The sequence below is a fragment of the Chiloscyllium punctatum genome, chromosome 25 (genome assembly GCF_047496795.1).
Source record: "Chiloscyllium punctatum isolate Juve2018m chromosome 25, sChiPun1.3, whole genome shotgun sequence".
NCBI classification, from domain to species: domain Eukaryota; kingdom Metazoa; phylum Chordata; class Chondrichthyes; order Orectolobiformes; family Hemiscylliidae; genus Chiloscyllium; species Chiloscyllium punctatum.
The window spans coordinates 59,518,029-59,582,160 of NC_092763.1; the positions used below are offsets into that span (position 1 = coordinate 59,518,029).

General features: G+C 41.0%; 2 protein-coding genes across 4 annotated transcripts in view; both read left to right on the forward strand.

Moving 5' to 3' along the window:
- LOC140495978 (gap junction beta-1 protein-like) overlaps nt 1–1,750 on the forward strand; it is a 13,150-nt gene extending 11,400 nt beyond the window's left edge. For both annotated transcript variants that reach the window (XM_072595351.1, XM_072595352.1), the window contains exon 2: nt 1–1,750. This exon is cut by the window's left edge and continues 2,266 nt beyond it. The gene's annotated coding sequence lies outside the window, so the exon portion shown is untranslated.
- A 21,088-nt stretch (nt 1,751–22,838) lies between these two features.
- Nucleotides 22,839–49,793, forward strand: LOC140495979 (gap junction alpha-3 protein-like). 2 transcript variants are annotated; one of them, XM_072595353.1, is made up of 2 exons: nt 22,839–22,939; nt 46,286–49,793. In XM_072595353.1, exon 2 carries the CDS (start codon nt 46,292–46,294, stop codon nt 47,363–47,365), a length of 1,074 nt encoding a protein of 357 aa, XP_072451454.1. In that variant the 5' UTR covers nt 22,839–22,939; nt 46,286–46,291; the 3' UTR covers nt 47,366–49,793. The 2 variants fall into 2 exon arrangements, with proteins under 2 accessions (XP_072451454.1, XP_072451455.1); XM_072595354.1 differs by having other exon boundaries at nt 22,856–23,226.
- The last annotated feature ends 14,339 nt before the right edge of the window (nt 49,794–64,132 follow it).

A 64,132-nucleotide genomic window follows, 5' to 3' on the forward strand; every position in this document is an offset into this window, starting at 1 on the left:
GACAACGCAAAGAGAGGGTTTCGTGCGATTAGGTTGCCTCGTTTCCCGCTCTTTAATGTTTGAGAATAAGCTTTCAGTACGTGCTTATTATTTCGGACACCAATCTTACACGGATTGTTGTGCAAACATAGACCTAGAGATGGACGTAGGCTCTCACACACGGACACTTCTGTCCGAGCTTTCTCGCTCCTTCAATCAGTCATGTGGAGGATACCAGCTCCCAGACAGGCACGTCTGAATACTGAACCACAAACAGTATGTGCCGCTCGAAGGCACACGCCTGTGCTAAAACACATCTTCATGTTCTCCAGTCACTGTACAAACAGTCCAATCAGTATTACAATGGAACTAAAGGTCCAAACATTTGTTTTTGGCTGATCAGATTATTCCAGATTTACAATGTTGTCTAAGCACTTCAAGAATTCAGTTCTTATTAAGTCTACTTTTCCATGCTCTGCTCATCTCCCTTGTCAGAAGTGGCCCCGAAGGGTGAATTGTCCTCATTGGTAAATATGTCGTCCCCACCGGACAGAAGGATCTTTATTGTTGCATGCTGCTAGATTGTCATAATCTGCTTCTTTTACATCACTAACTAAAACCTCGAATAGGGCTCAGTTTTAACAGCAACAAACTATTTTAGGGTTTACAGGTGGTTAGCGACACTCCCAGCTTAACGCCATGCTTTAACTTTAACTTCTTGAGTCTGTTTCCACTCCCCACCCCCACCCCCAAACCTCCACGTCTAGTGGAGGGTTGGGGCTGGATATTTGACTGTAACCTTTAGAGATCGTTTTAAGAAATAACCTGCGGGCCTCAAACATAACCCGGGTCGTTACATATTAAGCGAAAAACCAGAGGAAAGGAAGCTGTGATTTATTTTCATGTCGTCCATACTATGCTCACTGTGCTGCATGCGCCGGTTTTGCTTCTGAAGAATTATGTTAAGACAGTAACATTGGCAGAAGGTACAATTACATTTGTCTTCCACTGGCACTACTGAGCGCTATTCCTATAACCTTCCTTTTCAATCCCGTTGTTTGCAAAATATTGAATCCTGAAGTAATGCTAGCAATGTCTTTATTTCAGAATGTGCACGACTGCATTAAAATAATCTAATTACCTATAAATGTTGACATATTTGATTAAAATGCATAATTTATTTGAACTAAGAACTTATCTTGCTGGAAAACTGTGAGCAATTTTATCTGATTGGATGATTGAAATTTACGTTTCCCAGAAAATGCTCAAAAGCGAATTTTAATTGGTCCAGGAGCCGGAATATGAAAGAAGCCGAGATTTGATCTAAGCTGTTCAGGGATAGCGTTTAAACAAAACATGCTGCAGCATCTTTGTAGTTCATTCTATTGAACAGCTCAAAAGTCCAGATATTCATTAACATACAATTAGTCCATGGATATTTTGTGTATTAAATCAATTGTATTCAACATTTCAGAAATATGACAACTAAAATCCTTTCCTTCTCACTGCACTTTTGTGAAGAAAAATGCAAAATCTCGATATAAATGTCAGATATTATGCTGAATGCCGTGTATAGTGTTCATACGTGTCAACCGATTTCTTTTTATGTGACGATTGTACTAGTTATTAACTAAATAAACTAACCACACTCATACATGTATGTGTGAAATGTGGTATATTTATTCAATGCAATTAAAATGGTTTCAATTAGATGCTACTTGAATATTGTTTGACCAGGAAATTCGTTTGTTGTATAATATAAAATTTTCAAGCTCAGTCAATAAATTTGATCTGAAATTCTGAGACTGTTTAATGACAGTGTGAATTAATGCCACATTTTTAATTTAATCAGGATTCTGAATTTATAAACAAAAGCACAGTTTGTAATGTGATGGACTTACAGGAGATGAACTTTCTTCTCTGGGATATGAGTTAAAATCTAGTTTGAGGAAATGAATCTCTCCATTGCTGACTGTAAGTACATTAATTAGTTTTGGATAGTTTAACCCAGTTCTTTTTGAGGATTGACCCATGACATAATGGTGCCTCTAATTTGCTAGTACTAAGCACATGTCTCATACAAATAGACCATAGATTGACTAGCATAGAAAATTGAAAAATGCCAGATCAGAGATGACTATCTCACAATGAACATTTTAGGGGCAGAGTAGAAGGAGCTGTACATTACCTTTAATGGGATTGTGGATAATCTGCTGGCAATAATACATGAAGTAAGAACATGGGGGCTCACCAGGGACCCAGGTCCGATTCCCGCCTCGGGCAACTGTCTGTGTGGAGTTTGCATATTCTCCCTGTGTGGGTTTCCTCTGGGTACTCTGGTTTCCTCCCACAAATCCAAAGCTGTGCAGGTTAGGTGAATTGGTCAAGCTAAATTGCCCATAGTGCCAGGTGCCTTAGTCATGGGTAAATATAGGGCAGGGAAATGGGTCTGGTTGGGTTACTCTTCGGAGGGGTGTTGTGGACTTGCTGGGCCGAAGGGTCTATTTCCATACTTTAGGGGATCTAATGATGAAATCCTCTGTTATTGAACATTAAAAGCATGCACCATGATTGATGAGGGCAGAGCAGTAGATGTGATCTATATGGACTTCAGTAAGGCATTCGACAAGGTTGCCCATGGGAGACTGATTAGCAAGGTTAGATCTCATGGAACACAGGGAGAACTAGCCATTTGGATACAGAACTGGCTCAAAGGTGAAAGACAGAGGGTGGTGGTGGAGGGTTGTGTTTCAGACTGGAGGCCTGTGACCAGTGGAGTGCCACAAGGATCGGTGCTGGGTCCTCTACGTTTTGTCATTTATATAAATGATTTGGATGCAAACATAAGAGGCACAGTTAGTAAGTTTGCAGATGATTGGTAGGGTTCTTGGTCAGGTGGAGGAACAGAGGGATCTTGGGGTCTATGTACATAGATCTTTGAAGGTTGCCACTCAGGTGGATAGAGTTTGTAAGAAGGCCTATGGAGTATTATCGTTCATTAGCAGAGGGATTGAATTCAAGAGTTGTGAGGTGATGTTGCAGCTGTACAGGACTTTGGTTAGGCCACATTTGGAGTACTGTGTGCAGTTCTGGTCGCCTCACTTTAGGAAAGATGTGGAAGCTTTGGAGAGGGTGCAGAGAAGATTTACCAGGATGTTGCCTGGAATGGAGAGTAGGTCGTACGAGGATAGGTTGAGAGTTCTCGGCCTTTTCTCGTTGGAACGGCGAAGGATGAGGGGTGACTTGATCGAGGTTTATAAGATGATCAGAGGAATAGATAGAGTAGACAGTCAGAAACTTTTTCCCCGGGTACAACAGAGTGTTACAAGGGGACATAAATTTAAGGTGAAGGGTGGAAGGTATAGGGGAGATGTCAGGGGTGGGTTCTTTACCCAGAGAGTGGTGGGGGCATGGAATGCGCTGCCCGAGGGAGTGGTAGAGTCAGATTCATTGGCGACCTTTAAGCGGCATTTGGATAGGTACATGGATGGGTGCTTAATCTAGGATAGAAGTTCGGCACAACATCGTGGGCCGAAGGGCCTGTTCTGTGCTGTATTGTTCTATGTTCTATGTTCTATGACACCAAAATTGGAGGTGTAGTAGACAGCAAAGAGGGTTACCTCAAATTACAACAGGATTTGGACCAAATGGGCCAATAGGCTGAGAAGTGGCAGATGGAGTTTAGTTCAGATAAATGCGAGGTGCTGCATTTTGGGAAAGCAAATCTTAGCAGGACTTATACACTTAATGGTAAGCTCCTAGGGAGTGTTGCTGAACAAAGAGACCTTGGAGTTGAGGTTCATAGCTCCTTGAAAGTGGAGTCGCAGATAGATAGGATAGTGAAGAAGGTGTTTGGTATGCTTTCCTTTATTGGTCAGAGTATTGAGTACAGGAGTTGCGAGGTCATGTTGCAGCTGTACAGGACATTGGTTAGGCCACTGTTGGAATATTGCATGCAATTCTGGTCTCCTTCCTATTGGAAAGATGTTGTGAAACTTGAAAAGGTTCAGAAAAGGATGTTGCCAGGGTTGGAGTATTTGAACTATAGGGAGAGGCTGAACAGGCTGTTTTCCCTGGAGCATCGGAGGCTGAGGGGTGACCTTATCGAGGTTTACAAAATTATGAGGGGCATGGATAGGATAAATAGATAAAGTCTTTTCCCTGGGATCGGGGAGTCCAGAACTAGAGGGCATAGGTTTAGGGTGAGAGGGGAAAGATATAAAAGAGACCTAAGGGGCAACTTTTTCATGCAGAGGGTGGTACATGTATGGAATGAGCTGCCAGAGGATGTGATGGAGGCTGGTGCAATTGCAGCATTTAAGAGGCATTTGGATGTGTATATGAATAGGAGGGGTTTGGAGGGATATGGGCTGGGTGCTGGCAGGTGGGACTAAATTGGGTTGGGATATCTGGTCGGCATGGACGAGTTGGACCGAAGGGTTTGCTTTCATGCTGTACATCTCTGTGACTCTATGAAACATAAAATCTGCAAATAATTTACAAAATAATGAACTCCCCATTAACGTCCAGTGCCAAATCATATTGGAGACTCTATTGGATTAAATTTGTGTCAATGATTTCCCATGCAACTGATCCCTGTTAACCTTGATGACAAGTGTGACAATGCCCTTCTTTCCGGGAAGGAAAGAAAATATCAGTGGACAAGTCACTCTATGTTTCCCCATATGCATTTGTGTCTAATTCAGAACAGCATTAGTGCAATCATCAACACAATTTACTCACCTTTTTGACCAGAAATAGTCTATGGCTTTATGGAGAGTAGGGAAGGAGAAGAAAATTATTGATGACAATGGAAATTTCATCTTCCCAAAAGTAGTAAGTAAATCCCACAAAAAACAAATACAAAGGCAGCCATTAAGGAAGACTTCTACCATTTCTGCATCTGGACCTCAAAGTAGGATCTGAGGTAAGTCTATTATTTACTATGTTTCAGTCGTTCCTACTTTAACATGCTTCTTCGGCTATAAGGAACTTTGAGATGTCCAGTGGCCGTGAAGTACTTTATAAATGCAAGAGATTCTTTTATCTTTCTTTCTCCTATTCAAAAGTTATCACCAGTTCTTGTGTACGTCTGACCCCATCATGACATTAGAAAGTTAACACTGTAGAATGTGAGAGGAAAGTCCCTTGCAGCTGCCAGTCCTATTCCTGCCATTTCGTGCATGGCACAACACAACAGTACATTGTATCATTGGATCAGACTTCCTGAAGTTGTCCAGTTGTAACAAAGCAATTCATTTACGTGATGAGAGTTCCATAGTGTTTAAGAATTAAACAATGTCATGTGAAACGTTGAAAATTTACAACTTCAAAATACTTCAGAATAATACTTCTGTTAATAAATAAATAATGAAGACGAATTTTTTTTATGGAACTGAACTCACACATATTCTCAAAATGGCCACTTGGTGGGGATGCTGCATAGATGTGGTTAGCATGCCAGCAGACCCGTGAGGAGGACATGTGGAACAAATTGTGTGCATTGAACAATTTTCATGGGACATTTTTGTGCAATATTAATTTTCGTTGTTCTATTAATATTCTTGAGATACCTTCCATTCCAATAGCAGGTTCACAAATACATTGCAGCTAATGGTAAAATTTAAACATTTACACATTTATCATTTGTATGTTTTAAACCTCTTGTTTATTTTCTTATTAAATTTAACAGTATCTACATCTTTCTTTACCATCAAATGAAAAGCAACTGTAACAAAAGAATCCATTAAATTTATCCTTTGTTCAACAGCTACTCTGCAGATCGTCATAAAATCAAACTGACTAACAGGTTATACATGTTCATATTGGTGGACTTAGCAGAGGTATATGTGGCAGGACTTCTAACATAAACAATGTTTGCAGGAATTATTAAGCATGTTTTTAAACCTAATACTAAACATTTTTTCTGATCAGTTTATCCACCTCCCAAATATCAACTGTTGCGGTGAGATTCAATATCTGTTAAAGCCCACTAACATGGCCATAATGGTACACAAATCAACGGCAGAACCGATTGAAGGCTTGTCTGCAATGACAGCAACAACTGTGTTCAACTACTAGCATTAACATAATAAGATTCTTTGGAATTTGTAGTTACCTGTTGGACCAGGATCATGTGTAATAAACCCATGTGATCCAGTGGAACCACATATCGGACTTCCGATGTGTTGTCTCAAGAGGCAATACCACTAAAAATTTTAAATTTACATCTGTCAAACAAAAAGAGGCACCGAGTAGAGGTTTCCATATCTGAAAGGAGAGAAAATCAATACATAAGCTACAGTGGAAATCCAAAGAGCTGGTTACAGAACAACCCTGGTAAAACCTAGAGGAAAGGTGGATGTAGGTTTTCTCACTGAGCAGGAAGGTTTGTTTTCAGATGTTTCATCACCATACTAGGTAATATCTTCAGTGAGCCTCTGGATGAAGAACTGGTGGTGTAGCCCGTTTCTATTTATATGTTTAGGTTTCCTTGGGTTGGTGATGTCATTTCCTGTCGAGATATCATTTTCTGTGGTGATGTTATTTCCTGTTCTTTTTCTCAGGGGGTGGTAAATGGGATCTAAGTCAATGAGTTTGTTGATAGAGTTCCAGTTGGAATGCCATGCTTCTAGGAATTCTCGTGCATGTCACTGTTTGGTTTGTCCTAGGATGGACGTGTTGTCCCAATGAAAGCGGTGTCCTTCCTCATCCATATGTAAGGATACTAGTGAGAGTGGGTAATGTCTTTTTGTGGCTGGTTGATGGTCATGTATCCTGGTGGTTAGTTTTCTGCTTTTTTTGTCTAATGTAGTTACAGTTCTTGCAAGGTATTTTGTAAATGACATTAGTTTTGCTTGTTGTCCGTATAGGGCCTTTCAAATTCATTAACATCTATTTTAGTGTGTTGGTGGGTTTGTGGGCTACCATGATGCCAAGGGGTCTGAGTTGTCTGGGGGTAGTCATTTCTGGTAGTCTGAGTTGTCTGGTAGTACATGTCTTTGATGTAGGGGAGAATGGCTAAGGTTTCTGGACTTGTTTTGTCTGCTTGCTTGAGCTTGTTGCTGAGAAATCGACAGACTCATTTCACTGGGTACCCATTCTTTTTGAATACACTGCATAGGTGATATTCCTCTGCTGTGCGTAGTTCCTCTGTGCTGCAGCATGTGGTGGCTCATTGAAATAAAGTTCTAATGCAGCTTCATTTGTGGATGTTCATCCAGAGGGTCACCAGTATGGTGACAAAACGCCTTAAAATGAACCTTGCAGATCAGCGAGCAAACCTACATTCAGAACCTCAACCTGAGCTACAAATGTTTTCAAAACATTCAATTGGAAATGTATCTAGCATAACAGCAACAACTTATTTCATATATTACCATTTACAGAGAGAAAGTAGAATTTCTACGTTTCAGATTATGAGATAATTCTTGATTCGGGGATATAAAATAGGGGAAGAAAATTCTAATTAAATAAATAGTGAGTATAAAATGCATTATTTTATAGGTTCCATTGCCTTGCATGTTGAATCCAATGTTTCAGACCTATATGTAATGGTTGCAGTACACGTTATATAGGTTAAGTACACACCACTTCATTTGAAGGCTGCAGTTACTAAGGAGTCTATACTTGGCTCAACTTCATCAAAATTCAATGCTATTTTCTGCAGGCATCTGGACAAAAAGTTACCAGGTGAAATATTGATCGCAGAAGAACATTTTCCAGTTCAGCTGTTTACTATGTTCCATATCTGCCCAATCCATCATTATTACTAAAATATCTATGTAGCTTTTCCTCTTTTTCTTTCAGATCCTAGCAACTAATTTATTTCTCGTTCAATGTTTACATATATGATTGTTCATGACAAGTAGGTATCCATCCTCATTTTGAAAAAATCATAACTTTTACTTAAATGTTTAAGAATTTACAGATCTCCAAACAGGTTCTTAGATGAAAGAAGTTGAGAGTGTGGTGCTCGAAAAGCACAGCAGGTCAGGCAGCATCCAAGGAAGGAGGAGAATCAATGTTTTGAGTATAAGCCCTTCATCAGGAATGAAGCTTGTGAGCCAAGGGGGCTGAGAGATAAATGGGAGGGGCATGGGGCTGGGGGAAGGTATCTGAGAACGTGATAGATAGATCAAAGGGGTAATGGTGATAGGTTGGAGAGGAGGGTGGAGCAGATAAGTGGGAAGGAAGATGGACTGGTAGGACAATTCCAGTGCCAAAATGCTATCCCTTATTCCCAATTCCTCCACCTCCTCTACTTCTGCTCACAGGAGGACCAGTTCCACCACAGAACACATCAGATGGCCTCCTTCTTCAAAGACCACAACTTCCCTTCCCACATCGTCGATGATGCCCTCCAGCACATCTCATCCACTTCCCCATCTCTGCCCTCAAACGCCACTTCTCCAACCGCAACAAGGACAGAACGTCTTGGTCCTCACCTTCCACCCCACCATCCTTCATATATATCGCATCATCCTCTGCCATTTCCACCAGCTACAAACGGACCCCACCACCATAGATATATTTCCCTCCCCACCTTCAGTAAAGATCATTCCCTCCGCAACTCTCTTGTCAGGTTTCCGCCCTCACCAGCCCCCTCCCCTCCCCTCCTGACACCTTCCCCTGTCACCTCAAGAATTGTAAAACCTGCGCCCACACCTCCCCCCTCACCTCCATCCAAGGCTCCATAGAAGCCATCCACACCATCAATGTTTCACCTGTTCTTCCACACATGTAATTTACTGTAACCGTTGCTCCCGATACAGTCTCCCCTACGTTGGGAAGAGAGGATGCCTACTTGCAGAACGCTTCAGAGAACACCTCTGGGACACATGCACGAAGCAACCCCACATCCCGTTGCTGAACACTTTAACTCCCCCTCCCACTCGGCCAAAGACATGTAGTTGCTGGGCCTCCTCCACTGCCAAACCCTAACCACCCAATGCCTGGAGGAAGAAGGCCTCATCTTCTGTCTTGGGATTCTGCAACCACATGGGATTAAAGTGGATTTCACCAGTTTCCTCATTTCCCCTCCCCTCACCTTATCCCAGATCCAAGCTTCTAACTTGACACCACCCTCATGACTTGTCCTATCTGTCCAGCTTCCTTCCACCTATCTGCTCCACCCTCTCTCTGACCTATCACCTTTACCCCCACCTCTATCTACCTACCGCGATCTCAGCAACTTCACCCCAGCCCCACCCCGCCTCCCATTTACCTCTCAGTCCCCTCGGCTCACAAGCCTCATTCCTGATGAAGGGCTCTTGCCCGAAACATCAATTCCCCTGCTCCTCGGATGCTGCCTGACCAGCTGTACTTTGCCAGCATCACACTCTCGACTCTGACCTCCAATATCTGCAGTCCTCATGTTCTCTTAGAAGAAAGAATCCAATCTTCAACATATTTCTTGCTTTAAATATCTTGGGATCGGCTGATTAAAGACTCTCACTCAGAACCAGTTTGAAAATTAGCATCTGTAAGACTATAACAATGCTAAATTGTTCCGTGATTCTTATCTGATTTCTGAATTAATGGATACCATTGTGTTTGGACTCGTGCTCCAATATTAACATTTCTCAGTTACGTTTCTATGCCTGCAGGCTGTTTTTGAAATAAAGAGGCACTTTTACTCAGGCAATTTATTAGTGCAGTACTAGAAATGCCTTGAAGAAATTAAGGCCAGAGTTGATAAGATGTAGATTTTGAGATTAGCTCCAAAATATTTTCCTGTGAAAATACTTAAAGATGAAATAAATTCCAGGAGAGGATCCTTTAACTGTGATATTATAGTTACTCAATATTATCTTTCTTTCATGAATATTTGGGCTTATGAAGTTGAAAGATATCACAACTGAAGATAGCAATTTTTTTTCTCTTATTTTCTGCCAAAGATAAATGCATACTAAATGTCCACCACTGCCCCAGAAATGCACCCAAAATTTGGCAAAGTAGTTCCAATTTACCAGTGTTTCATTTTGATTCTCATAAAGTTAGCTTTATGAGCAGTCTGAATTAGTAAATTGAACTGTTTAGTTCAAATTAGAGATCTGGAACACTTGTGGTTTGCTTTACGATAACCAATCACACTATGTTAATTACTTTTATAAATTTTTATCATATTCACTACCCAAGTTGAAATGAGCACAATGCAGTGATTCTGAGATACCAGGGTAAAGATTGTTCCAGTGCCAAAACCACATCAGACGTATGACAGGACAGAAACTTCTTTCCCAAGACCTCATTCAAAATTTCAAGTATAAGCTCTTAAAGTAATAGAGTTAAGTGCCTTCTTAATTGAGAAGTTGGACTTTCCCACTGGCCTGTTAAAATCTGGGAAAAGAATTGGAGCCCCCCCCAGCCAATTTGTGCTCTAGATTTCAAGCAATTATGTCAAGGAATAGAAGGGAGGAGTTAGAGATGGACCAGGTGAAGGTGAGAATGAGGTGGAAATTGGAAGCAAAATTGAAAACCTTTTCCAATTCCGGATGAGAGAGGGAAGTAGCGCTAATTGATATACTAAAGAAAGACTTGTGGGTTGGGCCTGGAACAGGACTAGAATCAAGAATGTTCCATGTACCCCACAAAGAGGCAGGCATAACTGGGGCCCATTTGTCCCAGATATCAATCTATTAAACAACTCCTTTTCTGCTTCAAAAGCATTTACATCCTTTCTTCAATAAGAACTCTAAAGCTGCACACTGTATTAGAATATGGTCTTCCCAATGCCCTGGGGAACTGAAGCATAACATCCTTGCTTTTATGATCAATTCCTCACATAATAATGAAAGCATCGCATTAGCCTTCTTGAATGTGTGTTGGAAGCACATACGAATATTTTGTGACTCATGCACCAGAACACTTCAATCATTCTGCACTTTGGAATGGATGATTGGCCCTCCATTTAGAATTTTTCTTTATTTTAGATTAGATTAGATTATTTACAGTGTGGAAACAGGCCCTTTGGCCCAACAAGTCCACACCGACCCTCTGAAGAGCAACCCACCCAGACCCATTCCCCTACATTTACCCCTTCACTTAACACTATGGGCAATTTAGCATGGCCACTTCACCTAAACTGCACATTTTTGGACTGTGGGAGGAAACCGGAGCACCCGGAGGAAACCCACGCAGACACAGGGAGAATGTGCAAACTCCGCACAGACAGTTGCCTGAGGCGGAGAATTGAACCCAGGTCTCTGGTGCTGTGAGGCAGCAGTACTTTAGAAATTTACTTATTCTGAAGTATACCCTTAAATGGCTGCCATTTCATTGTCTCTGTTGATCTTTCCTTTCACCTAATATGCTGGTTCACTTCAGTTAACTCAGCTATTACGCCCACACAACTGCCTTTATTTAAGTTGAAAACTTAGTCTTCTCCCTTTCAAACTAAATGTAAAATTCGATCATATTGTAGCCATTGCTACTTCAGGATATTTGTTATGTGGAAGAAAGAAACATCATCCTGGATGTCCAAAGGAGAGCAGAACTGATTATCAAGGACAGAAGAATATCCAAGGCAAATAATGAGGTGATTTCAATGTATTATACTCTATTTTCTTTATACAACCTATGATATAATATTGATTTAATTGTCCTCAGAAGAGTGAGACTTGCCCAGATTTAACCTTCATGATCATCAGGACCAGATTCTAGCTCTCAACTGACTGATGCACACAGTCAAGGTAAGAGTGGTGCTGGAAATGTACAGCAGGTCAGCCTGTATCCGAGGAGCAGGAAAATCGACATTTTGGGCAGGAGCCCTTCATCAGATCTGACTGATGCACACATTATAATGAGGAAGAGCAGTCTTAAAGTCTTCAGTGAATTAACATTGCAATTATCCCATTCTTCCACCTTTGCACTTGACAGTTGGTGACACAAGCATTAACTTGATGTCTTATGAAACAGAATCTTTTTGACCATAAGAGCCTGTATCTATATCTGTCCTGTTGACCCCAGATGATTCTCTGGAAATAATTCAAATTATTTTCTGCTAGTTCTCCCTTTTAATAACACATATGCCTCAACCAATATTGGCACATTAATTGTCCTGCTGTTGCTACTTGCTTATGGATTTTTCTAAATTCACAAGAATTGCATGACGGCTCAATGTCAGAACCAATAAGTATTGGCCTGTACTGAGTAAATGATTTCAACCTGGTGCAGGAGAAGGCATTCATTAGACATCAGCATCCCTGGGTTATGAATGACACCTAGCCACTTTCACTTTCCAGTAGTCTGCACTAAAAGGTGTGCCTATTGGGTGAGAAGGAAATTGGATTTGTCAACGACCTCAGCTGTTGCAAGGCTCACACACAAAAAAAATCAGACTTGGATTCTGGACAGGAGCATAGCTGATGCCTAGGATCAATCAGTTAGTTTCTTCGGAGAGGCAGGAAGACATTAAGAGAAAAAAAACTTGCAGTGATTTTCATCAGACAAATAGACACAGATAAGATCACCACTGTGTTTTATCTCAGATTATGTGATGTACAATAGCATGAGAATAACATCTTTTTTAAAGGGACACCGTGCCAATTCCTTTTAGCAACATTCTGTGAGAAATAATCACAGAAAACATTGCTGATGCAATTTTAAATTGGAAGGGGCAAAACTGAATTTTACCACATGGTCTACAACAGGAGATACATCTGGTGGAACAGAAACAATAGAATAGGAGATCAGGATCCACAAAGCAACTAGATCTTGTTTGCATCGCGAGACAAAGAAGCTGATAGGAGATATACCATATCCCTTATTCCCTGAGACTTCACTTGTTCTGTTCTATAAATAGCTGACAGTACCACATTGACAGTACATTGACAGTACCACAATATGTTAACTTACCCAGAGGCTTTTTGAAAAGTTGGGATTTTTCATTATTTATGCAGCTATTTTGAAATTTTTAATGAATAATAACATATCTAATCTTATAACATTGAAACTACAGTTTTCCTATGTTCATGTTTCTAAACTGAGCAAGCCAATATGCTAAAACCCAGAGAGTTGGTCCCCGGGCTTGGTAGACCAGAAGGCTTAATCAGTGTAGAAAATAATGTTCACATTGAAAGCAGACATACCACACATGTTGCGAATATTAGTGGTTTTACAATTTACTGTGATGACACAATGAAAGTATTTTTAATTTTTGCTAAAGAATTATTATATGGCAGTTACACATATTCCAGACATGTGTACATCAAAATCAATCTTCCATGCCACTACCTACATCTACAACCTATCGGCTCCCTTCCCCAATGTTTTAATTTCCTCACTTTTCCTTCCTCACTTAGGCCGGTGTGACAATTTGTCTTACCGTTGCTTTTTTAGCCACCAAAGCTGTATTTTTTCTTCTGCTGGCTTTCATTTTTTTCAGTTCTATGGATACCGATTTTCCCTATTACCTTACCTAAGTAGCAAGTCCTGACATGTCAACCTCAATAGCAAGTGTTATAAGGCTATTCAACAATGGGGGAGGTACCATTCCTGATGGGAGTCCCCCTGCAAACTGTCCAGCTGAGGCACGGGATGGCAAAGATGAGCAGGAATTGCAGTGATTGTGAAATATTAGCATTCCAGGCCTAACTTGGGGACAGTGGTCATACAGCTCAATGGAATAGGAGCTCTAGCCTCTGAACCAATTCAGGTCTCACTTAAGGGTTCAGGATGGAACTCAGGTACAGTGAAGGCTATTATAATGTTCACATAGCCCCAATTCCAATAGACCCTTTAGTCCAACTCATCCATGCCAACCAGATATCCTGATCTGATCTAGTCCCATTTGCCAGCACTTGGTCCATATCCTTCTAAACCCTTTCTATTCATATATCTATCTCGATGCCTTTTAAATGTTGCAACTGTACCAGCCTCGACCACTTCCTCTGGCAGCTCATTCCATACACGCACTACCCTCTGCGTGAAAAAGTTGCCTCTTAGCTCCCTTTTAAATTTTTCCCCTCTCACCCTAAATCTATGCCCTCTAGTTCTGGACTCCCTCACCCCAGTGAAAAGACCTTGACTATTTACCCTGTCCATACCCCTCATGATTTTATAAATCTCTATAAGGTCACCCCTTAGCCTCTGACACGCCAGGGAAAACCGTCCCAGCCTATTCAGCCTCTTCCTGTAGCTCAGATCCTCCAAACATGGCAACATCCTTGTAAATCTTTTCTGAACCCTTTCAAGTTTCATGACATTGTTCCGATAGGAGGGACACTATAATTGCACACAATATTCCAAAAGTGGCCTAACCAATATCCTGTACAGCTGCAACATGACCTCCTAACTCCCATACTGAATGCTCTGTCCAATAAAGGAAAGCATACCATTAAAAAGATAAGACTTAGTAACTTTATTCTTTTATAGGATGCATCACTGACAAGAACAATATAAATCGGCCATCCCTAACAACCCATGAATACCCACTGAGAGACTTGTTAAATCACTTCAGAAGGGCAGTTAAAATACAACCACTTTGCTATTGATCTGGAATCATATGTAGGCCAGTTGAAATGAAGATTATTTTTATTTCAAAAATATACTTTATTCATAAAATATTTTCATAATCTGTACAATTGGTCATGCCATACATCCATAAACATTCCATTTCTTGGTATACAGACAGAGTAATCATTCATATATACAGGTCTGTACAATTATATATTTAGCTGAGGCGTCAGCAGAGTCCAACTGACTGCATGGGCCCCCTGTTCTTCTTAGGCAGGCAGATGTTACACTGTGGTCTTTCCCCACCGCGCCTTGGGGGCAGCTGCCTCAAGCTTCAGCGCGTCCCTCAACACGTAGTCCTGGACCTTGGAATGTGCCAGTCTGCAACACTCAGTCAGGGTCAACTCCTTCAGCTGGAAGATCAACAGGTTTCAGACCGCCCAGAGAGCGTCCTTCACTGATTTGATGATCCTCCAGGTACAGTTGATGTTCGTCTCAGTGTGTGTCCCGGGGAACAGACCGTAGAGCACGGAGCCCCGTGTCACGGCGCTGCTCGGATGAACCTAGACAAACACCACTGCATTCCTCTCCAGACTTCTTCTGCGTAGGCACATTCCAGAAGGAGGTGTGTGACAGTCTCGTTCCCCTCCCCTCCCCCCACCGCAGCCACTTCGAGGGCAGCATGCGGTGCGAGAGAGAGTCCAGGCGTGCATAAAGGATCTCACAGGCAGAGCTCTTCTCACCACCAGCCAAGCCATGTCTTGGTGCTTGTTGGAAAGTTCTGGTGATGAGGCATTCTGCCAAATGGCTTTGACAGTCTGCTCAGGGAACCGCTCGATAGGATCCGCCCTCTCCTTTTCCCGAAGGGTCTCAAGGGCACTACATGCTGACCACTTCCTGATGGACTTGTGGTCAAAGGTGTTTTTCTTCATAAACTTCTCCATGAAGGACAGGTGATACGGAACGGTCCAACTACTCGGAGCGTTCCGCACCAGCTCCAGGGACAGGTAGAACCTCAGTACGTAGTGAAACTTGGTGTTTGCGTACCGGGGATCCACACACACTTGATGCAGCCACACTCAATGGTGGCCATCAGAGTGAGGGTGGCATTGGGTGTATTTTATCCCCCGTTGCCCAGATCTTTATACATCGAGTCCCTTCGGACCCTGTCCATCTTTGACCTCCATATAAATTGGAAGATGGCCCGGGTGACTGCAGTGGCACGGGTTCTGGGAATAGGCCAGACCTGTGCCACATATAACAGCAATGACAGTGCCTCACACCTGATGACCAGGTTTTTTCCCGTGAGGCCAGTTGAAATGAAGATGGCACATAGCTTCCCTAATTGACATTAGTGAACCAAATGGGTTTTATCATGGTTACCACTGCTGATACAAGCTTTTAGTACAGGTTGAATTTTATTAGTTGAATTTTTAACTTCCTTGGTGGTATTTGGATCCATGTTCCCAAAGCATTAACCTGAACGGCTGGTCCAATGACCTTACCACTATACCATCTCCACCTCCATTACTCTTGTACAACACCTTTCACAACCTCAGAGTATCCAAAATTGCATTCCAGCCAATGAAATGTAATCAATAGCATAGTGTAGAAAACACATTGTGGGATGTAGGTAAATTAATGTTACTTCTGCAATTCTGCAATTCCATCTTACAAAGTAAAATGAACTCACACCAGTGTGTAATTGTTTTAGCCAAGAGCTGAGTCAACAAGAATGGAAACGATGTGGAGGAAATATATAATTGTTTTTGTATTAGCTAAAACTGTATGTCAGAAGGTAGACATTATGGGCAAGTAGATAAGATGTTGTGAGGGGATGAAGTTAAGCTAGATACGCCTGTACAAACAGTAGATATAAACATGTGCTTCCCACTTTTACAAAAACACAGGAACAAACCCCAATTAAAAGGGTCATAGGGATCAGAACGGCCTCGGGAAAGGCACAGATGAAGGGGGTAGATAATGATGAAGAAAGAATATGCCTAACAATGACCTACAGCAGGATGAGGTCAAACAGCCTTGTGAGACCAGAAATAAGCATTTTGTCACAGACAAGGCCGGATAAGGCAAGAGATAAACAGGGGTAATGGGGGGCCGGTCTTAGGGAAGTGGACGATGTAAACAGGGGAGGGAGCAGTGTAAAACAATAGACATCAAATCATATAAATGTTGTGTATGAATTGAATTTAGTGTGTGTATGTCCTCGGCCTTGTAGACAGTGGACATCACACCCACTTGCAAGTGTAAAATAAATGGCACTACTGATTCAGATCTTGTCTCAGACTGAAATTATTGAAGTGAGTGAGCTTTGTTTCTCATAACATCAACTAATTTACACATGGCAAGCTCCAAACATTACAATGACATAATGATCAGATAACATTTTTCAGCTGTTGACAGGGTAACAATCCACCCAGGCCATCAGTGTTAAATCCCCATTTCTTTGTTGAAATAGACTTGCTTCCACATAACAGGACAGAATTCTCTTGGTCAAACATTTTGTGTGAAAGTCAGTACAACTGACAGTCTAGCACACACTCAGTACCATTCTGGAACATGAGTCTGGAATTTAGTGCTGAAAGATCTGGAGAGGATATCAACCCACAATTGTCTGACTTGATGGTAAAAGCACTTTCCATTGAGTCACTCAGGTGTCACCAAGAAGTATGCTCAGTGGAGGCTGACTATTTGCACACCAGAAAAAGAGAAAATATAATCGCTGTAATAATTCCATGCATACCATGGTTCCTAAGTCTTGTATATCTAGCACACTGTCACAAGTGGTGGCATAGCCCAGGACAATCAAAAATAGAGGAAGATTAATTACCTTGTTTTTGGGAATCAAGTTAAATGAGAGCTATTCGTCAATTTTTTTCAAAAACATCAGCAGTTCGCTTATTTTAGATAACCTTATGCATCTACTGTATTGTTTACAAATGCATAAAACATATATTGATATCTGAGGCTCTGAGAGGAATGCAGACAAGAGTTGGACATATTGGAAACCAAAATGGACACTTTTTAAAAAAATAAACATTGTATTTATTTGAACATTTTTGAGAGATAATAAAAGAAATATTGATGTTTGTCTTGTTTCAACCAAAATTAAGTTTGAGCATATTTTTGCAATCTAAGAATATCGAGGTATCCCAGACAAAATATTTTCATTATATTGATATACAGGCTATTATTTATAATGTATATATTGAATACATTATTTTCACTAATTTATTATCATTCTCTGAATCTGCAATAGACATATCCAAGTTGTTGATCTAATCAGACGTCGATGTCATAGGCAATACATACAATTGATGCATATTATGGCATCTATACTGGCAAAAGAAGAGCCTAAAGTGAATTACAACTGCCACAGAAAGCAATTCATCTCTGTAGAAGAAGAAAAGACTTAGATATATTACATTTGCATAACTCAGGCTGTTCAAAACACTTTACAATAACAACAATATTTATGTAATGCCTTTCATGCTGTAATGTAACAGCATTTTACAACAGTGTAATCAAACAAATTTTAACACCCAGTCACATAAAAAGGCAGATAAGCAAAAACTTGATCAAACGAGGTAGGTTTTAAAAAGAGGCCAAAGGAGGAAAGATAGAGATGCAGAGAGATTTAGGGAGAACATTTCCAGAGATGTGGACATGATGCTTGAGAAGCCAGAGGAAGATGGATACAGAGTTGAAGGAGATAACATGGGAAAGGAGGGGTGAGAGTGTGAAAAAAAAGCATGATAATTTTAAAACCAAAGGATTACTTAACTGAGGGACAGTATAAGTCAGTGAACACTGGGTGGTGAGTGAACAGAACTCAGTGCAATTTAGGGTAAAGGCAGGAGGGTTTCCTTACATTTATAGAGTATTTTTGTAGTGTAGTCACTGCTGTAATAGAGGAAATGCAGAACTAATTTGTACAGGTGGTTCTCATATAAATTGTGTTTCAGCAGCATGATTTGGCTATAGCTATATTGGTTACTGAAGAATTAGGGAATGGTATTTTCAAGAACGCTTACCTCTGTTTGCAACAGTGCAATTCCAGCAGTGATTGCTTTTCATGCTTTAGTCTACACATGCGCCAATGTCAGCACTGAAGTTTCCACATACGCCGTTCTATGCATACGCCAATATTAGCTGCCATCAGAGCATGTGACAGGTACAGTACTATACATTGAGCAGCTTCCTCTCAAAAATTAAACTCATGAATGTTCATCGCTCTCCCTCTGAGACAAGAATCTTCTTGTATAATTCCTGTACAAGCTCTGCATAATTCCTGCAGGACTGCATTACTCTTAGACATACCATTTGCCTTTCTAATTTGTTCTTGTACTTGCATACCACACAATCTCAACCAACCCCCACAAGAAACAGTCAGAAGACAATCAACCACAGCCATCTACTTCTGCAACCACAACTGCACCTGATGATGATTTGGAGATGCCGGTGTTGGACTGGGGTGTACAAAGTTAAAAATCACACAACACCAGGTTATAATCCAACCGGTTTAATTGGAAGCACACTAGCTTTCAGAGTGACACTCCTTCATCACCTGACGAAGGAGCGTCACTCCGAAAGCTAGTGTGCTTCAATTAAACCTGTTGGATGATAACCTGGTGTTGTGAGATTTTTAACTTTGTGTACCCGATGATGGTGGTGATGACGATGACCCTCTGTCCTTGCATTAACAATATTTTTTCAATGTAATGTGTTAAATTTACTTTTGCTAATAAATATGATGTAAACCTTTATTCAGACTGTGCTATAATTTGTGTTCAGCTTATGGGGGATTTTTGAGTGATCGCAAGTGATGTTTTTGCTGGTCTGCCCTCCTAACCCCACTTTTCCCATAGGCCCCATTATTTCTATTAAGCAATTTTTCTATTAAGTGAGGTTTGACTGGAATGTAACTATGGTCACAGGAGAACTACTTGTACAACACATTGATCCATCAAGAGCAAGAGATAATAACTGCACACACTTCTGACAACTCATATGCATATAACATCATTAACATAGTTGAACATTCCAAAATGTTTCTCCAGGATGTTTTCAAACAAACATTGATTTTGGCTTAGGGACAAAAGAAACAAGTACTCGAGATAATTCTGCTGCTCTTTGTTAAATATTGTTGTTGGACTGCTTAATATGCCAAGGGGACAAAAACCAAACCAGTGTAACATCTCATCCGAAAGATAACTGTGTAGTAGCCCAGCGTTGCATTGAGTTGATAATATGCTTGTGTCTTTGGTCTGATCCTTGAACCAACAACCAATTGGCTTAGACTAAAGAGATTTCACGACAACAGACACTTACAGAGTTGCTGTTCCAGCAGTAATAATAATGTTCTATTGCTTCAATAGTATAAATCTTGTCTATGGGCATCTGAATGTCAATATTATATGTCCTGCATTACATTATTGACAACATCCTGAACTGAGATTGAAGACAGATTCTGCAGATCTGCCTGTAGGCGATTAAAATAACATATGGCAACTACTGCACATCATTTCACCTTTTTAAAATGTTGCAAGTTGAGCTTTGCTGGTTCATGTATCACTTAATGAGATTAATGCCTGGCTACAACTTCCTCTGTGCTATGTTTAAGGAGATGCTATTTATCGTGAACAGTTATAAATCGCTCGTTAAATATCCTGGGCTGGGGGCTGGTGGTTGGGGGGTGGGGGGGTGGGGGGTTGGGTAGGGCGGTGGGTGGTGGGAACAGAATGTGACTTTAAGGGATTAATTGTTTTAAACAGTATAAAGCTCCAGAGTATCAAAACATTCCAAATTGGGGTTCATTGTGAGAATTCAAAGGGTGAGAAGCCAAGGAGTGATTTCACCTAGATTCTGACTAATGGGTGAGCAGAATTTCTAGAAAGCTTCCATACCTCTAACCATTATCCTAACTATTATCTGCCCTCGATCTCTTCATTTCTAACTGCCGCCGGGACATTAACCACCTCAACCTCTCTACCCCCCTCCCCCACTCCAACCTCTCACAACGGGCAGCCCTCCAGTCCCTCTGCTCCAATCCCAACCTCACCATCAAACCAGCAGATAACGGGGGTTCAGTGGTAGTTTGGCGCACTGACCTCTACACTGCTGAAGCCAGACGCCAACTCGAGGACACCTCCTCCTACCGCCCCCTCGACCATGACCCCACCCCCCATCACCAAACCATCATCTCCCAGACCATACAGAATCTCATCACCTCAGGAGATCTCCCACCCACAGCTTCCAACCTCATAGTCCAGGAACCCCGCACTGCCCGGTTCTACCTACTTCCCAAGATCCACAAGCCTGAACACCCTGGCTGACCCATTGTCTCAGCATGCTCTTGCCCCACTGAACTCATCTCTACTACCTCGACACTGTCCTATCCCCCCTAGTCCAGGAACTTCCCACATACATTTGAGACACTACCCATGCCCTCCACCTCCTCCAAGACTTCCATTTCCCCGGCCCCCAACGCCTCATCTTCACCATGGATATCCAATCCCTCTACACCTCCATCCGCCATGACCAGAGCCTCCAAGCCCTCCATTTCTTCTGCTCCCAACGTCCCCAACGTACCCTTCCACTGACACTCTCATTCGCTTGGCTGAACTGGCCCTCACCCTTAACAATTTTTCCTTCGAAACCTCCCACTTCCTCCAAACCAAAGGGGTAGCCATGGGCACCAGCTATGCCCATCTCTTTGTTGGCTACATAGAACAGTCCATCTTCCGTAGTTACACCAGCACCACTCCCCACCTCTTCCTCCGCTACATTGATGGCTGCATTGGTGCCACCTCGTGCTCCCACAAGGAGGTTGAGCAATTCATCAACTTCACCAACACATTCCACCCTGACCTTAAATTTACCTGGACCATCTCTGACACCTCCTTCCTCTTCCTGGACATCTCTACCTCCATTAATGACGACCGACTTAACACCGACATTTTTCACAAACCCACCAACTCCCCAGTTACTTGGATTACACCTCTTCCCACCCCACCTCCTGCAAAAATGCCATCCCATACTCCCAATTCCTCCACCTCCACTGTATCTGCTCCCAGGAGGACCAGTTCCACCACAGAACACACCACATGGCCTCCTTCTTTAGGGACCGTAATTTCCCTTCCCACGTAGTTAAAGATGCCCTCCAACACATCTCGTCCACATCCCGCCCCTCTGCCCTCAAAGCCCACCCCTCCAACCGTAACAAGGACAGAATCCCCCTGGTGCTCACCTTCCACCCTACCAAACTTTGCATAAACCAAATCACCTGACGACATTTCTGCCACCTCCAAATGGACCCCTCCACTAGGGATATATTTCCCTCCCCACCCTTTTCCACTTTCCGCAAACACCATTCTCTCCGTGACTACCTGGTCAGGTCCACGCCCCCCAACAACCTACCCTCCCATCCTGGAACCTTCCCCTGCCACCGCAGGAACTGTAAAACCTGCGCCCACACCTCCATCCAAGGCCCCAAAGGAGCCTTCCACATCCATCAAAGTTTTACTTGCACATCCACCATTATCATTTATTGTATCCGTTGCTCCCGATGCGGTCTCCTCTACATTGGGGAGACTGGGCGCCTCCTAGCAGAGCTCTTTAGGGAACGTCTCTGGGACACATGCACCAATCAACCACACCGCCCTGTGGCCCAACATTTCTACTCCCCCTCCCACTCTGCCGAGGACATGGAGGTCCTGGGCCTCCTTCACTGCAGCTCCGTCACCACCAGACGCCTGGAGGAAGAACGCCTCATCTTCCGTCTCGGAACACTTCAACCCCAGGGCATCAATGTGGATTTCACCAGTTTCCTCATTTCCCCTTCGCCTACCTCACCCTAGTTCCAAACTTCCAGCTCAGCACTGTCCCCATGACCTGTCCTACCTGCCTATCTTCCTTTCCACCTATCTGCTCCACCCTCCTCCCTGACCTATCACCTCCATCCCCAACCCACTCACCTATTGTACTCTATGCTACGTTCTCCCCACCCCCACACTCTTCTCATTTATCTCTCCACCCTGCAGGCACCCTGCCTCTATTCCTGATGAAGGGTTTTTTGCCCGAAATGTCGATTTTCCTGCTCCCCGGATGCTGCCTGACCTGCTGTGCTTTTCCAGCACCACTCTAATCTAGAATCTGGTTTCCAGCATCTGCAGTCATTGTTTTTACCATTATCCTTTGGCCGAACGGGAATGGGGGCTGGTGCAGAACAGCCCTTCAGACCTGAAAGTGAGTCTTCGTCTTCAAGAAATTCTAACCACTGCTGCCCCTCAGAAAGCTTAGGCCAATTCCAGCCCTGGAACGTGATAAGGCAAGTCCCACCCTGAAAGCAGTGCAAGGCGGGTTTATATTTAGAAAGGGCTCCGAGCCTGGGGAACGCTGCCTTTTGGCTGCTGTCGCTCACTCACTTCCCAGCTTCAGTGTGAAGAGTTGGAGTTCAGACCGAGCCGGATCACTCAGCAGCCAGCAGGTGGGTTCATGTGTGCGATAAAGTCGGGGCAGGGGAGCAGAGGGGACAGCGTTTGTGCGCAGATGTCTTTCTTGTCCGGCTCCTGTTCAATAGCTGCAGAAACTAGCCGGAAAGAATATCGCTTTCGCGGTTAAAGACAGCTCTTTAAACTGAAGCTGAGGATCAAAGGGATCGATGAGATTAGAGAAATAATTGTCAAGAAGCCAGGGAGAGTACCAGGGGAGGCTGGCTGCTGTGAGATATATCCAAGTGATCTGCTCGGAATAAAACCAGCCTCTGGTAACAAGGTAATAAGGCCACTGTTTTCTTTATGACTGTTTTATTTCTCCGTTCGAAGCGTTTACTGCGCCCTCATTGCGGGAACATCCCCAACATGAGTGGTTAACGAATGACCTTTATTCATTTTCAGGGGACAGCAGCCACTTCCATGAAAAATGTCAAAGCTGACCGTTTTGACAGAATGGGGCTTTTTAAAATTATTTTGAAAAAAAAAAATCAGTTCGCCGGTTAACTGCAACTATTCATCCAATGTTTAGAAACAATTAGAACTGTCGGAGTGCTACACAGGAAGCAAGTTTTATTTAAAGAAAGTTCCGCTCAAGCAGCATTTCCTCGCAGTTTGTGGGACAAGGTGAGTTAATGTTGTTCCAGGGACTGTGAACTTCTCGACAGTTCAGGCCAGGACGACGGTAAACATTTTATCCGTGAGGGTCTCCAGTGTTTAAGGGCAGTGGATATAATCTATGTGTCACAGCCAGACACTGGGCAGAACAGGACCCCAGTCCTTGTTTCTCAGTCAAACAAATTAGTGATCCAGCTCCGACCCAGTCACACAATTTCACCTCCGGTGTTCTCTTCGGCAGCAAATGTACTAAAATGAGAACAATGCAGATAAGTCATGATCGGAGATGCCAGTGTGGGACTGGGATGTACAAAGTTAAAAATCACACGACACCAGGTTTATTTCGAAGCGCTGCTCCTTGATCAGGATGCTAGTGCTTCCTAATGAACCTATTGGACGTGGTTTTTAACACACAAGGTTAGCGAGGATTGACCTGCAAATTCGTGAAGTGTTCCATAGTTTACAGAGCTCTGTGGCACAGTAACAGGGCCCCAGTCTCTGGGTCAGTGGACCGGGCTCAAGTCCTCCCTGTGCTGGAAATGTCTCACAACATGTCTGAACAGCAGTACAGGAGTAGGCCATTCAGCCCTTCAAGCCTGTTCCTCCGTTCGGTAAGATCACGGCTGATCTGTGGCCTTACTCTATATACCTGCCTCTGGGCTCATAACCCTTAATGCCATTCTTAACAAAGATTATCGACCTCAGATTTAAATGGTTGATTCAAATGCTTACAATTTCACCTCTCTATTGCTGAATTCTCTCACCAGCTCAATTCCTTAATTCCCCCTCCCCCCACCTTTTACTTCTGATGCTCCATTTATGCACTTCTATTTGACTTTTTCTTCTTTTTCCATGTCCCTACTCCTCCTGTTTAGAATCTTGTTTCATACCGGTAGTGCTCCTGTCTCTGAGTCAAAAGGTCTGTGTTCATGTCCCACCTGTCCCTGAAATGAGTCATTACATGTCCTAAGTGTCTTTTCCTGTTAGTGTTTGCAATCGTGGGTCAGAGAGTGACAGCAACACTGGAGTTCGGTTAAATTAATTAAGACAGCAATTACAGAGGGAATAAGCTGAACATTAAAAAAAACACTTGAGTTGGCTAGAAGGTTAGTGTTACCAAGCCTAGTCCCAATCCAACTCGCTTGCCTCCAACACAGACCAGTCAGAGAGCAGATGACCAAGCCACTCCATTATGCAGAGCAGCACTTGAAATGATGACGTTTATTGTGAAGAGCCAAGTTTGCTGAGCCAACCAGCTAAATCCAGGTGAGGAATCATAGTACCATACAAGAGATGAGGTTATGCAACAAAAGATGAGGATTCAGCCCATCATGTTCATGCCAAATCTCCCACATGTTACAGTCCAAGAGGGACTAGGAAGAAGTTTAGATTAGATTCCCTACAGTATGGAAACAGGCCCTTCAGCCCAACAAGTCCACACCAACCCGCCAAAGCGTAACCCACCCATTCCCGTACATTTACCCCTTTACCTAACACTATGGGCAATTTAGCATGGCCAATTTACCTGACCTGCACATCTTTGGACTGTGGGAGGAAACCGGAGCACCCAGAGGAAACCCACTCAGACACACGGAGAATGTGCAAATGCCACACAGACAGTTGCCTGAGTTGGGAATTGAACCCGGGTCTCTGGTGCTGTGAGGCAGCAGTGCTAACCACTGTGCCACCGTGCCACGTACCACCCATTGTTGCACAACAGCAGGAATGTTATTATGGAGGTGCTGTCTCCTCAGGTAGGAGGGTCAGACTAAGCTGTCCCCTATAATATAGTGGGATAGGACCCTTAAAGTGATAGCCCACCATACTAACAAAAGACTCAATACCACAACTGCATCCGATCCCTACATTCTTCCATTTTACTTCCTCTTCAGCTGCTTATTCACGTTGCTCTTGAAACCCCCAAATGAACTGCTTCCACCACGCTTAGGGAGTGCTTTCCCTTCTGCTGTGTGAAAGTACAGAGTTCAGTTGAAAAACGTTCAAGCGCATCCAAGGCATCAAATACTGAAAGTGATTAACCAAGTCTTTTCAATGAACATCTAGTTGAATCCTTATCCTAGGAAAAATCACTGAGTGTTGAACAGAATGTAGAATTCAGATCATCTTCTCTTTTCCTTAGCATGAGGGATCCTAAAACAATTTGTAGTGTTAGTAGTTCTACTCCTGCTAACTCAGTAAACGAGAGATGAGAATGGGACCACCCCAAATGTGTAGCTTAGTTTTATGGCAAACAATGAGATAGTCCATTTATATTTAACACAGCTCATCTAATATATATTTAGTTTTCACCAGACTAAATTAATTTGCCCTAAAAACAAGACTAATGATGTGATTACAACAAAATGTTACTGATAATATTTGTTCACTCTCCCCTGAACAGTTAATAACAAGACACCATCTTGATAAGATGTTCAGTTTCAGAAATCTGTCAATACATTTCAAATCTCATATGATTGGAGAATAATGACACTAATCATGTATGTGCATAGCACTTCAAAATATGATTTCTATGCAAAAAAGGAAGAAAATAAAGATCTACATTTATATAGCATCTTTTAAAACTCTGTAATATCCCACAGCACTATTTGGCTAATTCAGTATCTTTAAAATCTAGTCACTGTGAAGCAAGAACTGTGGCAGACAATTTGCACATGAAAAGTTCCCATGCATAGAAATGAAATAAATGACCTGTTTTAGGTGTTGGTTGTAGGACTCCTCAGGAGAGTTGGAGGGATTGATAGGACCCCAATTCCACCTGAAAGATAACACCTACTAGTAAGGATTTAAATGCCAACCTAGACTCTGTGCTCAAACCTTTATGGTGGGATTTAACCCACATCCTTTTGACTCACAGGTACTACCTTTGTGCCAATTGAATTGAATTGAATTGAATTGAATTGAATTAGCTTTCTTGTAATATGTACTCAAATGAGTACAGTGAAAAGTTTATGAATTGCTGATTACAGTGCCATCTTAAGTACAAAGGCACCGAGGTACAATTCTTAGTTACAGAATAGAGAAATTAAGAAAAAAAAGTTTGATTAGCGATACACAATACGACCATAGGTCAGAAAAAAACAAGAAGCAAAGTTAAAAAGACAAATGTCACTATTTGAAAATTGCTCCTAACCAACAATAAGATGAACATGGTGAAACATGGTTATTTGTTAAGATTATGTCAAAGATCATTATAGAGTGAACAATAATCACATAGCAATCAGAAGATACTAAGGCGGATTTTTGAATGAGAAGATTTTGAATTTTCATCACAGTATGACAATAATAAACTCTGAAAGTAGAAACTATTCACTTAACTCAATCTCAACTATTCACCCCATCCTGTATATGATAATTGAGATTACTATATTATAGTCAGATATCAAACAAGTTTTTGAGACACAGGATTGAATCTTTTCATTCATTGGATTACGTAATTTAGCAATACAGGACCTCATCATTGTTTGCATGCTTCAATACAACTTCAACATGTGACTAAGGCTGGTGTCAGGTAGAAAATACAATTGAGAATCAAGCCTGAATATTAGAGTTTAGAGGGGAGGTGAAAAACTATTGAGAAAAAAATGGTGGAGTATTAAAAGAGACTGACAGCTAACATAAAAGGAAACCTCAAAGTTTACTACAGGCATATGGACCATGAAAATGTGTTAAAAGGAAGGATATGGCTGGTTAGAGACTAAACAGGAGTATTACACATAAAGGTAGTAGCCATAGCTGAGGTATTAAATTAGTACTTCCCACCTGTCTTTACTAAGGAAGAAGATGCTGCATCGATCCTGGAAGAAAAGGAGGAAATTCAGTCACTAGAAAGATTTGCAACTTTGAAGGGAAAGAGATTGGGAATGTCTGAATTTAAAATTGAAAACCCCGTCAATTATCTGGAGAATTGCAAATGTTATACTTTTGGTCAAATAAGTGTGCAAAGATAAGCCCAGCAACCACAGCACAGTCAGGTCAACATTGGTTGTGGGGAAACAACAATAAATAATGATTTGGAAGAAATTGATAGCCTCGTGAACAAATTATGGTTAATTAACAAAAGTCAGCATGGATTTTGCAAAGGAAGTACATGTTAAAGTAACTTGCTGGAGATCTTTGAGGAGGGAGCAGACTTGATGAGACCAAGGCAGCTGATATGGTGTTTGTGGGCTTCCAGAAAAAGGTTTGATACAGTGAGCAAAGTTATGGCTTAGTACATCATGGCTGCAAACTTGGCTAGTGACAAGAAACAGAGAGTAATGGTTAATGGATGTTCCTTGAGCTAGGTGAAGATTCATGTTGGCATTTTCCAGAGATCAGTGTTGGGATCCTTACTTTTCCTGATATATACTAATGACCTGGATCTTAATAAGCAGAATTTGTGGGTAATACAAAATTTAGAAGTTTGCAAACTGTGATGAAAGTGGTTTAGAATTTTAACAAGACGTAGAAAATTTGGTGTAAAAGGTAGACAAATGGCAGATGAAAATTAATACAGAGGAATGTGAAATGATCCATTTTGATGGGAAAGGCATGAACAGATGATTTAAAACCAAAGGGAACAAATTTAAAATGGGCACACAAGCAGAGGAAACTCAATATATGCATGTGTAAGTCATTAAAGATGGCAGGAAAGATTAATAAAGGATAAAATATTCTGGTTATAACAGGGACATAGTGTACAAGAGCAATAAGGTTATAATGGACTTGCATGAAATATTAATTCAGCTTCAAATGGAACATATATCTAGTTCCAGGAACCATATTTCAGAAACCATGTGGAAGCATTGCAGAGAGTCGAGATTCTGTTGCTGGAAAAGCACAGCAGGTCAGGCAGCATCCGAGGAGCAGGAGAATCCTGATGAAGGGCTTATGCCTGAAACATCGATTCTCCTGCTCCTTGGAAGCTTCCTGACCTGCTGTGCTTTTCTAGCAACACACTCTCAACTCTGATCTCCAGCATCTGCAGTCCTCACTTTCTCCTCTGTGTTGCAGAGAGTACAGACATACAAAATAGGAGCAAATGTAAATCATTCAGCCCTCGAATCTGCTCCATCATTCAATAAGATCATAGCTGATCAGTCTTTATTTCAAATTTCTCATTCCAAATTAGCCTGATAACCCTTGATTCCACTGCCTAACAAATCTATCCAGCTCTGTCTTAAAGATATCCAATAGCCGTGTCTTAAAGGTACACTGTCTGCTGGGTTTGGAATCTATGGAATAATACAACACAACCAATCACATTAAAGGATTTTCACAGATCACCAAACAGAAAAGAAAAGCAGCAAAATAATAAAAGAGACACTGAAACTGATTATGTAGAACAAATTGACCACTGGAACATACCTATGAGGTAAAGAGAGAAGCTAAAATATTCTGAACATTTAAAAATTGAACATGTACTTATTAATCATTTAACAGCATTCCATGATTACAAACTTATTTCAGGGCTATTTTTGCTATTTATTATGTTTCAATATAATTTATGCAGTCTCTAACAATGGCTTGGGTTGGGGAATTCGACATTCTCACTGATGTCGGTGTGTCTTGAAACCCTGGATAACAGATTGCACCTTGAAGATATTTGTGCTAATCTGCACACACCTAATGTCAGGATGCTGCAGTCAGTGTCAGAGGGGTGGTAGAAGATTTCACTGCTTAACAGGAGCATACATCCAAAACATTTACTTGGCATTAACTTTAAACATATTCTTTAGTACAAGTTGCATAAAAATACAGTAAAAGATCCTGTAAATGTAGTAATGCTTGGCCTGCAAGTAAAAATGAGTACATATCATTGTTGACATGAACATGTCAGTGTTGATATTTGAATGGCACGTTGCTAACTAGAATTAAGCTGGATTAAAAAAAGGCTACAATATACAACCTCAACTAGAGTGGATGCCAGTTAAGAATGGATGACGTTTAACATTATGAACCACAGTTGGACAACTGGCCAGCACTAATCATGAATAGCAGATACTTTGCAAGACATCAGAGAGTGACTGTTGCCAAAAGGAACAGAGTTGGAATCAAAGATTTCATGAAATGAATTGGACAAAAAATAAAAACTCATAGGAGCACTTAAGATATAGTGTTGCTTGACATTAATAGCAATCAGGTGACCACCCTGAAGAATTAAAGAGTTCAGCATTAAAGCATTGGGGAAGCAGCAGCCATTTTTTAATATGTCAGTGTCACAGCTGAAATATTTGTTGCAGAAGTTGGAATTTTGTGACAGTCCTACATAACACATGGTGTTTGCTTCTTAGATTTGCTACCTTCATACCTCAGTTTAAAAAGAATATTACCAATTTGTGAGTGGAGGCAGGTGGTGGTGATGGTGAAATGATGAGTGACGATATCATATAGCATGGAATCCCTACACTATGGAAACAGGCCCTTCGGCCCAACAAGTCCACACCGACCCTTGGAAAAGTAACCCATTTCCCCCACTCTACATTTACCTCAGACTAATACACCTAACCTACACATCCCCCAATATTATGGGCAATTCAGCTTGGCCAATTCACCTAACCTACACATCTTTGGATTGTGGGAGGAAACCAGAACACTCTATAGATTATGAATCTGTTACAACACTTAAACATTTAACACTGCAGCATTGTTGCATGTTGTTTCATTGAATGATGCTGAAATTGGATCACCATATGAAATTGATTTAAAACTTTCTCACTAAACAAAGTCATCTTCTATTTAGACAAATTAATGTTAATCTATCTTTTGAAAGATTCGATTAGTTTTCCTGGCAGGTACTGGATGTTTCAGATTTAACATTTTTTATAAAGAAGGTTTAATTGTCTAAAGTGTTGACATGGTCAAGGATTCTAGAGGACACAGACTAAAAACATTCCTTCCTAACTATTGTTTTAAAGAAAAGCTGTAAACAACACAACCTGCTGTCAAGGAAGCCACTGCAGCACCAAGTGCCTGTTTCCCAATATCCCAATTAACGGAAAGCTATAAAAAGAATTCAATGGCTTGTAGAGGATATCTGCGAAGGAAGCTATTATTATGCAACTACCATCTCCTATTCCCTACCCATTTCCCTATCTCACATTCAATACATAGAATTGTTCAGGTGCCATTCTTGATCAACTTTAATTTTGGAAATTATTTCCACCACCTGCACGTTTGTCTCTAAGTCACTGACTTAGAAATATGTCACCATTCCTTCACTGTCACTGGATCAAAATTCTGGAAGTCCCTCTTGAGGGCATTGTGGTTTTATCTACATCACGTGGACTAACCCCACCATAGCGGTTCAAGAAGGCAGCCCACTATTACCTTATCCTGGGAGCAGTCAATAAATGCTAGCCTACTAGTGATCCCCACATCCCAAGAATTTTTTAAAAACTTCAGATGTTCCTTCCTTTTCCTATTCAGCTATTATAGCAAAAAGCCTCCTCCAATTAGAAGAATATATAGCCTGGCTTTCAACAGCTGTTTTGCTTATCAGACAATGGGAAGTGCAGTGTTATGAGCTGAAGCAATATTACTAACTAACATGAATCAAAAAACAACATAAAACACTTTACAAAGGGAATTCCTTCTTGCCCATGTTTGATTTCATTTGGAAAGCTATTGATTTCATCTGTGCTCATAGTTGTTGATTTTTCAAAATGAATTTCATAATGATTCCATTTGAGCTATACTTGTACCATACAAGTGCAAATAAATATCTAAGTTATGAATATTTCATGTGTTATTGTCAAATGACTACATTAGAATATTGGAAGATAGAAATGAGAAATAAAATACTGTCTATGAAACTTATATTATTGTACAGGTCATTGTGTAACTACCCAGAACCATTTGCATCTCGCTCCTGTCTTAGTGCTGATTACATTTGTCTACTGTTTGGTAAATTAAGAATCAATTCATCGTCCTTTTAAGGATTTTAACCTAATCTGCATTTATTGCAGCTCAGTTGTGGTAGCTGTACAATCTCCAGTTCTAACTTCAGATTTATCAACTGAAAATGCAGGCACGGGTTTTTGTGGAGACTCAGTGGTCCTTTAAAAACTGATGAGTGGGAACAAGATGTGGAACAGCACATATGAATCAAATGGCCATTTAAAATTGGTTGAGTTCAAACACCCAATTATGCTGTCATAAGATACTTGATTTGCAATGGAGCAGCCATGAAATTTTGTAGGAGACATAAATGCTTATGAAGGCTGGAGATGGTCTGTTAAACATCAAAGTGTGAAATTATTTAAATTCTTAGCCTTTTAAAAAGTTAAAAAAAGAAATCAATTGGCTGTTTGCTGAAGTGAGAGTTGAAAAACATCTGTTCAAGAGCAGTAATTGTTTATTGAAATTTCATACCATGATGTTATTATTCATGCTTGGGTACTTTCCACAACTAATAATTATCTTAGCAAGAAGCTTGTAAATTCATTTGATTGGAAATTTGACAAACAGTTCAAAAATGTGACTAAAAGATTAGCTGTCTTTGATGTAGGGATCAGAATACAACCTTGCTTATTTTTTATAAAGCATTCATTACTTTGAATGGATCTAAGAGGAATAGGCTTTTACAAATCTGTGTTTTTTCTGTAATGCAGTGAAGGCTGTAATCAATGGCTAGACGTTAATTTTATTTAATCTCAACATGGCTCCTGAAATCTGTCCATGGTGGCTACTGGGTGTGTTGGCAAATAGGGTGTAAGGGTTGTTTGTGGTGGGTGAGTTGACAGGAGTTGGCATTAAATTGGCAGTGGTGCTCTAAAAGGGCTATGAGATGAATAGGTGCCATGGGCTGGCATGACATTAGCATGGAGGTGGCATAGGAAGTTTGTTCAGGATGATGTGATGTGAGAGATGAAAGTTGTAGGGCTTAAAGTTTATGAAAACAACTGTCAACAAAGTCTGAGATAATTGAAACCTTTAAAAAGACAGTCTTGGCACTTGGCAGCCTATTGTCAGGCCTGACGCTCTCCGATAACTACCTCTTCCACAGCAAAGATCCCATCATTCAAGATATTTCTTACAAGGCATGTGTAGTGAGCTGGGAAAATCTGGCTTTGTTTCATTGTAGTTCCATCGATACGCATTCGCAACTCTGATGTTCGAAAACAGGATCTCACAAAAAAAGTGTTCAGGTAATGTCATCCAATGATTCAGAACTACCTCTGACATAGGACTTGTGACATGCCAAACAGCATGATGTTCTATTTTTCCCCTCTTGTATCATTTGTTCACACATTGTCAACTGTTTAATCCTGGTCCTCATATGAGTGGCATTGGTTAAACTGCAAGTTCAACATAACACTATCTCTCCTCCTGACTACTGAGTGGCAGGATCCTTCCTCCCATTTTAATCACTCATCATTTTTTGACACAAAGCCACCTCCGGAGTTGGTCCGAGAATTTTTGTCAAATTGAAAGTATGACATTTCAAGGAGCTCTGAAGCATAAATGAGAAAGTATTTGAATATCTGAAACTTAAGCTGCATTCCGACTCTATGGCTATTGAACAAAGACGAGAAAGATCCTTTTGGCTTTAATAAAATTCATTCATGGGAGATGGGCATTGCTGGCTGGCCAGCATTTATTGTGCATCCCTAAGTGCCTACAGGCCAGTTAAGACAGTGACATTGTCTGTTATCCTAAAATCTGGGACTTATTCATTCATGGGATATGGGCATTGCAGGCTGCGCAAGCATTTATTGCCCATCTGCAGTTGCTTTTGAGAAAATGGTGGAGAGCTGCCTTCTTGAACTGCTGCAGTATATGTGCTGCAGATTGACCCACAATGCCAGTAGGGAAGGGAGTTCCAGGATTCTCCCCAAGAAACACTGAAGAAATGGTGATGTATTTTCAAGTTAGGATGATGACTGGCGTGAAGGTGGTGGTGTTCCTATATATCTGCTGCCCTATCCCTCGCAATGGAAAATGTCATGAATTTGGAAGGTGCCGTCTAGGGAGCCATGGTGAGTTTGCGCAGTGCATCTTGTACATAAACACCTTGTTGTTTGAAAAGTAATAAAGTGGCACCATCAGGACCTTGTGGACCAAGAGCAAGGAAATTTGTAGAGGTATGCCTTGCTGTTGACAAAACTTGAAGAGGAAAGGTATGAGATAAGACTCCTGACCTAGTCTGCATAGACAAAGAACAGTATATTGTGGAATTATGCAACTACATAATGTGACACTCCTTTATTTGCTCATGGGACATGAATGCTGTGGGCCAATAATTTTGCTCATCCCTAGTTGCCCTTGAGAAGATGATGGTGAGTTGTCTTCTTGAACCACATCAGTCCTTATACTGTAGGCAGACCCACAATGCCATTGGAGGGGGCATGTAGGGCGCGATGTCAACACCTGCAGTTGTGTCATATCAACTCCTTGAAGTGAAACTTATCTTTTTTATTTGAAGTATCATTTAATTTATGCACAATTTGCACTGGTTCTGATTCACATTAAAGTAAAATTTACATAAGTGGAAATTGTTGATAATTTATTCATTTGAAATATTCATTCATTCAGAAAATTTGGTTATTTTGGTTCATGGTTTACCCACGGTAATTGTAAAACTAGGCAAAAAAAAACACTGGTCAAAAAATATCTTTAGGATTATAACATCTGATGGATTACTTATGCTTTCTCTTGTCTTGTTGGTTCACAAGGAATTCCGTTGTTCTCTTCCTCATTACAAAAGTGAGATTGAAGAGATTTTAATTTGTCTTGTATTTGCCATTTACTGGATCCAACTCCAAACTTGGAGTAAAATATTTGCTCGTTCTGCAAAGAAAATTCTAATGTTGTGATTAATTCAGCCATTAAGAAAGTACAAGAAAACTGGGAAAAAAAAAGTTAGGTTAATTCAGCCTGATAATGACAGTCCTGAATTACTGCTATCAAAATTAGCTAATACAACTGAATTACTTCATACATTGCTCCAGCTTCTACTTAAGTATCAGTACTAAGTCGTTTAAAAACAGGATGTTAACATCTGCATGGACAAATTAGACAGGCTGGAAATGTGTGGACACATTGGGGGGTTTCAGCTGGAGAAACAGTGAGAGTTTATGCTGCCTCTTTAAGGGAAGGCCAGCTGTATCATGTGTTCTTTGGGCAATGGACAGGCCAGGAGTCCTCCAGAATCCCACCTGCCAAAAGCTGCCTTTTTGTCAAAGCACAATGAGGGAGGCAAAGGCTGCTATACGTAAAACACTCTACTGAGGCCTGGGATCATCACCAGATCCCACTCCAGAGGTGAGTGATGGCAAGAGGGGAAGACTGGTGGTTTGAGGGGAATCAGCAGCAACAGGCATGATTCTCCACCCTCCTGATTTTGAAACCTTCGATCAGGCACAGGGTTGTTTGTTATGCTTCCCACCAGAAGTACCCTCTGCCCACCTCTAGGTTCATACATTTTCATCACTTGTGGTTGGGTTGTGGCAAAATACTTGAGTTAGATGAATCATATGTCATTGTGGTATTTTAATGTCTGTGCTAAAGGGACCTGCTGAAAGTAGAGAAATACCTCTAAGTAGGTATTAATTTACCACCTTAGGGTCTGAATTCATAATGGAACCAGAAGGTTACCCACAGGCCTTCCTATCATGGACATAATCAGAATGGTGGAGGGAATTTGGTGCAGACACCACCCTCAACCTTCCATTTGATTAAGAGAGCCCCCAGAGGAAATTAGACATGGGAGAGGGCACCACCTATTCACTTCTGAAGATGTTAAGCAAACATCCATCGATACTGGCATTGAAATATCTGCTCTAACAAATCTCGTACTTTAATACAGAAATGATATTCACACCAAAGATCAGATGGAAATTACTAAATGGGTATTGAATGAATCAGTCCCTTTCAGTGTCATTCACTAACTCTAAAACAGAAGAGCACAGGAAGGGAAATGTTAACAGAAGGGATGTCTAGTATTTTAAAAGGAAATGAATACTGCGCTTGTGATGATTAAATGATAAAGAGTTCTAAATTTGAAAGTGGAACATTGTGACTCAGTCATGATGGACCTTGTGATTCTTAGCCTCATAATCTGCTCTTTGTTTCAAATAATGTGCTGTCGTGTGAACAGTTTAATCGAAAATTAGATTTTTTGCCTTTCATACAGCAAGGCCTTAATGTTCTATCACACACATATATAGTAAATATATATATTATATATATATATAAAGGATAGCATTAATGTACCCTGTGTGCATTCAGTGAGTGAATAATTTTTGACAGATGGTAGTGAATGTGTCTGTATTCTTTAAACCTATGGCAACTCAATCTGTAATATCTGTTTCTAAATGATGGTTTAACACAAAGTAGAATTCCAGTGCTAAAAAGGCACTTTGTTTTCGGGAAATCATGGATTATTCACAACGACATACCAAATAGTTGCATAAGCAAATTATATAGACTAAACCCGTTCCCCAACATGTGCTAATCTTATTTGGGACAGAAATAAGCGCAAAGTTGAACTAAGCGTGTCTCACTAACTAGATGGAAAATTGGTACTTAAATGAAAGCAAAATGCTTTGGATGTTGGAAATCTGAAATAAAAATAAAAGTTCTGGAGAAACTCTGCAGCTCCAGCAGCAGCTGTGAGAGAGAAACAGAGTAAGTGTTTCGAGTCCAGTACAGCTCTTCTTCAGAAATAAAAGGATCTGGAAAATGGTGGTTTTATGCTGTTAACAGAAAGAGGAGGAAGAGCAAGTTAAACAGATTGTGAGCTTGACCAGACCAAACTACAATGTTGGTGATAATGATGGTCAAGGAGTAATAGATATGTAAAGTAGGTGTGAAAAAGAGAAAATGGGCCTGAACTGCTGGAAACAAAGTCAATAAGACAAAACAAAACATGGCTGGGGCTATATGGAAGATGTATAGTGGAGTACCTACAGATAGTGGGCGGCACGGTGGCACAGTGGTTAGCACTGCTGCCTCACAGCGCCTGAGACCCGGGTTCAATTCCCGCCTCAGGCGACTGACTGTGTGGAGTTTGCACGTTCTCCCCGTGTCTGCGTGGGTTTCCTCCGGGTTCTCCGGTTTCCTCCCACAGTCCAAAGATGTGCAGGTCAGGTGAATTGGCCATGCTAAATTGCCCGTAGTGTTAGGTAAGGGGTAGATGTAGATGTAGGGGTATGGGTGGGTTACGCTTCGGCGGGGCGGTGTGGACTTGTTGGGCCGAAGGGCCTGTTTCCACACTGTAAGTAATCTAATCTAATCTAATAGAGTAGAGGTCATAGAGTCATAGAGATGCACAGCATGGTAACAGACCCTTTGGTCCAACTCATCCTAACCTAATCTAGTCCCATTTGCCAGCCCTTGGCCCATATTCCTCTGAACCCTTCCTATTCATATACCATCCAGATGTTGTTCCACAAAGCACTCACCCCATCTATCTTTGATCTTGCCAATGTAAAAGTCACTATCACTGTCTTTTGTCTTTTGGTCTGGGCACACTCATCATTGTTCCTCCTTCCATCTGTCAACAGTATAAAAAAAACACCATTTTCCAGCTCCTTTCAGTTCCAAAGAACAGCTAACTCTGTTTCCCTCTCCTTAGATGCTGCCAGACCTGCTAAGTTTCTCCAGGATTTCATATTTTATTTTGGAAATCAGAGTCCTAAACCTTATTAAATTGCCTGTGAAACAAAGAATGGGATATAAGTGCTTGTCAGCTTTGATTGAAAGGTTTGCCACTGTATCCCAACAATGATTACTAATGCTCACAAATGAAGTCTGGCCAATAGGCATAGTGTCCAAGAACAGATTACACCCAAATGTGTGCCCTACCTATTTTTTAAAAAGCAGCAAAAAGTGGCAAGTCCATTTATCTGTGTTTGGTAACTTGATAGGGTGAAAAAAAGTCACTTCACAATGAACTTACATAAATAACATTAAAATAACACAACAACACATGACTTGTTTGATGCATCTCTTTTTCCGGATCCTGAATAAACTGATGGCATCCAGTTTCATGAAGAGACTAGCTCTTCAAATTTATATTATTAGCGCAACTATAGTTAACAAATCAAAAGTGGCAACTACATTAGCATTTAAAAATATAGTGATATTATAATCCAATGACAGGAAATAAGATTTTAAGTTCAGCAGCAGACTTTATAACTTTGCTGCCAATGCACAAATGCAGTCCAAGTTCCAAATAAAACATTGGACCAGGTTTGTTGAATGGAGAAAATGGTTGTGTGGCATGAGATCCATAGATAAACTTGAGTGTTTGATACAGTCAATGAGAACTGACTTGGAACATATTTCGTAGAGGATGGCAGTCAGGTTAGATTGTATGATATAGAAAGTAACTCATGGTCTGGAGTAAGCTACGTAAAGGATGAATTACAAGGAATTGTACAAAGACTTTGGACGTCAACTCTTCACAATCATTAATCATGGCATTTGTAGCTGATGTGCAGCAGAGTACAAGAAAGTATTTACGTTATTTACATTAACCTATGTAGGACTGCTTTCTGATGAGTGGTAATTACACATAGATTACCGCTCCAGCCTTTCTGTTTTACAAAAGAAGGGAGGTTGGGAGATCAGGAGGTCAGCAGATCTGACAGGAGAGCTGTACTTCCATTGTAACAGATCTCTTGTTTCAGTGAGCTGTCAGAGAGAGGCAATCCATGCACCATTCCGTAGAGATCATTCCCTCTGCGATTCCCTCATTAGGTCCACACCCCCCGCCAACCCACCCTCCACACCCGGCACCTTCCCTTGCCACTGCAAGGGGTGTAAAACCTGCACCCCCTCACTTCTGTCCAAGGCCCCGAAGGATCTTTTCACATCCAGCAAAGATGTTCCTGCACATCCATCCACCTCATCTACTGTGTCTGTTGCTCTCGATGTGGTCTCCTCTACATTGGGGAGACAGGATGTCAACTTCCAAAGTGTTTCAGGGAACATCCCTGGGACACACGCACCCAACAACCCCACTGTCCTGTGGCTGGCCACTTCAACTCCCCATCCCACTCCACCAAGGCCTCCTCCATCATCAAATCCAAGCCACCCAATGACTGGAAGAAGAATGTCTCATCTTCCCCCTTGGGACCCTTCAATCACATGGCATCAATGTCAACTTCACTAGTTTCCAAATCTCCCCTCCGCCCACCTCATCCCAGAATCAACCCTCCAACTAGGCACCACCCGTTTGACCTGTCCCACCTGTCCATCTTCCTTCCCATCTATCCGCTCCACCCTCCCAACTGACCTATCAAAGTCACCTCTCACCTGCATGCACCTATCGCCTTCCCAGCCACCTTCCCCCCCAAACCCACTCTCAGCGTCCTATTTATCACTCAGCCCCCATCCCCCCCACATTCTTGATGAAGGGCTTATGCCCAAAATGTCAATTCTCCTGCTCCTCAGGTGCTGCCAGTGCAGACATTTTGACCCTAACTTCATAGCAGCCAGCTGTCCTATTCTGAAATTGGACATTTCTGTAAACTATGTGACAGCTGCTATTGAACTGTAGGTACGTAAAGTAAGTGTGATGTTAGGGTGCTGGAAGTTAGGCTGCTGGATGAGTATGGGGGTGGCATGCTGGATGGTAAGGGATAGGGTACCAGTTGGGTAGGGTGTAAAATGGGGTGAAGGTTGCCAAGATGCAACTTGGTAAGGAGGCTAGATGAGAGATGCAGCGTTTAGGGAGGAGGTGGTTCAGAGAGTGTCTAGTGGTAGGGAGGAGATGTCAGTTTAAATCTAGTAGGGGTAGGGGCATGAGCTTAGTCCATTCCAGCATGGGGGTGGCTGGCGGTCGAGTCTTGTCAGATCTTCTGGAGTCCAATGGGGCAGGCATGAAAGTCAGATTTGGCAGCGGGGGGCTCTGGATGGAGGATGTGAGGCTGGGAAGGGAGGGTAGATGAGGGGCCAGTAGGGTCTAGTGGTGGGGAAGTGGGGCAGAGCACAGAGGAAAGGAGTTGGAGGATGCATCAGGTCAGAATCTCAGTGTGTAAAGGGTCTGGGGGAGTTTTAGTTCGGGGTATATGAGGTATAAGTATGGGATGTATTGAATAGTTACTAGACTATTAAATTTGTAGTCTAACTTTTCCTGACTAACTATTTTACTTAATTTCATCAGAACTCTCAAATTATCTGATTTAAGTCAAGACTTTTGGAGTGTTCCAGAAATAGAGAAGTTGCCCAACAGAATCTTCAACTTCTCAGGCAATCTCTTCGGAATATGATATTCTGGGAATTCCATGTGCGACTTCCCTCTACACTGGAATAACAACTACCTGGCAATCAGAAAAATTTGACCATAATTTAAGGCAATTACTTTTATTTGTACCCTGAGAGCTTTTGTAGAGTAAGGGAAGACACTTGTTCAGTTTGATTGAGAAAATGTCTTTCTCAAAGATAATAAACATGAATTATTCAAATTCTTTTCTTCAAAATCACAACCATTGCGCAGATCATACTGTAATGTACAAGAAGCTAGATTAGAGTGGTGCTGGAAAAGCACTGCAGTTCAGGCAGCATCCGAGGAGCAGGAAAATCGACGTTTCGGGCAAAAGCCTTTCATCAGGAATAGAGGCAGTGTGCCTGCAGGGTGGAGAGATAAATGACAAGAAGGCCAATTGTATGTTGGCTTTTATTACAAGAGGTGTTAAATATAGCAGTAAAGATGCCTTACTTCTTTCCTTACAATATTTTTGCCATCGATGGAGTGCAACAGAGGTTCACCAGACTAGCTCCTAGGACAATCCTTTCATCCTATCAGAAAAGATTAAATAAACAGAACGTAGTCTTTGGAGTTTAAAACAGTGACAGGTGATCTCATTCAAACATACAAAATTATTAGAGAGATGGACAGGGTAAATGAAAGAAGGATGTTTCGCCTGGTTGTGGTGTGTGAGGGTAGAAGAGGGGAATCTAGGACCAGAGAACAGTCTGCCATCCAGTTCTCTATCCATGCACTTTAATTTTACAGGGAAAACTAGAGGGCATAGGTTTAAGGTGAGAGGGGAAAGATTTAAGAGGGACCTATGGGGCAACTTTTTCACACTGAGAGTGATGCATACATGGAATGAGCTGCCAGAGGAAGTGGCAGAGGCTGGTACAATTACAACATTTAGAAGATATTTGGATAGGTACATGGATAGGCAAGGTTTAGAGGGATAGTAGTCAAATGCAGGCAAATGGGACTAGTTCCTTTTAGGATACCTAGTTGGCATGGGCAAGTTGGGCCAAACGGCCTGTTTCCATTTATGACTCGTGTCTCAGAGCAGGGAGGAAGCCATTTCAGACTGAGATAGAGAATAGTTTTTTTTATTTGAGGCCATGAATCTTTGGAATTCTATGTCCCAGAGTGCTATGGAGGCTCAGTCATTAAGCAGATTCTTAAACTGAGCACATTGATAGATTCGAAAGCATTAATATCTTCACACATGAGGGGGTGGTACAAGAAAATGGTCACACGGCTGAAGGGTTGGAATATATGGTTGTCAAATTTGCTAACATCACAACAGTAAGTAGAAAGGTAAGCGATGAAGAGAACACCAGGAAGCTAGAAAAAGATATAGATGGGTTAAATGTGTGGCAAAGATGTGGTAAATTGAGTATAATAAAAATGTGAAATTGTCCGTTTTGTGAAGAGGAATAAAACAATATAAATTGAGAGAGATTGCAGAGTTCCAAGACATGGAAGCATTTTGATATCCACATGTTTGAATTGCAAGTGCACAGGTATAGCTAGTAATTGGAAAAGCTAATAAAACATTATCATTTATCAAAAGAGAATTGGATACATAGAGTACATGAGACTGCATATGGAATTCTGTGCACAGTACTGGCCACAGTATGGCCTTCTATGTAAAGAAGGATGTAAATGCATTGGCTAAAGTTAGCGAAAGCATCAAACTTTTGGAAAGTGGATATAACCGTGCAAAGATGAGTAGCAAGTCAGATAATTGGTCAGAATATAAATAATATATTCAATAACGGAGAGCAGTGGCAAAGAGGAAGCCATGTGTCAGTTAACTTGATGTCTGTTGTGGAAAAGATTGATTTGATTAGAATTGATTATTGAAGAGGTTACAGTTGTGCGCTTGAAACTCTCAAAGTAATCAGATAGTATCAACAGGGTTTGATCAAAGGGAAACCATATTTAACAAATTTATTGGAGTCCTTTGAAGAAGTAACATGTGCTGTGGACAAAGTGGAGCCAGTTGATGTACTTTATTTTGATTTTCAGAAGGCATTTAGTAAAGTGCTGTATCCAAAGTTATTGCAGAAATGAAAAGCTAATGGTATAGGAGGTAAAATATTAGCATGGCTGTGATTCTAAGAGATTATTTCACCATTTCTCTTAAATACTTCTGATCTTAGCACTGAATATTTTGAGGGCTCTTGCATTGAGTCCCAGGTTGGCGGGTTTCATATCCATCTGTTTCTCATAGGACAGCATTCTTCTGTAATTACCAATGAGTTATAATCACGGCATAAAAGCAGCATAGAGATTCTTCATATCTAAGAATAATAATTCAAAGTACCACTTTGTGTCAGCTTTAATATTCCAACCAAAAATATGAAAATAACCAAACATTGGTATGAAAGGTCATAAATGAATGTTTTTAGCCTATTTTACCTTATTACCATGTCTCTGCTCCTAATCATTTAAGATGGCTTTCTCAGATTATTGCTGAAATTAATTTTGTTGTCATCTGGTTTGGATAATGTCTGCTATCTCTCTACACCAGGGGCTGTATTGTGTTGCAGTCCTATATTTACTTCTAACAATTTCTGCGACTGCAACTCCATTGTCTGTATGACCTTTTGTACTTTAATATTAAAACTTGTGCAGTTTACATATTTTAAAGCTTTATAATGCAGGATACTTCTCAACAAGAATTATATGGTGAAAGCTGTGCTATCCTTTGCATTTATTCGCAGTAACAGGGATTTAGATGTGCAGTTATAAACATACACACAGTTGAAACTTTGCTCTTTAACATTTAATAGATAGTCAATGTGTTCAAAGTTTGTGAAAAGATTTGTAGCTTGGGTGCTCGTTGTTGTGGTTCTGTTCGCTGAGCTGGGAATTTGTGTTGCAGACGTTTCGTCCCCTGTCTAGGTGACATCTTCAGTGCTTGGGAGCCTCCTGTGAAGCGCTTCTGTGTTGTTTCCTCCAGCATTTATAGTCAATGTGTAGGTAGTTAGCCATTGTCTACAAAGACCATAGGCATCTGTCTCCATATGAGAATGACAACTAGTTATTTTACTTGATAGACTCTGCTCTGCATTAAGGAGGCAGGTTTCCATGAACTAAGAAAGCAATTGCAGATAATGAACCTCTGTTGTTGGTGTCATTCTGCACCACAATCTACTTATCTAAGTTAACTGACCTCAAAACCATATCAATCACAATGTAAAATAGTCATGATTTGGAGTGCTGGTGTTGGACTGGGGTGGACAAAGTTAAAAAAAATCACACAACACCAGGTTATACTTAAACAGATTTATTTGGAAGCACTAGCTTTCACCACTCCTTCATCAGGTGGTTGTCCAAACTATTGTTTTCAGCCTGATTTTAAAAATAATAGCAGAGTCTGTTCTAAGACAGAAAGGCCATCCTAACATAATTGAACCAGGTGGAAGATTATTACGCAGCCAATAACTACACCTTGAAAGTGGGGAAGAAAGATTCTCCTTCAATCTGTTGCAAATGCAAGTTCACCTGAGAACTGGACATCCTGCTAATTTGATTAGAGGATATCTCATGACATGCTTAGAATCTTCTGCTTTTACAGAACCTTCACTTCAGCTAAAAAGCATCAATTGATCTAAAGGAATTTCAGGCTGGCTATGAAAACAACTAAAATAGTTCCAAATTGTAATAATGCTTTCTTAAAATTTATTTCTGTATGAATGTGTGAGAGAGAGTGAGAGAATATATGTGCGTGTGATTCATCACACTCTAAGCATGTCCGAGTGTGTGATATTAGATAATCTTTAATATTTTTTAAATTCACAAAAGCTTGTTGTTAATTGACTGAATTTGAACAAATCATTGGTAAAGAAAATCCATCAACTTCACACATAACTGGACAGTAATAGAATGCATAAACTCTGCTGTGGTACTATTATCGAGGACAAAACATTGTAATCACTTCTTCATTTCTATGACTTAAAAATTGTCATCTAAGTATAATAACATTGAACAGCCAATGCAGTTAGATTTTAAACACTCTTGGCAATTAAGATATCAGTGAAAGTTTTATGTTAGAAGTATGGTAATGCATAGGCAGATCGATAATATGCAATGCATAAACAACAATATAAGAATAATTGTGCAGCTGCCGTGAATTTAACCAGGTCCATTCCATCCAATCTTATTGATCTCCTCCAACTACACATCACCACTCTGCTTCTGTTTCTTCGTGCTGTCATCATTGTTATTTCAACCAGATGCTATTTTCCTTTTGAACTCCCTTCATAAACATTTCCATTGGTAGCATTTGTCCAGTGCTTTTAAAAATATCTCTTCAACCTTGAATTAACTTTTCTGCCCTGTTCCCCATCTTGGCAACAGTGACTGCTTTTGTCCACACTGTTCTTTGGATTTTCTTGGGAAAAGGTAGATTAGTGTGAGCATATTTGGTTGTGTGTTTGCAGTGTTGATTTAAAACTGGAGGCAAAACTTTATTTTGCTCATTGTAATCACGTAGTGGGAACCATACAATTAAAGCAGTTATAGAACATAGAACATAGAACAATACAGCACAGAACAGGCCCTTCGGCCCACGATGTTGTGCCGAACTTCTATCCTAGATTAAGCACCCATCCATGTACCTATCCAAATGCCGCTTAAAGGTCGCCAATGAATCTGACTCTACCACTCCCACGGGCAGCGCATTCCATGCCCCCACCACTCTCTGGGTGAAGAACCCACCCCTGACATCTCCCCTATACCTTCCACCCTTCACCTTAAATTTATGTCCCCTTGTAACACTCTGTTGTACCCGGGGAAAAAGTTTCTGACTGTCTACTCTATCTATTCCTCTGATCATCTTATAAACCTCTATCAAGTCACCCCTCATCCTTCGCCGTTCCAACGAGAAAAGGCCGAGAACTCTCAACCTATCCTCGTATGACCTACTCTCCATTCCAGGCAACATCCTGGTAAATCTTCTCTGCACCCTCTCCAAAGCTTCCACATCTTTCCTAAAGTGAGGCGACCAGAACTGCACACAGTACTCCAAATGTGGCCTAACCAAAGTCCTGTACAGCTGCAACATCACCTCACGACTCTTGAATTCAATCCCTCTGCTAATGAACGATAATACTCCATAGGCCTTCTTACAAACTCTATCCACCTGAGTGGCAACCTTCAAAGATCTATGTACATAGACCCCAAGATCCCTCTGTTCCTCCACCTGACCAAGAACCCTACCATTAACCCTGTATTCCGCATTCTTATTTGTTCTTCCAAAATGGACAACTTCACACTTGGCAGGGTTGAACTCCATCTGCCACTCCTCAGCCCAGCTCTGCATCATATCTAAGTCCCTCTGCAGCCGACAACAGCCCTCCTCACTGTCCACAACTCCACCTATCTTTGTATCATCTGCAAATTTACTGACCCACCCTTCGACTCCCTCATCTAAGTCATTAATAAAAATTACAAACAGCAGAGGGCCCAGAACTGATCCCTGCGGAACTCCACTTGTAACTGGACTCCATGCTGAATATTTACCATCTAAATGTAGAATTAAAAACTGAGAATAGTGAAAACATTCAGCATCTCTCTGGAGAGAACTTTGCCAGTCCTAGATCCTCTGCCTCGGAGACAGGTGAGCTAATAAAATGCACCCCCGCCCAATGCAGCTGTACCAATGGATAATTGGGCGATTTAAATAATTAAAGGTCATTTTTCTGCACCATTAGCAAACTGCTGATGGCAAAGCCACACCCTTACTACAAAGGTTGTTCAATAGCCTCCTCTGAGTAGCTTGGGTGGGGAATCAGGGACCCACTGTTCAAGGAGGATTCCACCAATGCCCAAATTCCTGACTGCTTGGTTCAGCAAAAAGTACAACTTGCTCTCACTCTTGGTGAGGGTGCCTCAAAGGGGAAACACCCTGGCATTTTCCTTGCTGATGTTCAGTGGCATTGCCAAGGCTACAGGGGTTCCAGTCTTTGATTGGGTTGGCAACATGGGAGACCTGCCATGTAAGATGGGTTATGCCTGAAGCATTGACTTCTCCACTTCCTGATGCTGCCTGGCTTGCTGTGTTCTTCAAGCCTCCTTGTCTATCTTGGATTCCAGCATCTGCAGTTTTTTTTGTCGCGGTCTACTTTACCTCCTCCACAAATCTGCCATCTTGTGAATGCGTCCTCCTTATAATATTGCAGGGATAGCCTCACATCCAAACTGAGCCTTCTGGCCAGGCTAAACATTCCCTGGGTATCTGGGCTTTTCCCCCACTGGGAAGATTCTGTCCAATGTTAAAGGTCAATGACCTTTCATCAGAACCACTTAAAACTGGTAAGTTCGTTTCTCCTATAGGATGCAGAAAATGGTCCCGTTTTTGAGAAAATTCAGGGATAAATGCTGTGAGAAATAATTTAATCTAAAAAACAAACTGAGATGGAACGCCAAACATACTAACTTCTCTTTTTCTCTCTCTCTCCCCACTCACCAAACCCCCCTCACCCACCACCCATATTTCTCTGTTAACCTAATACAGGAAAGAATGGGAGATTGGAGTTTCTTGCAGAACCTGCTGGAAAGTGCCCAGCAGCACTCCACTGTGGTAGGGAAGGTGTGGTTAACGTGTCTCTTCATCTTCCGCATTCTGGTGCTAGGGACAGCCACCGATAAAGTCTGGGGAGATGAGCAGTCCTTCTTCACATGTGACACCAAACAGCCTGGCTGTCAGAATGTCTGCTACGACAGGATCTTCCCCATCTCCCACATCCGCTTCTGGGTGCTGCAGATCATCTTCGTGTCCACCCCAACCCTCGTCTACCTGGGCCATATCTTCTATCTGGTGCAAATGGAGGAGAAACGGAAGCAGAAGGAGAAAGAGAAGCTGAGCAGATACCTAGGTGGAGACAAGGAGGCATTGAAACAGAATGCAGGGAACATTAAATGTCCATTGCTGGATGAACATGGCAAAATTAGAATGCAAGGAGCTCTTCTTCGTACATATTTGTTCAACATTATTTTCAAAACCATTTTTGAAATTGGCTTTATATTAGCCCAATATTATCTCTATGGCTTTGAGCTGAAACCTCTCTACAAGTGTAACTACCAACCTTGTACTAACCCCGTTGACTGTTATATCTCCCGTCCAACCGAAAAGACAATTTTCATCATATTCATGCTGTCCATGGCTTGCCTTTCACTTCTTTTGAACCTAATTGAAGTATGTCATCTGGGTGTGAAAAAATTGAGAGATAGGGTCAAGGAAAATCACGAATCAAAGGCCTGTAAGCAAAATGGGGTGCTCTCACTTGAGGGAATGTGGCCCTCTGCCCCTAGTTACCAATACTTTTCCAATCATGGTGGCCCACAACTGTACAAGATGGAGTCAGGGTTCAGTGTCTCTCCCTTGACAGAAACAAACTCTGTGACCCAGCCTTACAATGGCAACAGGGCAACAAAGCAAAACCAAGACAACTTTGCTATGATGGATGACAAACAGGAGAGTCAGGAGGAGACGAGCGCACTTCCCAGTAGCCAGGCTTCTGTGACCAACAAACGGAAGAATAGTGACACGAGCAAGCAGAGCAATCGGACCAGATCCGATGATTTAGAAATCTGAGTTTCTGACTGCTTACACGATGAGCCACTGACTAAAGAAATCATTCCACTTGAATTTCAAAAGAGAAGCTACCCCCCAAAACTGAATCCAGCCACCAATGGGAAAATTGTCAAAGTGTTAAATTGACCAACATGACAAAGTAGATACAAAGCTCTTACATCAACACCAGAATAAGGTGTCAGTTATATTTGATTTGCATGCATTGCATTGTTAAAATCATTTGCTTTCTCCATATAAAAACATTAGTGTCATTGATATATAGAGCAAAATTGCTTTTTGAAAAGGTGACATTTCAGAAATCCTTTGTTTCCATGATTTTATAAATGGGAAAATCTGATATTCTCCCTGTTTCCGTTCATCAAGAATGCTCAGTTCACATGGAGTTCAAAGGACTAAACTTTATTTAAAATTCCTATGAATCCTGAAACATGTATAGGGTTATTTTCATAATCAAAAAGGGTTTGTGAAATTCCTTTATGTGAGGCAACTGGAATTTGTCATTTTTGTTACAATTAAATCATTGTTACTTATCAATCACATTAATGTACTGCCAAGCTTTGGCATAATTTCCATGATCATATATATATTGGTGGAAAACAAAATGATTCCCTAAAACTTTTCCAATGAAGATTGTGCCCCCTTAAATGCATAAATCATGAAAATGTTCAAGAAAAGAAGAAGCCATTTGACCTAATCCAATAACCCCTTTTGATAGATATACCCTCCCTTCCCTCACAAACTTGATTTGCTTCATTCTTCAAATTCAAGTCTTATTGGACTGGATCTTTCAGTCAGTAGTGAATAAACACAGTTGTCATTCATTACACTTAAATTTGACCAAAGACTCACTGGCATGTGGTTCTTGTGGCATTATAGTAATCTTCCTACCTCTGAGCCAAGTATTTTGGGTTCAAGATCTACATGCTAAGAAGTGTATCATAACATCTCTGAACTTTTTGATCATTAGGGAAAAAATGAACTCTCTGGGGGATTTTGCATTGATGCTTGAGAAAGCTATTTTGATACAGTGGATCTGGAATTTGCAAAAATGAAGTAGAACTATTATTTCCTTAACTCATTGGAAGCATGCAGAGACTAAACTAGGAACTGTCAGAACATAAAATAAAATGAAGGAAAGGAAACTCTGATTAAAAGCGAGAAATAAAAAAACTGGAATATAAAAAATTTTTAAATTCCTTTTTAATTTTATCAGTGTCCCAAAATTTTTTAAAATGGGAATAAAAGTGAATTTTCAGGGGCAGAGAGGTTGTTTGATAATAATTGAGAATGAACAGGTCATTAAATATTGTTATACTAAAATACACAAGCCCCTTTTTTTTTGTTTGTGATTATAATGGGTATCATTTGTGATTATCATGTATGTACTGTAATTTCACATGATTCCATATCTTTTCAATTCCAAGTTTGTTGGCAAAACACTGTTCCAGAAAAGTGCCTGGAAAAGCAGAGTAACTCAGACAACAACATCTTCTTTCTGCACATAATCACAGATATGGAGTATCTGCAAGTAGTCTAATTTAATTTTCAATAGTGGTCAGTATCAATAGCCTTACGTTTCTCACTAAATCCAGGTCAATGTCTTTTGAACTTATAGGTACTTATGCTGTTTGTATAACAGCATCTGCCCTAGTAATTTATTCTCCACTTTGCGATTACCTTCCTACCTTCCACATTATTTTTCTTCCCGCCAGAACCATTACACACACAGATTTTCCGCAAGATTGCTTGAGCACATTTTTTATTTCGCCCAAGAATCTCATGAATCCCAAATGGAAAACAAAAAACCCAAAGAACTGTGGATGCTGGAAGTTGGAAAAAAATCAGAAATTGCTGGAAAAACTCAGCAGTAGTGAGTTCTGAAGAAAGGTCACTGGACCCAAAACATTAACTCTGCTTTCTTTCCACAGATGGTCGTTGCAAGCATTGGAAAGGAAACGGATGAGATTCTGAAGGGAGCATGTAGGAAGTTAGGCAGGAATTTAAAAAGTAGCAACATCTGAATTACTCCCGGTGCTATGAGCTAGTGAAGGTAAGAATAGGAGGATAGAGCAGATGAATGTGTGGCTGAGGAGCTAGTGCAGGGAAGAAAGGTTCACATGTTTGAATTGTCGGAGTCTCTTCTGGGGTAGAAGTGACCTGTATAAGAAGGACGGATTGCACCTGAATTGGAAGGCAACCAATACACTGGCAGGGAGATTTGCCAGAACTGCTCAGCAGGATTTAAACTAGGAAGGTAGGGGTGGGACCCAGGGAGATAGTGAGGAATGAGATCAGTCTGAAACTGATATAGTTGGGAAAAGGGATAGATCAAACAGTTAAGGCAGCTAGGAACAAAGCAGAGAACAAGGTAAGACTGATAAATTAAACTGCATTTATTTCAATGCAAGGTGCCTAACAGAGAAGGCAGATGCTGAAAATGTGTTGCTGGAAAAGCACAGCAGGTCAGGCAGCATCCAAGGAGCAGGAGAATCGACGTTTCAGGCATGAGCCCTTCCTGAAGAAGGGCTCATGCCCGAAACGTCGATTCTCCTGCTCCTTGGATGCTGCCTGACCTGCTGCGCTTTTCCAGCAACACATTTTCAGCTCTGATCTCCAGCATCTGCAGTCCTCACTTTCTCCTAGAGAAGGCAGATGGCATGGTTAGGAACGTGGGACTGGGATATCATTGTAATTACAGAAACCTGGCTCAGGGATAGGCAGGACTGGCAGCTTAATGTTCCAGGGTACAAATGCTATAGGATGGCTAGAAAGGGGGGCAAGAGAGGAGGGGGAGACATGTTTTTGATAAAGGATAACATTATGACTGTACTTTGGGAGGATATTCCTAGGAGTAATTCCAGGGAAGTTATTTGGGTGGAACTGAGAAATAAGAAAGGGATAATTACCTTATAGACTGCAGACCCTCCAGTAGTCAGTGGGAAATTGAGAAACAAATTTGTAAGATCTCAGGTACCTGTAAGAATATTAGGGTGCTTATGGTCGGGGAATTTAATTTTCCAAACACAGACTGCCATCGTGTTAAAGGTTTAGATGGAGAGGAATTTGTTAAACGTGGCAAGAAACTTATCTGATTCAGCATGTGGATGTACCTACTGGAGAAGGTGTAAAACTTGACCTCCTCTTGGGAATTAAGACAGGGCAAGTGACTGAGGTGTCAGTGGGGGAGCACTTTGGGACCAATGACCATAATTCTATTAGTTTTAAAATAATGATGGAAAAGGATAGACCGGATCTAAAAGTTAGAGTTCGAAATTGGAGAAACGCCAATTTTGACAGTATTAGGCAAAAACTTTCAAAAGTTGATTGAGGGCAGATGTTTGCAGGTAAAGGGATGGCTGGAAAATGGGAAGCCTTCAGAAATGAGGTAACATGAGTCCAGAGACAGTATGTTCCTGTTAGGATGAAAGGCAAGGCTGGTAGGTGGAGGGAATGCTGGATGACTAGAGAAATTGAAGTTTCGATCAAGAAAAAGAAGGAAGCATATGTCAGGTGTAAACTGCAGAGATAGAAATTGAACATAGAACAGTACAGCGCAGAACAGGCCCTTTGCCCCTCGATGTTGCGCCGACCTGAGAACTAAACTAAGCCCATCCCCCTACACTATCCCATCATCATCCATATACCATCCGTATCCAAGGACTGTTTAAATGCCCCTCGTGTGGCTGAGTTAACTACATTGGCAGGCAGGGCATTCCACACCCTTACCACTCTCTGAGTAAAAAACCTGCCTCTGACATCTGTCTTCAATCTATCACCCTTCAATTTGCAGCTATGCCCCCTCAAACACGCTGACGTCATCATCCTAGGAAAAAGACTCATTGTCCAGCCTATCTAATCCTCTGATCATCTTGTATGTCTCTATCAAATCCCCTCTTAGCCTTCTTCTCTCCAATGAAAACAGACCCAAGTCTCTCAGCTTTTCCTCATAAGACCTTCCCTTCAGACTAGGTACCATCCTGGTAAATCTCCTCTGCACCTTTTCCCATTCTTCCACATCTTTCCTGTAATGGAGCTACCAGAACTGTACACAATACTCCAAGTGAGGCCGCACAAGCGTTTTGTATAGTTGCAGCATGACATCACGGCTCCGGAACTCAATTCCTCGACTAATAAAAGCTAACACACCAAATGCCTTCTTAACGGCTCTATCAACCTGGGTGGCAACTCTCAGGGATCTATGTACATGGACACCACGATCCCTCTGCACATCTACACTTGCAAAAATCTTTCCACTGACCCAGCATTCTGCCTTCCTGTTAATCTTCCCAAAATGAATCACCTCACATTTATCTGCATTGAACTCCATTTGCCACCTCTCAGCCCAATTCTGCAGTTTATCCAAGTCCCCCTGCAACCTGCAACATTCTTCCACATCGTCCACCACTCCACCAACTTTAGTGTCATCTGTAAACTTACTAACCCATCCACCTATGTCTGCGTTCAAGTCATTTATAAAACTGACAAACAGCAGTGGTCCCAAGACAGGTCCTTGTGGCACATCACTAGTAACCAGACTCCAGGCTGAACCACTCATCACCACTCGCTGCCTTCTTACAGAAAGCTAATTTCTAATCCAAACTACTAAATCACCCTCAATCCCATGCCTCTGCATTTTCTCCAAAAACCTACCATGTGGAACCTTATCAAAGGTGTTACTGAAGTCCATGTACACCACATCAACTGCCTGACCCTCATCCACATGCATGGTTACCTTCTCAAAAAACTCAGTGAGGTTTGTGAGATCGAGTGAATCCTTAGAAGAGTAAAAAGGCAGTCAAAGTATACTTAAGAGCGAAATCAAGAGGGCAAATAGGGCTAAGAAGTGTCCAAAGGGATTTTATAAATACATGCAGGATAAAAGGGTAACTAGAGAGAGAATAGAGCCCCTCAAAGTTTAGCAAGGCAGCTCATATGTGGAACAGCAGAAGGGGAAGATACTAAACAATGCTAGATAAATTTAGTATGTCTGGTCAGCATGGACAAGTTGGACCATGACTCTATGCTGCCTGACCTGCTGAGTTTTTCCATCAATTTCTGATTTTAATTCCAAATGGAACTTTTCCTCAATTCTTTATGTAATTCTTCAGAACTTGCTTTAGAATCATGCAGAACTGAAGGACCAGACCTTTTTTACAGAGTAATTCTCATGGGGTGCACGGTTTAAAAAAACCTGTCTTGAAGAATGATCACCTGATAGCAAGGTGATGGCACAGTAGTATTATCACTATATTTGTAATCTAGAAACCTGGAGAATGTTCTGGCAAATTGGGTTCAAATCCTGCCATGGAAGATTGAGGAATTTGAATTCATTTTTTATTAAAAGTCTAGAATGTATGACCATGAAACTTTTATTGATTGTGGGGGGAAGAACCCATCTGATTCCCTTAGGGAAGGCAATGAATCACCTTTGCCTTATCTGACCTACATGTGACTCCAGACACACAGCAACTCTTAACTGCCCTCTGGACAAGTAGGAACGGACAGTAAATAATGGTATGGCCAGTGATACCTCATCCGGGTAATGAGTAAAGAAAAAAGCGAAAGGGTGAAATTAATAAAGAAACTACAAAACACTTCTACATTGAATTTATTATAGTATGAGCATACAATATTTAGAAGACTTGAAGCAATTGCAGAAAATTCTGGAGTTTTAGGAAAATGCAAACATCACATCTTTTAATGTTCATAATGTCTGCTTAGCAGGTTGAAGTCTCATCTGGTACATGGGCAAACAGATTTACTTTCTATATAAACAAAGTTCTAATTGAAAAGGAAACCACATACAGATTAATTGCACATCCGCAGGGAACTTTGTGGTATGTACAGTAAAATGTAAATGGTTTACAGTGTATGAATCCCTCACATGTTTATGCAGGAGATCTTCTTTCACAGAAGATCTCCCAGGCTACAGCACAGCAATCAGGAACCTCCTTAGCCTTGGACATTGTTGCAATTGTCAATCAGTAAGCAGTGTTTCGGTCAAGCAGCTATATAGGTAGTTTATTAAACGCAATTTGGTTGTAAAGTGATCAGTGAATTGCAGAGCTTTTCTTTAAAAGTGTACTGCTGTTTGCTGTTACGCGATTCCATCCCTGCACAAGCTGAACAACAAAACCCAGCCTCAGGATCATCTGTCTGCAAAATACAAATTCAGTGTCTTCAGCTACATCAGGAATGCAGTCACCTCTGCAAGCTTTAATTGTAGTTTACATGCAGAAACAACTTTATATCAAACCACGGGAAAATCTTGAGCAGGCCTGGACTTCCGTGTCGCTATCACGTGGTCAGTTGGCTCGTGTGTTTTCTGGTGGAGAGCTTTGTGAAAGGTACAGTGCTTCAGTGATCTTAAGTGTTAAAGTGTGAATTTTACTGTATAATTTCATTAAAATATGATTTTAAGATTTACTTAAGACTGTTATCATTTGTGTTAGGCTAACTACTATTTTTGTTTCAATTTTTATTGATCCATTTGGTGGTTTACCCTAATTCTGTTTTTCCCATAGACCCCATTATTTAGATTGCACAATTTTCTATAACACCAAGTGGCACAGAAAGCAACTACCATGCTGTAGGAGAACTACCAGTATCTGGACAGATCACATATCAAAACTTGAAATATCTTGCTTTTCTAAAACACATTATTTAATGGAATGTGGGCATATCTGGCATGGTCAACATTTCTTGCCCATCATAATTCTCTTTAACAAGGTGATGGTGAATCTACATTTTCACCCACTGTAGTCCATCTGGTGCAGATACACTCACAGTCCCAGCAGCCTGGTGCAACTGAGTGAGCTTCTAGGTTGCAATTTAGAGTCAACTACATTACTGTGGATCTGGGCTCACATGTAAGCTAGACCAGGTCAGAAGAATGATTTGATTTCCGATATGGCATCAACTAAGCAGGTTTCTTTTAGAAAAATGATATTTCATAGCACCATTAAGACTAACTTTCAATCCCAGATTTTCCAAAATTAAGTAACTGAATTAAATTGTACAAGCTACAATGATGAGATTGGAACCTGTACCCCCATGGCATCAGTCTGAGAGTCTGGATTAGAAATCCAGCAACGTAACCACTATATAACCAATTCTTAACTATGGCACAGGACTACGAGGAAGGCACACACACAAAAAAAACATTTTAAAACGAACCATTGATTAGAAAAGTGTTTTTGAACAAATTGAAGAGTAGATAGTCAACATTATTGCTGCACACACTGTTAAAAGGTCTGTACTTAAAAGCTTCTTTAAGTAAAGAGCTACCCTTTAGGCATAGTTGATATTTTTTGTATCTGCAAGTGCTTTCTCACGAAACCGAACGCCTTTTCCCATCACAAGCACTTGCGGCAAATTTTACCCATTAACCACCATCGTTAAATCACTCATGTTTCCGATTGTTCGATTTATATGCAGAGTATATTATAGATGATTCGATAACACAAAAGTGGAGGGAGAGCGAAATGAAAACCCAGTGGGTTGGGCGGGGTGGTGTGATTTATAATTTTGCATCTTGTTAAAGATAGGAAACAGGTGGTCGACAAGCCCAGCTCCACAGAGTCGCTTCTCCGGCATTAAATGGTCTCCCAGTGGCCTGGGGAGGAAATACATCACATGTCTTTATTAGTAAAGTTGCCGGGTCTCTGTCGGAAGCGAGGGCCGATATTGTCTGAAGTTCCCGCTGTAGAATTCTTTGCATTCGGGGTGGAAGTCAACATAGAGCCCGACAAGTAGCGAGGCAAGTTTTGTTTTTGTTCAGATACTAACAGCAGGAGGAGTAGGAACAGCAGAAACCTGTAATCTTCAAAAGCGTTTTGATATCGAGAAGTCTAATTAAGAGACTAAATCTGACTTTTTTTCTCTAGGATAGATTAGATATGGATGTGTTCTTATTATTCAAATGGAACCGTATACCGCAAAGGATTACAAACGTGTCACCGTTAGACAATTGATTATGTATAGCTTGTGGGCAACTATTTACTAAGTATGCGGTTAAAGTGGGGAGTTTCGTATGGATTACCATAACCGAGATGATGATGGAACCTGTGCCTTTTTCTTGCACCACAGTCGAGTCATCCAGCCAACTGAGCTGCCGATTTCCCCACTCCAGAATGTTACTGAGAATGGTTCTCTAAAGGCTCGTTACATTCAGCTAGATGAATCTAATAAATCCGTATAGATCCAATATGAGCCACTCATGGCTTTCAAATGCTTGAGTATCTGTTTAGTGTATTCAAAATTAATCTACCAATTACTTTATATATTTCAGTAATGAGGTTTAAATAATTACTGTGAAGGTTTCAAATGTTTACACTTGTCACCCAAATGTTAGGTGACTTTATTTCAATAGATATATTTTGGTAAAGCTAGTGGTAGTTTTAAAATGTTCAAGTCAAACTGGAAGGAGGGTGTAGATCGTGTTTTTATTGTAGACCCGGTGCACAGCAATATGGCCACCTCTGATTCTCCACCAGTCCCTCCCTGCCCTGGAAATGTACATAGACTACTGAATGGGACAGAGGAGATCTGTCTTCCCCTTACTTAGGATTAGATTCCCTACTGTGTGGAAACAGGCCCTTCCGCCCAACAAGTCCACACAGACCCTCCGAAGAGTAACCCACCCAGACCCATTTCCCTCTGACTAATGCACCTAACACTATGGACAATTTAGCATAGCCAATTCACCTGACCTGCACATCTTTGGACTGTGGGAGGAAACTGGAGCACCCAGAGGAAACCCACGCAGACACAGGGAGAATGTGCAAACTCCACACAGACAGTTGCCCGAGGCTGGAATCGAACCTGGGACTGGGAGGCATCGAGGCCTTTGCACTTTCCATCCCAGCTCCAGTTTGACTCCATTCTCAATGAGATTGAGGAAGGGAGCCTAGTGGGGGAAGTGAACTTCAACACCTGTGACCACTTTTCCAGCATGAAACATCGAGGTCGGTGTTCAGTTAATCTACTTGCAGAGTTTTCAAAACTAACGTCTCATCACTGTCACAACACAGCCTCACAGTCTTCCCCTTCCTGGGCACACACTCCCTGAGTCTTCTGACATTGCCTGGACAGCAGACAGGGATTCCTGAAGGGTATTTTTTGTTTGGACGAGAATGAGCATTAATGCAGGTGGGGTGGTGTTAGTGGTGAACACTTTGAAATGTTGCGAGAGCTGTTGGAGGTTACCACTATCAGGCTTGCTGCAGGTGCTGGAGTATTGCTAAGACAGCTAATTTTAATTGTAGATGCACTTGGCAGCACGTTCGGAAAAACACAGCAGGAGAAGTTCTCTGCTGAACAAAATTAAGAGAACAACTAACTATAGACAGTGTGGTTATGGCCATCCCCTTTCACAGACACAGAAAGCTGTGCCCAGACTGCAGCACAATCGGGAGTTTAAACTCCCAGTCTAAGTGCGTGGAACTTGCTCGGGTTCCCGCAGTTTTGAGTGATCCACCACGGGGATGCGTGAAAATTGAAACCGCTTAGTCCCCTCTCCATCAGTGAGCCACAATTTCGGATCGCCATCTACAGCGCCTCACTGGGGTACCTTCAGCACAGAGACTCCAGCAGCAAGGGGAAAAGGGGCTGCCCTCTTTGATAATATCCACATTTCAACCAGGAAGGGTCACCCGAGCGGAAACGTTAACGAACTGCTTTCTCTGCACAGATGCTGCCAGACCTGCTGAGTTTCTCCAATAATTTCTGTTAGTGTGTGAGGAAAAAAAAGCTGACCTCGCCCGCAATCTCTAAATTTCAATTTCAACAATGAATAAAAACCCTTCACGATGGAACCTTCCCACCTGCCCCCACCCCCTACATCGGCCTCTAATGTTTGAGATTTTTTACTTTTTCTTTATTTGCTCATGGGATGAGGGCCTTGCTGCATTGTCCCTAATCACCCAGAGGGCTGTTAAACGACAGAGTTGAGTGTGTTGCTGGGAAAGCACAGGAGGTCAGGCAAAATCTGAGGAGCAGGAGAATCAACCTTTCGGGCATTCCTGATGAAGGGCCTATGCTGGAAACGTCAATCTCCTGCTCCTCAGATGCTGCCTGACCTACTGTGCTTTCCCAGCAACACACTCTCGACTCTGATCTCCAGGTTCTGGAATCCTCACTTTCTCCTGTTTAAAAGACAGCCACATTCACAGGTTTGGAGGTACAGGATAGATTCTGAATTTGGTTTTGTTTGAGCTGTGTTCTTTCTACCATCCCATCTAATGCACTACAAAAGTGTACAGAAAAGTCACACACATGGACCAGATCCTGAATTCCAACAGCACCCACCTGAATGCACAAGAGAAGCTGCATTAGGACTCCGTTCAAAAGGGCTACAGCACACTGCAGCACTCCCAATCTGCGAAGAGAACACCTCTAAGGAGTCTTCACCAAGAACGGATATCCCTGCAACTTTATCTGCAGATGCCTAGCAGACAAACAATGCAATGAGGACGTGTCATGACCCAACACAATAGCCACTCTACCTTATACATAAAACATCTCTGAACTAACAGCCAGACGTCTCTGACCACTGGGATTCATGACAGCTTATAAACCAACAGACCCATTCAGGCCACAATTCACCAGGAAAAAGACCCTACACCCATCATGTGCAAGACTAATATAAGTTACAAGATTCCATGGAAAGACTAAATGAAACACTATATAGGGCAAATAGGCAGACAACTAGCAATCTGCATCTACTAACACCAACTAGCCACTAAACACCATGACCAGCTGTCCCTAGTAGCCATGTACACAGATGACAAGGACGACACAATGATCATAGGATAAGCTGAACAGGATAGCCAGAGAATTTCTGAAAGCACAGTACTGATCCACAGACTTTATTAACAAGCACATAGACCTAGATCAAATATACTGACCACTACAACGAACAACTGGAACCGACAACAAGGAAAGGCTGCTAGCACTCTCAAAGGTCCATCCCACCTTGGCAATATTTTTCTACAATCTCTACCATCAGGGAGAGGGTACAGAAGCCAGCCTGTTTAGAAACACTTACTACCCTACTGCTGTTAGAATACTTAATGGACTCGCAAACTCTTAACATTTGCTTGTACTTGTGTTTTTGTTTTTGCTGCTGTTTACCTATTATTTACTATCTATGCTACTTAACTCTGATCTGCCTGTATTGCTCACACAACAAAGCTTTTCACTGTGCCTCGGTACATGTGACAATAAATTCAATTCAAGATCCTTAGACAGCACCTTCCAAACCCATGACCGCTTTCATCTAGAAGGACAAGAGCACTAGATGGGAACACCATCACCTAAACATTTCCCTCCCGAGCCACTCACCACTCTGACTTGGAAATACCACTGTTCCTTCACTGTCACTGGGTTAACATCCTAGAATTCCCTCCTTAGTGGCATTGTGGGTCAACTCTCTCAGCAGGTCGACTGAAGCAGTTCAAGAAGGCAGCTCACCACCATCTTCTCAAAGGTAACTAGGGAGGCAATAAATGCTGGCCAGCCAGTGATGCCCACATCCCACAAATGAATATTTATTTTTTAAAAAATCAGAATTACTGGAATATTGCCGGGATTGGAGACTACTAGCAATAAGAGGAGATTAGCCAAACGTGGATTGTTTTTGATATTGTCAGAGGCTGAGGTGACCTTATAGAAGTATGTAAAATTGAGACAACTGCAGGGTGGATATTAGCATGAAAATGTCATTTGGTAGGGGGCATTGGCTTAAGGTGAGAGGGGGCAAGTTCGAAGATGTGCAGGTTTTTGAGAGGGTGGTAAATACTTGGAAAACTCTGTTTAGTGAGGTAGTAGAAGCAGATATTTTAACAAAGTTTGAGGGATTTAGATACCTTCTGCCTGCGCATGGTCTACATTTCTCTATTCCCTGACTGTTTAGGAGTTAATTTAGAATAACATCATAGTTGGTACAGATGTGTACCAAAAGGCTTGTTCCTCTGTTGTACTGTTCTATGTATCTATGAGCAATAAATACTGGCCCTACCAACATCACAAACAACAATATCAAAAGGATGAAGTTCAACACAGGTACAATTTCCGGCTTTTATATTGGCTGAATAAATAGACTATTGACTATCTTATTTTTTAAAAAAATTATTAGATCAAGAAAGGGAGATTTAAACCAAAAAATACTTGTTGGCACTCAAATCATTTTCTTAGTTTTTAATTCTTCTCCACTTTCCCTACAACCCTTTTTTGGGTTTGAATATTTAACATAGGGAAGGAAGATATACTTTTTAAAGCTTTTAAAAAGATTTTTTTAAAAAAGCTTTCTTTTCAATTACTTGAAACAACATATCCAATGCTTACTAAGCCCGGGGGGCAATCTGATCAGAGGTTCCACCCTGAAGTTTGCCCTTGCTCAGACTTCTCTAGACTTTTGAAAATTGTTTTTTCAGTCTGCAAACAATGACTTGTATCATGTGGCTGTGACTAATAACATACTTACAAAAAGTCTTCAGTTTTAAAACACACAGTGTCTCTCCAATGATGTTTCGGTTTTAAAACTTTTACTTTATGACCCCTCCCGCCCCTCTGCACCCCCAAACAAGTTCTAGATTTCCCAAGAGGAAACATTTTTTTCCCATTATCATTCGTCCCAGAAGCTTGTATGTTTTCAGTAAGGCCAGCTCTCATTCTTAACCCCAATGAATATAGCACCAACATGTTAACCTTTCCTGTTAAGGTGGAGGTGCTGGTGGTGTTGGACTGGGTTGGAACCTGTTGGACTATAACCTGATATTGTGCAATTTTTTTTAAACTTTCCACATAAGACCACTACCTAATCCCAAGAATCAACCTAATGAATGTTCTCCTGAATGCGTTCAGTATCATTTTAATTTCTTAAAGAGGCCAAAGCTCTGTTTGGTCTCAGCAATGTATAAAGTACAGTGTAGCTGGGCAGTCATGTATTGTACTGCATCTATCTTGTAAACAAGGCTGACATTTTATTTGCCATGTTTAATATTTGCTGGACCTGTAAGCTTTTTTTTGATTCACGTGGGAAGACATCAATGTCTTTATTGCAGCATTCTGCAGCTAACAACTGTTGAATCATAACTAAAGAATAAATGATAACTGATCATTATTCCTCTAGTTCAATGGGTTGTAAAGTAATGAAAGGATTTGTTCAGTCATGTGGCACATATATCAGCAGCACAGATTTAAAAGAACCATCATCTTTTTATTCAATAGCCATTAAGAACTTTCAGTAATTCATTTAAATGTTAGCAGTGTCATCCCTGAATGTAAAACAGAGCTTTCAAAGTATCAGTTCTGTTGCATTTAAAAATGCCACAGTAACTTTTTCAAAAATGCATTGCCCTTTAGTGAAGTATGCGCTCTGTCTTGTTTTGAGGGAGGAGATTCACTCATTCTCAAACCTTTGAGAGTCATTTGTGTTTTTTACAGTGAATTAAGCTAACACTCCATTAACACACATTATAACATCAATGAGACATTGGAGAACAACTCTTAAGCTTTGAAGCCAACAATTGGAGTTAGCTATCTCTTTTTATTTAAGCTTTATTCGTTACTCAATTTTGCACAGGTCATCTGGCTGATAAGAGCCATGTCCTACTTTTGAATAGTATGGTTCTACAGAGCATCAATACCCTCTGCTCCTATGTCAGAGTAAACAAACCCCAAGATCAGTGACTGCACGGGAAAACTTTGTAAACAACTGTACTAAGCATAAATAAGGGTAATTTCAAAGGACTGAGGATGGAGCAAGCTATAGTGAACTGGAAAAAGAGGTTAGCAGCAAAGACCATTTGAGGAACAATGGCAGACATTTTTTAAAAAAAAGGTCAAGACTCTTGACAATGATGTGTCCCATTGAGAAAATAATTCCAGGAAGGGGATGAGCTAACCATAGTTTACCTGGGAAGTTGAGGATAGAATGTTTTTCTTTCCATGTGACACACATTAGTGATAAGCCAGAAGACTGGGGAATTTTCTTTTGTTGATCACCTCTTGTTTTTCTAAAAATGAGAGAAGAAAAACCATCCATCCTGCTGGTTACCTCAAAGAAGAAGTGTTTGTATCTGGATTTTTGGGTGTTTGATAAGGTTCCAAACTTTAGGGTACTTGAGATGAGAGCCCATGGTGTTGGAGGTAGTATATTCAAATAGATGGAGAATTGGCTAACTAATGAGAGATTTTGGATCAGATAGATATTTTCAGGATGGCAAACTATAACTAGTGGAGTGAAACATGGATGAGTGATGGGGCCAAGACACAATGTTTACAGTTGACTGACTAAGAAGACAGGTAGTGAGGTGAACAGAGTTTAGGAAGACAAGTGAGTGGTTAAGTGAATGGGCAAAAATGTGGCAGATGGAGCCTAATCTAGGAAAATTTACAGGTTATGTACTTTGGCAGGAGAATAGAGGAGCTGAAACATTATTTAAATGGAGACTGCAAAAAACTACAGGATGGGGATTCAGGCTCCTCACAAGAAGCTAGCATCCAGTTTCAACAGGTGATAGGGAAGATAAATGGAACGGGGACCATTATTTCTCAATGGGAATAGCGTATAAAAGTAGGGAAGTCTTGCTAAAACTATATAGGACACTAGTCAGAACACAACTGGAATACTGTGAACAATTTTGGGCCCCCTTAGCTAAGGAAAGAGATACTGGCATTGGAGGCAGTTCAGAGAGGATTCACTTGGAGGGATAGTCTTACGGGGAGAAGTTGAGTAGACTGGGTCTGTACTCATTAAAGTTCTAGAATGAGAAATATATCTTTATTGAATCATTCAAGATTCCTTTGAGGACTAAATAGGGTAGATGAGGAAAGGTCATTTCTCCCTTATGGGAGAGTCTGGGATCAGGAAGCATAATCTCAGAATAAGGGTTTACACATTTTAAGACCGATTAATTTCTTCTTAGTGGTGGAACTGGAATTGTTCACCACAGAGGGCTGTCATGGGTGGGTTTTGAAGTATCATCAAGGCCGATGAAGACAGCTTTTTTCATCAGTAAAATAATTGAAGGAAAAGTCAGGATATGGGAGTTGAGGATTCAGTTCAGCTATTGGCTTATTGAATGGAAGAGCAGACTTGATGGGCTGAGTAGCCTACTTCTGCTCCACTGTCTTGTGATGAGGTCACAGCTTCACCTATTAATAATGTTTTTAAAAACTAACCTCTTTTCTCTCTGATCTCTTTTCCTGCAAATCTCTTGGCATTTTAACCTCTGGGCTGTAACTTTCGTATTTAATATATAATACTAAAAAACATACTTTTAGCAAGACGTGTTCATGTATTTCTCCCTTTTGGTTGCCGGAAAAATCCAGTTTTGTTTATCAGGCTGTGGCAGTTCACCTGGCCTCTCTTATTGTGAAAACGTAAAGCAGTGAGTGTTGGATATTGGTGGTCTTGAAGACAATAAAAATCATACCCACGATTGAATCTGCCCTTACCACTCATCCACATGCTTTCCAGCACCGATTCTGAATTGGAATCCTGGCTAATTGTTTTGCCCTTTTTTCTTCCTGGGCATTATTGTAGTCAGCCAAGATGACTGGCAGGCCAAGATGAAAATCTCAGCTCTTCTAGTTTGCCCAGGCTATTGGAATAGTGGGTCAGTGAATTTAAACGTTCAAGCAGGTTGAGAATACTTCTCATTCTGTAAAACACTGAACTATGATGATGAAAAGTTTTTTTTTGTAGAATACAGTCACAGTTATAAGGGCTAGATCTGACTGCCATAATACATGGTACTGCATGTGTTGTAAGAATCTCCTGGTATTTCTTGTAGTGTTAGTAATGTATGAAAGCGTAGCACAATTTGCTCTGACAGGCTTCACAAAACACAAATGCATAACAAATTGTTAGAGATTTTTGATTTTCTTACATCTACTTTATAATTTTTCTCAATCATCATAGTGAGATTAAGAAACATCCCAGTCAGAAACCATACAGTTCCCAACAGGTTCCTCTTTTTTAAAAAATTTTAATATTACTTAATTTTCAGAAATTGCTACTTTGGTTCAAATGTCAGCATTACCAACAAGAGAGGCATTTCATCTAACAAGAATTGAGATATTTTTAAAAGATTGAAGAGAAATTCATTCCACTTATCAAGAGTCTGGATTTAAATTAATTCTTAAAAATTTGCTCAAATGTTTCTGGGAAGAAAATTGGAAGTTGATATTACGGGTGTATATAACCACCAAACAATATAAAACCCAATGTTTAAATGAGTGTTGCAAATAGATTATTTTTGAATTGTTTGTTTGCTTAAAATTTAAATATTTAGTAGATAAAACATTTTTTAAAAACTGGTAGTGATTTTAAGAAAATTGTCAATAAAATAACAAATTGAGGACCTTGCTTCTAAAAACATTTTTTCTATTTCTGTACACAAATGTATGATCTTGACTGACTTAATCTCAGTTTACATGGACTTCTATCTTGAAAACTGTTAATTAACCAGGAGCATACCACAAATGATTCAAATGGATTGAAATATCTACCCAAACAGTAATCAGTAAGATTTCATCCTTTCTTCAGGTACATTCAATGAAAGTTATTTTAATTGGAGATTCCCCAACTGCCTTGCATTATCTTCCATTTCAATTGTAACTGATGGGGTGAATGAGAATCCACAAATGGATGGCAATATCTAATATTATTTTAGTTTTTTTCCTCATTATCTTGAGCTTATCTGGAGTCATAGAGATGCACAGTATAAAAACAGACCCTTTGGTCCAACCCGTATATGC

Bases quoted from the DNA above. Each gene is read 5' to 3' on its own strand.
- LOC140495979 (XM_072595353.1), top strand. From the start codon at position 46,292: ATGGGAGATTGGAGTTTCTTGCAGAACCTGCTGGAAAGTGCCCAGCAG.